This window comes from Pseudophryne corroboree, chromosome 1 (assembly GCF_028390025.1).
Source record: "Pseudophryne corroboree isolate aPseCor3 chromosome 1, aPseCor3.hap2, whole genome shotgun sequence".
In the NCBI taxonomy this organism is placed as follows: Eukaryota; Metazoa; Chordata; class Amphibia; order Anura; family Myobatrachidae; genus Pseudophryne; species Pseudophryne corroboree.
In genome coordinates this window covers 408,804,259-408,876,347 of record NC_086444.1, presented here as the reverse complement: position 1 = coordinate 408,876,347, position 72,089 = coordinate 408,804,259, and the positions used below count along the sequence as shown (strand labels likewise).

At 46.0% G+C, this 72,089-nt stretch overlaps 1 protein-coding gene across 1 annotated transcript; it reads left to right on the top strand.

Moving 5' to 3' along the window:
- The first annotated feature begins 19,915 nt into the window (after positions 1 to 19,915).
- Positions 19,916 to 46,686, top strand: ISCU (iron-sulfur cluster assembly enzyme). Its single transcript, XM_063913276.1, has 5 exons — positions 19,916 to 20,056; positions 28,488 to 28,601; positions 28,842 to 28,952; positions 29,350 to 29,428; positions 45,791 to 46,686. Exons 1-5 carry the CDS (start codon positions 19,961 to 19,963, stop codon positions 45,871 to 45,873), a joined length of 483 nt encoding a protein of 160 aa, XP_063769346.1. The 5' UTR covers positions 19,916 to 19,960; the 3' UTR covers positions 45,874 to 46,686.
- Positions 46,687 to 72,089: the final 25,403 nt, after the last annotated feature.

Here is a 72,089-nt window from a genome sequence, read left to right as displayed (position 1 = left end):
ATCTTGCCCTGGATTACCAAAATCCTTTCCTTGTACTGTCAGCTCTTCCGGGCACAGTTTCTCTAACTGAGGTCTGGAGGAGGGACATAGAGGGAGGAGCCAGAGCACACCAGAATCTAAATTCTTTCTTAAAGTGCCCATGTCTCCTGCGGAGCCCGTCTATTCCCCATGGTCCTTACGGAGTCCCCAGCATCCACTACGGACTACGAGAAATAGATTTACCGGTAAGTAAAATCTTATTTTTGTTGTCAGCACATTCAACTATGTAAAGAACAAAGTATTTAATAAGAATATTTCATTCATTCAGATCTAGGATGTGTTATTTTAGTGTTTATTTTTTTTTAGCAGTGTATATTTATAAAGATGAGAGAAGCTTTGCATAATACTATGTATGCTGGCACTGGAGAAAAACTGGTAAGAGACAGTTCTCTTTCTCTTTTTCTCCCAGAGTGCAGCACTATTGCGGATCCCTCAGACATGTTTTACTCATGCGCAATGACTGATGGAAGATGCCTATTGCATTTGCAAAAGATGCTACTGAAGGGCGTTATCGCCTTGCTGAGACAGTCCAGTAAGGCATGGATTGTTGTGGCTTGCTTATTGATATAAAGAGAAAAGGGGAGCGGATATATGCTTTGGTGTCCACTGGAGTACCTTTGCATGCGCCTGAAAAAATTAAGGGTGTGTGGTCTCTTGGGAAAAGCCCAGTTGTAGTGCCCCTTAGACATTATGTCCTCAGTAGTAGTGCCCCTTACACATTATGCCCACTGTTGTAGTGCTCCTTACACTATGTCCACAGTTGTACTGGCCCTTACACTATGCCCACAGTTGTAGTACCCCTTACACATTATGCCCATGTTAGTACTACCTGACATGACCCACAGGGCAGTGCCTGCCTGGAGACTTGCACAGTAGGCATTGTTACTGGCGTCAGTGTCCTGCACCGCACTACAGTACAGTGAAGAAACTCTAAATAAACAGCAGCTTCCAGCAACGCTGTACTGTAGTGCGGTGTAGTGCTGGACACCGGCACAGCGGCGCCCATAACACTGCCTGCTTTGCAAGTCTCTGGGTAGACACTTCCCAGGGGGGCATACCAGGTAGCGTGGCTGAGCCAAAGCACCCTCCTCTATGTGGCGCCCTACTCAGCTGCGTAACCGCCGTATGGGTAAAACTGGCCCTGGGGAATGCAAATAACTGCCAATATGTTTGTATGCTTTAAATGCATTTTTATTAACTAGAACCCATAGTGAGCTATAGAATAAAAATTCCAGATCTCTTGTGGGTAGCAAATGCAGAAAGATACCAGCACACTGATAAAGAGTGCCAGTCCCAAACTTTATTGAATCACAGCACCCTAGTGAATCAGAATTTTTTTCACAGCACCCCTAGGCCAAAAGTTTCTAATTGAGAAATTCTAATTTTTTTATTTCGTTTTTAAATTATCCTTAGCTTCAAATATGTGGCGTAACTCGCTTCGCTTCTGTTTGTCCACATATTTTATGACAAGTGCTGGTTTTGCCTATCACATTGACCATAAATAATTTGAATTGGTCTTTGGACCACCATCCCAGGGCATACCTGCAAGTACCCCGAGGTAGCCAGTTTGGGACCCACTGATCTATTTGTTAAATCAGCTTCTACTATGGCACAAAGCAGCCTCTGATGTGCCACTTTGTACTTCCACTGTGCATCGTAACTCAGCAGCTGTGAGTGGGAAGAACATGGGCCCTCATTCCGAGTTGTTCGCTCGCTAGCTGCTTTTAGCAGCATTGCACATGCTAAGCCGCCGCCCTCTGGGAGTGTATCTTAGCTTAGCAGAATTGTGAACGAAAGATTAGCAGAATTGCGAATAGAAAATTCTTAGCAGTTTCTGAGTAGCTCGAGACTTACTCCTACATTGCGATCAGTTCAGTCAGTTTCGTTCCTGGTTTGACGTCACAAACACACCCAGCGTTCGCCCAGACACTCCCCCGTTTCTTCAGACACTCCCGCGTTTTTCCCAGAAACGCCAGCGTTTTTTCGCTCACTCCCAGAAAACGTCCAGTTTCCGCCCAGAAACACCCACTTCCTGTCAATCACAGTACGATCACCAGAACGATGAAAAATCCTCGTTATGCCGTGAGTAAAATACCTAACTTTTGTGTAAAATAACTAAGCGCATGCGCTCTGCGGACCTTGCGCATGCGCAGTAAGCGACTAATCGCAGTATAGCGAAAATTGGCAACGAGCAAACAACTCGGAATGACCCCGCATGATACCTTTGTTAGAAATCCTAGAGCTAGGGGGGAGAAAATCTGCAGATCTAGGTCAAATGAGGGAAATTCCAGTACTTGCCAGGTCTGATAACGAGCATCTCAGACCCAACTTCAAACTTATGCAGCCCAATATATAGCTAATACAGTGCCAATGTAAATCATATAAATGGCCAGCAGAACACCATGTATCATACCACAATATATTAACCACTTGTCTGGCATGGTCACATCAGATGCGACCATACCAGCAAGTGTCTTATCTCACGTGGATGCACTGGATGCAACCAGTAAGATAAACAGTGTTAGCAGCGGCAGGGAAGAGAAACTTCCCTCCGCTGCTGCTATTAGAGGGACCGGAAGGTCCCTCTGCCTCCCTGCACTCTCCCCTCAGTGTTGCAGTGCTGCCGATCATTGCTGATTGGTCAGCATTAGAGATGAGCGGGTTCGGTTTCTCTGAATCCGAACCCGCCAGAACTTCATGTTTTTTTTCACGAGTCCGAGCGACTCGGATCTTCCCGCCTTGCTCGGTTAACCCGAGCGCGCCCGAACGTCATCATGACGCTGTCGGATTCTCGCGAGGCTCGGATTCTATCGCGAGACTCGGATTCTATATAAGGAGCCGCGCGTCGCCGCCATTTTCACACGTGCATTGAGATTGATAGGGAGAGGACGTGGCTGGCGTCCTCTCCGTTTAGACACTTGATTTACTAATTTTGGGGAGCATTAGGAGTACTCAGTAGTGTACAGTGCAGAGTTTTGCTGATAGTGACCAGTGACCACCACTTTTATTTATAATCCGTTCTCTGCCTGAAAAAAGCGATACACAGCACACAGTGACTCAGTCACATACATACCATATCTGTGTGCACTGCTCAGGCTCAGGCCAGTGTGCTGCATCATCTATATATATTATATATCTGTCTGACTGCTCAGCTCACACAGCTTATAATTGTGGGGGAGACTGGGGAGCACTACTGCAGTGCCAGTTATAGGTTATAGCAGGAGCCAGGAGTACATAATATTATATTAAAATTAAACAGTGCACACTTTTGCTGCAGGAGTGCCACTGCCAGTGTGACTAGTGACCAGTGACCTGACCACCAGTATATAATATTAGTAGTATACTATCTCTTTATCAACCAGTCTATATTAGCAGCAGACACAGTACAGTGCGGTAGTTCACGGCTGTGGCTACCTCTGTGTCGGCACTCGGCAGCCCGTCCATAATTGTATATACCAGTGACCTAACCGTGGTTTTTTTTTCTTTCTTTATACATACATACTAGTTACGAGTATACTATCTCTTTATCAACCAGTCTATATATTAGCAGCAGACACAGTACAGTGCGGTAGTTCACGGCTGTGGCTACCTCTGTGTCGGCACTCGGCAGCCCGTCCATAATTGTATATACCAGTGACCTAACCGTGGTTTTTTTTTCTTTCTTTATACATACATACTAGTTACGAGTATACTATCTCTTTATCAACCAGTCTATATATTAGCAGCAGACACAGTACAGTGCGGTAGTTCACGGCTGTGGCTACCTCTGTGTCGGCACTCGGCAGCCCGTCCATAATTGTATATACCAGTGACCTAACCGTGGTTTTTTTTTCTTTCTTTATACATACATACTAGTTACGAGTATACTATCTCTTTATCAACCAGTCTATATATTAGCAGCAGACACAGTACAGTGCGGTAGTTCACGGCTGTGGCTACCTCTGTGTCGGCACTCGGCAGCCCGTCCATAATTGTATATACCACCTAACCGTGGTTTTTTTTTCTTTCTTTATACATACATACTAGTTACGAGTATACTATCTCTTTATCAACCAGTCTATATATTAGCAGCAGACACAGTACAGTGCGGTAGTTCACGGCTGTGGCTACCTCTGTGTCGGCACTCCGCAGCCCGTCCATAATTGTATATACCAGTGACCTAACCGTGTTTTTTTTTTCTTTCTTTATACATACATACTAGTTACGAGTATACTATCTCTTTATCAACCAGTCTATATATTAGCAGCAGACACAGTACAGTGCGGTAGTTCACGGCTGTGGCTACCTCTGTGTCGGCACTCGGCAGCCCGTCCATAATTGTATATACCAGTGACCTAACCGTGGTTTTTTTTTCTTTCTTTATACATACATACTAGTTACGAGTATACTATCTCTTTATCAACCAGTCTATATATTAGCAGCAGACACAGTACAGTGCGGTAGTTCACGGCTGTGGCTACCTCTGTGTCGGCACTCGGCAGCCCGTCCATAATTGTATATACCAGTGACCTAACCGTGGTTTTTTTTTCTTTCTTTATACATACATACTAGTTACGAGTATACTATCTCTTTATCAACCAGTCTATATATTAGCAGCAGACACAGTACAGTGCGGTAGTTCACGGCTGTGGCTACCTCTGTGTCGGCACTCGGCAGCCCGTCCATAATTGTATATACCAGTGACCTAACCGTGGTTTTTTTTTCTTTCTTTATACATACATACTAGTTACGAGTATACTATCTCTTTATCAACCAGTCTATATATTAGCAGCAGACACAGTACAGTGCGGTAGTTCACGGCTGTGGCTACCTCTGTGTCGGCACTCGGCAGCCCGTCCATAATTGTATATACCAGTGACCTAACCGTGGTTTTTTTTTCTTTCTTTATACATACATACTAGTTACGAGTATACTATCTCTTTATCAACCAGTCTATATATTAGCAGCAGACACAGTACAGTGCGGTAGTTCACGGCTGTGGCTACCTCTGTGTCGGCACTCGGCAGCCCGTCCATAATTGTATATACCACCTAACCGTGGTTTTTTTTTCTTTCTTTATACATACATACTAGTTACGAGTATACTATCTCTTTATCAACCAGTCTATATATTAGCAGCAGACACAGTACAGTGCGGTAGTTCACGGCTGTGGCTACCTCTGTGTCGGCACTCGGCAGCCCGTCCATAATTGTATACTAGTATCCAATCCATCCATCTCCATTGTTTACCTGAGGTGCCTTTTAGTTGTGCCTATTAAAATATGGAGAACAAAAATGTTGAGGTTCCAAAATTAGGGAAAGATCAAGATCCACTTCCACCTCGTGCTGAAGCTGCTGCCACTAGTCATGGCCGAGACGATGAAATGCCAGCAACGTCGTCTGCCAAGGCCGATGCCCAATGGCATAGTACAGAGCATGTCAAAACCAAAACACCAAATATCAGTAAAAAAAGGACTCCAAAACCTAAAATAAAATTGTCGGAGGAGAAGCGTAAACTTGCCAATATGCCATTTACCACACGGAGTGGCAAGGAACGGCTGAGGCCCTGGCCTATGTTCATGGCTAGTGGTTCAGCTTCACATGAGGATGGAAGCACTCAGCCTCTCGCTAGAAAACTGAAAAGACTCAAGCTGGCAAAAGCACCGCAAAGAACTGTGCGTTCTTTGAAATCCCAAATCCACAAGGAGAGTCCAATTGTGTCGGTTGCGATGCCTGACCTTCCCAACACTGGACGTGAAGAGCATGCGCCTTCCACCATTTGCACGCCCCCTGCAAGTGCTGGAAGGAGCACCCGCAGTCCAGTTCCTGATAGTCAGATTGAAGATGTCAGTGTTGAAGTACACCAGGATGAGGAGGATATGGGTGTTGCTGGCGCTGGGGAGGAAATTGACCAGGAGGATTCTGATGGTGAGGTGGTTTGTTTAAGTCAGGCACCCGGGGAGACACCTGTTGTCCGTGGGAGGAATATGGCCGTTGACATGCCAGGTGAAAATACCAAAAAAATCAGCTCTTCGGTGTGGAGGTATTTCACCAGAAATGCGGACAACAGGTGTCAAGCCGTGTGTTCCCTTTGTCAAGCTGTAATAAGTAGGGGTAAGGACGTTAACCACCTCGGAACATCCTCCCTTATACGTCACCTGCAGCGCATTCATAATAAGTCAGTGACAAGTTCAAAAACTTTGGGTGACAGCGGAAGCAGTCCACTGACCAGTAAATCCCTTCCTCTTGTAACCAAGCTCACGCAAACCACCCCACCAACTCCCTCAGTGTCAATTTCCTCCTTCCCCAGGAATGCCAATAGTCCTGCAGGCCATGTCACTGGCAAGTCTGACGAGTCCTCTCCTGCCTGGGATTCCTCCGATGCATCCTTGCGTGTAACGCCTACTGCTGCTGGCGCTGCTGTTGTTGCCGCTGGGAGTCGATGGTCATCCCAGAGGGGAAGTCGTAAGCCCACTTGTACTACTTCCAGTAAGCAATTGACTGTTCAACAGTCCTTTGCGAGGAAGATGAAATATCACAGCAGTCATCCTACTGCAAAGCGGATAACTGAGTCCTTGACAACTATGTTGGTGTTAGACGTGCGTCCGGTATCCGCCGTTAGTTCACAGGGAACTAGACAATTTATTGAGGCAGTGTGCCCCCGTTACCAAATACCATCTAGGTTCCACTTCTCTAGGCAGGCGATACCGAGAATGTACACGGACGTCAGAAAAAGACTCACCAGTCTCCTAAAAAATGCAGTTGTACCCAATGTCCACTTAACCACGGACATGTGGACAAGTGGAGCAGGGCAGGGTCAGGACTATATGACTGTGACAGCCCACTGGGTAGATGTATGGACTCCCGCCGCAAGAACAGCAGCGGCGGCACCAGTAGCAGCATCTCGCAAACGCCAACTCTTTCCTAGGCAGGCTACGCTTTGTATCACCGCTTTCCAGAATACGCACACAGCTGAAAACCTCTTACGGCAACTGAGGAAGATCATCGCGGAATGGCTTACCCCAATTGGACTCTCCTGTGGATTTGTGGCATCGGACAACGCCAGCAATATTGTGTGTGCATTAAATATGGGCAAATTCCAGCACGTCCCATGTTTTGCACATACCTTGAATTTGGTGGTGCAGAATTTTTTAAAAAACGACAGGGGCGTGCAAGAGATGCTGTCGGTGGCCAGAAAAATTGCGGGACACTTTCGGCGTACAGGCACCACGTACAGAAGACTGGAGCACCACCAAAAACTACTGAACCTGCCCTGCCATCATCTGAAGTAAGAAGTGGTAACGAGGTGGAATTCAACCCTCTATATGCTTCAGAGGTTGGAGGAGCAGCAAAAGGCCATTCAAGCCTATACAATTGAGCACGATATAGGAGATGGAATGCACCTGTCTCAAGTGCAGTGGAGAATGATTTCAACGTTGTGCAAGGTTCTGATGCCCTTTGAACTTGCCACACGTGAAGTCAGTTCAGACACTGCCAGCCTGAGTCAGGTCATTCCCCTCATCAGGCTTTTGCAGAAGAAGCTGGAGGCATTGAAGAAGGAGCTAAAAGGGAGCGATTCCGCTAGGCATGTGGGACTTGTGGATGCAGCCCTTAATTCGCTTAACAAGGGTTCACGGGTGGTCAATCTGTTGAAATCAGAGCACTACATTTTGGCCACCGTGCTCGATCCTAGATTTAAAGCCTACCTTGGATCTCTCTTTCCGGCAGACACAGGACTGCTGGGGTTGAAAGACCTGCTGGTGACAAAATTGTCAAGTCAAGCGGAACGCGACCTGTCAACATCTCCTCCTTCACATTCTCCCGCAACTGGGGGTGCGAGGAAAAGGCTCAGAATTCCGAGCCCACCCGCTGGCGGTGATGCAGGGCAGTCTGGAGCGACTGCTGATGCTGACATCTGGTCCGGACTGAAGGACCTGACAACGATTACGGACATGTCGTCTACTGTCACTGCATATGATTCTCTCAACATTGATAGAATGGTGGAGGATTATATGAGTGACCGCATCCAAGTAGGCACGTCACACAGTCCGTACTTATACTGGCAGGAAAAAGAGGCAATTTGGAGGCCCTTGCACAAACTGGCTTTATTCTACCTAAGTTGCCCTCCCACAAGTGTGTACTCCGAAAGAGTGTTTAGTGCCGCCGCTCACCTTGTCAGCAATCGGCGTACGAGGTTACATCCAGAAAATGTGGAGAAGATGATGTTCATTAAAATGAATTATAATCAATTCCTCCGCGGAGACATTGACCAGCAGCAATTGCCTCCACAAAGTACACAGGGAGCTGAGATGGTGGATTCCAGTGGGGACGAATTGATAATCTGTGAGGAGGGGGATGTACACGGTGATATATCGGAGGGTGAAGATGAGGTGGACATCTTGCCTCTGTAGAGCCAGTTTGTGCAAGGAGAGATTAATTGCTTCTTTTTTGGGGGGGGTCCAAACCAACCCGTCATATCAGTCACAGTCGTGTGGCAGACCCTGTCACTGAAATGATGGGTTGGTTAAAGTGTGCATGTCCTGTTTTGTTTATACAACATAAGGGTGGGTGGGAGGGCCCAAGGATAATTCCATCTTGCACCTCTTTTTTCTTTTCTTTTTCTTTGCATCATGTGCTGATTGGGGAGGGTTTTTTGGAAGGGACATCCTGCGTGACACTGCAGTGCCACTCCTAGATGGGCCCGGTGTTTGTGTCGGCCACTAGGGTCGCTAATCTTACTCACACAGTCAGCTACCTCATTGCGCCTCTTTTTTTCTTTGCGTCATGTGCTGTTTGGGGAGGGTTTTTTGGAAGGGACATCCTGCGTGACACTGCAGTGCCACTCCTAGATGTGCCCGGTGTTTGTGTCGGCCACTAGGGTCGCTAATCTTACTCACACAGCTACCTCATTGCGCCTCTTTTTTTCTTTGCGTCATGTGCTGTTTGGGGAGGGTTTTTTGGGACATCCTGCGTGACACTGCAGTGCCACTCCTAGATGGGCCCGGTGTTTGTGTCGGCCACTAGGGTCGCTAATCTTACTCACACAGTCAGCTACCTCATTGCGCCTCTTTTTTTCTTTGCGTCATGTGCTGTTTGGGGAGGGTTTTTTGGAAGGGCCATCCTGCGTGACACTGCAGTGCCACTCCTAGATGGGCCCGGTGTTTGTGTCGGCCACTAGGGTCGCTAATCTTACTCACACAGCTACCTCATTGCGCCTCTTTTTTTCTTTGCGTCATGTGCTGTTTGGGGAGGGTTTTTTGGAAGGGCCATCCTGCGTGACACTGCAGTGCCACTCCTAGATGGGCCCGGTGTTTGTGTCGGCCACTAGGGTCGCTAATCTTACTCACACAGCTACCTCATTGCGCCTCTTTTTTTCTTTGCGTCATGTGCTGTTTGGGGAGGGTTTTTTGGAAGGGACATCCTGCGTGACACTGCAGTGCCACTCCTAGATGGGCCCGGTGTTTGTGTCGGCCACTAGGGTCGCTTATCTTACTCACACAGCGACCTCGGTGCAAATTTTAGGACTAAAAATAATATTGTGAGGTGTGAGGTATTCAGAATAGACTGAAAATGAGTGTAAATTATGGTTTTTGAGGTTAATAATACTTTGGGATCAAAATGACCCCCAAATTCTATGATTTAAGCTGTTTTTTAGTGTTTTTGGAAAAAAACACCCGAATCCAAAACACACCCGAATCCGACAAAAATAATTCGGTGAGGTTTTGCCAAAACGCGTTCGAACCCAAAACACGGCCGCGGAACCGAACCCAAAACCAAAACACAAAACCCGAAAAATTTCAGGCGCTCATCTCTAGTCAGCATGGCAGGACCCCACACCCAGCGGCTGCTAACAATGGCAGCCGCTGGGAAAGTGTAAACCAAGCCCCCCCTCTCCTCCCTGCGTACCAGGCAGCTGTCTTGGGTGTGAAAATTAACATTGCGATGTTACCGATCTTCCAATCCCGATGTTTGAGGAGGGGGGGGGGGGGGGGATAAATAAAAAAGTTCCTTTATTTTTTCTAACTAAAATCATTTTGGATAGGTTTAAATTCATGTTCTTCACCTAATTCACTCATTAAAAGAAAAAAAATTCTGAGCGGTTTTTGGGGGGAAAAATTGTCAGTTAAGCGGTTAATCTCAAGAGCACCTAAGCAGATCAGAAACAATTTTTTTCAAATAATTATAAACCTATTTATTAACTCAATTCATTATCATTATACAATCACTAATTCATAAATATATCATTAAACACTGCTCATGAGATGATAAAATATGTATTTCTTTCTCAGATTACACTGGTGGCATTGATTGCCTCTGTTGCTGAGTATACTGTTTATTTATTATTATTTATTTGTTACCAGTTATTTATATAACATATTCCGCAGCACTTTAATGCGTTTGTGTTTTTCTAGGCACTACTTTTGCTGAGAATATAATTGGGCATGTAACTTGGATGCTAGTCTTATTGAAGGGAACTACGGTTACTAATGGTAATATCATTGAGGACATTATTGGATATTACTGATGTGATGCAGTTCACTGGGAATTACTACACTCATACTGTATTTATGTCATGATAATTGATGTGAGTATAGCAGGTGATATTATTTTATTAATGTTGGGATATATTGTGTAAGGGTCATCATAATGATCTATGGGGGTGATTCAGACCTGTCGCTGCTGTGCTCTTTCGCACAGTGGGTGATCAGGTACTAACTGCGCATGCACCGCAATGCACACTTGCGTCGGACAGCAACAAAGGGCATCGCTGGTCAGCAACGGGATGGTGCAAGGAATCCAATAGCACGGGCGTTCCCAAGGTGATTGACGGAGGAAGCCGTTTGTGGGTGGTAACTGACCGTTTACTTGGGAGTGTTCAGAAAAACGCAGGCGTGCCCAAGAGTTTTCCGGGAGAGTGTCTGACGTCAGCTACGGCCCGATCAGCCTGTTCTCATCGCACTTAAGGAGTAGGTGCACAGCGACTGCACAAAGTGGATTTTTGCAGCTCAGCGTACACATGGGATCGCACACTTGCTCGGCGAATTTACACTCTCCCTAGAGGCGGCGACTATCTAATTGCAGGACAGCAAAGTGAGTAGCCCAGCGATCAGGTCTGAATCACCCCCTATGTTCCGTATACTTGCCACCAGAGAGAACTATGGCCCCTATGTACTAAGGGCCTAATTCAGATCTGATCGCTGCTGTGCGTTTTCACACAGCGGCCGTTCAGATCCGAACTGCGTATGCTCCGCAATGCGCTGGCGCATCGGACGGCTACAATGGGATTCACCAGTGGCAACTGACTGTTTTCAGGTAGTGTCCGGAAAAACGCAGGCGGGCTCAAGCGTTTTCAGGGAGGGTGTCTAACATCAGCTCTGGCCCTGATCAGCAGGATTCAATTGCACTGGAAAAGTCCTGGGCTGCGCAGAGATTGCACAAACTGATTTTTGTTTAGCTCTGCAACACATGCGATCGCACACTTGCACAGCTATTTAACCCTCCCCCCCCCCTGTAGGCGGTGACTGTCTGATCACAGGGCAGCAAAAAACGCAGCCCAGTGATCAGATCTGAATTAGGCCCTAAGATAAAGTGGACGGAGATCAGTTACCAACCAACCAGCTCCTGTCATTTTTTAAAACACAGTCTGTCACATGGCATTTAGGAACTGATTGCATACCCTCCTACATCGTTCCAAATTAGGAAAGGGGGCATGGCCAAGGGTAAAGGGGCATGTCCCCGTGGTGCAGCCATAGGAGTCTTGATAATGTCAATTATTATCTTTAAACATAAAGCTATACACTATTACCGTGGAGCCGCTATGGCCGCTAGACCACGTGCACGTGCTACGCACTTTGTACGCTATTTGCGTACAGAGTCCCGCATGTGGTACGCACTTGGCATACACACGCTGCGCTGAGTGTACGGATTACACACAGCGGGCGCACACACAGTTGATAACCTTTACCTTGCTAATAAAACACAGTGAGAATATGCTTATACTCTAAACCTTAATAACCAATTACTGTAATGATGTGACGTTTAAAAACCTTAACAATGTGTATGCTGTTTGAGCGATTGAGACGCTAAGAAAAGCCCTTTGCAGTAAACAGTGAAAACACAAGACCTGGTTTGGATTTAAAAACCACAGCAGCTCTAACACCGCCGTGGATGGTTTAGAGAAAAAGGGAAACACAATACAAGTTATACACTACAAACTAACATAGAAATCTAAACAGAATAACAGAAAATAATGTGAACAATAGCGAACAATTGCAAACAAGAGCGAACAAATTGAGAACATAAATGGCGAACAAAATGGCTACAGAGAATAATACATACGTGTGGATGATTCGCATGCTCGACCTGGATCCAGTCCTCAGCATTCAGGGAGAAAGCCTTCAGAGAAAGTGAGGCTGGCCAGGCAATGGTGGTCTTTATATAGCACAACATACATTCACAATACAATGGTACCTGTATCTCATTGTTCATTGGACACAGGGATGTGTCTCTACATTATAGCAAAGGTCATAGGTGGATTTGAACAGGTGGGCTGTGTCTTTCCCCAACTGCTCTGGTGGGAGGTATCCTCAGGATTCCCGCCGCATGTGTAATTTACAGCAAATACAGTTAATGTTCATAAACTACATTTGTACATAACTATACGCAGGAGCGAGCGATCCTTTCCTAACTAGCATCGGAATGTTACCCTTAAAATACCCTACAGCTGGATACTAGACACCACCTTTCAACCTTTGTCTGACCCTTCCTATCATGTAAAGAGGAATCTCTCTGTCCAGGAACAGTTTAAACTAAACATACTCGCTGACATTAAAAAAGAAAGGAGAATGCAGAAGAAGATGGCGCTACTGTGTCTAAGGGAAGAGTAGGTGGAAGGACCAAAGCAGATACTTATCCTGGGAAAATAGTTCTTTCTTCCCAAGCGTGGATCTTCTTTTAACAGATGTTCTCAAGTTCATATATGAAAAATATAATGGGAGAGGAATGATGTGTAGAAACTCTGTGACTGATGGTTCTACAAATAATGTTTATGGAATCTCCACAGTATTAGTGGAAACAGAGTTTCATTCCTCTCCCATTATATTTTTCATATATGAACTTGAGAACATCTGTTAAAAGAAGATCCACGCTTGGGAAGAAAGAACTATTTTCACAGGATAAGTATCTGCTTTGGCCCTTCCACCTACTCTTCCCTTAGACACAGTAGCGCCATCTTTTTCTGCATTCTCCTTTCTTTTTTTTAATGTATTTGGACTGTCTGGGATTAGTCCTATAGAAGTTACGAGGCTGCCACATAGTCTATTTTGAAGCGCCAAGTAAACTCCAACAAAAAACCTTTTTCTAGATACTCGCTGACATTGTCTAGGGGAATATTAAATACAAAACACACTATGTGGGTTAAATATGCTACGATCGAGTCGCACGCTAGACGCTTACAAACTCTACCGTAAATGCGCATACCAAGCGCGTGATCGCCGGAGCAATCTTTACGCAAATTGCGGATATGTGCACGCACGGCAGAGCGTGTGCACGCGCAGCGGGCATGTGCATGAGGGGTTAGTACAAGGCATATGCATCATGATATTTTTCGACTTTGACAGTCCACCCTTTGGCAGTCAACAATAACTGCCACTATCTAATTTAAGCAGAAAAATATATAATACCGTGAAATACCTATATATGATTGGGTGTAGGGAGGAGAGGGGAAGGTGGGAAATGTATGACCTAGTGGGATAGTAAAAGCATGTATGTATGAAATTTATGTCTGAGGGGTCATGTATCATCGTGCCGTACAAGCTTCGAGGTATTGCGAAGTATACATTGAATCCTTCTTATCCCGTATTAAGGGTCTGTAAGTGGGCTAACAAACTCTACCGAGCTCTTTTCGGCTTTTAGTTCCAACAAATGGGGTGCACATTAGTTGATGATACATGAAGGGGGAAAATATGTGAGTGCTAAAATATGTACCTATATTACCTGTCGACTATGTGTGTCACTACCTGAAGATCGTAGAGATGAAGATAAGAAACATGCGTTATAAATGCATTCATATGGTAATGTGTGTAATTGTCCATGGATGTCTTGTTGATGTCTTGTCCGGGTTGCTGTATCTTTGCTGTAAGTGGCAAGCAAAGTTTTTCAAGTGTCCATAGAAAGTTAAAGTCTCTAAAAGTTCATCAAATGGTCTGTAAAAAAGTTCATCAATGGTCTGTAGGAATGTGCATCAAAATCTTCTTCCGAGTGGATGTCTTTTTACCTTGGAGAAAAACAAAGGAGAAACGGGTGAAAGAAACGGACCGTGGAATCACATTTTATCACAGCATTGTCTCTATTGATGGGTCATAAATTAAACCAGTTGTTGTAACAATGCCCTCGCTCCTTAAACTCATCAATTTGGTACTGCGCTTGCAATGCATTAAAATCCGAACACATCTGAATATCAATCCAATCATTATGACAACTCCTAGGATACATAAGAGAAATTTCCCTACATTAACGATAACATTTTGAGCCCATTCTCCTAAACCTGAGAACCAATTGCGTGGGTTCAACCATGATACCCAGCCGGTCAGTTCATTACTCACAGCAGTAAGGGTAAGGTTGTGTCTCCTTCGGAACTCCCACTTAAATTGCAAGATATCGTCCATCTTTTGATCTATGACCTCGGTTGGGTCATCGGTGCTGTTTGTGATATATGTACAGCACTTCACACCATACTGAGTTGCTAGGGTGACACAATACCCGCCTGTCACCGCTGTTATGTAATTGAGAACCATCCTGTGCTGCGAAACTCCCTTAAAATAAAAAAAACTACACAAATCACGTTTACCTGTACAATTAGCCTCTATGATCCTGCAGCAAATTTAGTGGGTATCAAGGTGAACTAACTAATGTACACAATAGCGTGCGGTCCAGTCGCACTGCGTATAAGTAACTATTACTTATCCGCCGAATGACCAGCGGAATCGATTGTTTAGGCTGCGAAACCTCAGCCGGAGCGTATTCTCAGAACGGGCCTATATGGGTACTACGCAAACCCCCGGGGCTGCGCTCACTACCTCTGACCTTTCTCAAGTTAGGGTTTTCAGAACTTCGCTAGTTACCTTAAACGGATTTCTGACTTCGCCGACCTTTTGGGTCTGCTGATTGCTATCTTGCTCCTTTATAACTTATACAATGTTAACGTGAGAAAGCCACTCCCACGCCACCAAGTGTCCACTCACCTGATGTGGTCTCCGACGGGATCCCGAATTATGGGTTCACAAAAACCTTTATTTTCACACTCACTCCTGCTCACTCATATACACTTTGATTTTTCTGTACAGAAAATTACTTTCATTCAGGTAAAACAGGCTAATCCCAGAGGTGATGCAATAAGAGAAGGATCTTTTAAACTAAAATTTTGGAAACTGAACAAATTTGTGCTATTATCGCGTGGCTTCCGTATCTACTAGACTAAAACAATGCTATTGTGTGATTTGTATTTAGTGGGCGTATCCGTACGCATGTTGCGTAATATACGCCACGTGTGTAGGCCTTTGCGTTGCGTAAGCAGTCTCGCACGCGGTCAGAGACACGTGTACACAGGCCGGATACGTCCGCAGTAACACAAATAACACGCTTCTTTAAAATGTAAACGATATTTAACTATAATCGCTTACCAAGCACCGCACAGTATCTCCTGTATAAACCTTTATAACTGGGTCAGGCTGCATGTGTGCTTTACAATTACTCCCTTAAGTATTACCCTTTACTTTTAACTAAATAGCAACAAATTTCTCAGCACGTGATCAATGCTAATGGCAAACAAGAGGGTAGATATGCAAAAATACACAAATGAAAATACAGGTGTGTGCGTGTGTTACGTGTGCAGTTTGCACCAAACAGAAATTTAACAGATTTAAAAGACAATAGCTTAACGTTCTTACCTTTCGGATCCGGATCCCACCAGCATCCCTACAAACCAAGCGGAGCAGACGCTTATCTAATCAGTACTACTGTATCCCCGACCACCAAACGGCTTACAGGGGATACTACCTTCCCGCCCTTTGCTGATAGATAAAAGTCTGCCTTGTCCTGCTAGGCTGCGGATATGAGGAGGACCGGACGAGCACTCAATTGATAATGTCAATTATTATCTTTAAACATAAAGCTATACACTATTACCGTGGAGCCGCTATGGCCACTAGACCACGTGCACGTGCTACGCACTTTGTACGCTATTTGCGTACAGAGTCCCGCATGTGGTACGCACTTGGCGTACACACGCTGCGCTGAGTGTACGGATTACACACAGCGGGCGCACACACACTTGATAACCTTTACCTTGCTAATAAAACACAGTGAGAATATACTTATACTCTAAACCTTAATAACCAAGTACTGTAATGATGTGACGTTTAAAAACCTTAACAATGTGTATGCTGTTTGAGCGATTGAGACGCTAAGAAAAGCCCTTTGCAGTAAACAGTGAAAACACAAGACCTGGTTTGGATTTAAAAACCACAGCAGCTCTAACACCGCCGTGGATGGTTTAGAGAAAAAGGGAAACACAATACAAGTTATACACTACAAACTAACATAGAAATCTAAACAGAATAACAGAAAATAATGTGAACAATAGCGAACAATTGCAAACAAGAGCGAACAAATTGAGAACATAAATGGCGAACAAAATGGCTACAGAGAATAATACATACATGGCGATGATTCGCATGCGCGACCTGGATCCAGTCAGCATTCAGGGAGAAAGCCTTCAGAGAAAGTGAGGCTGGCCAGGCAATGGTGGTCTTTATATAGCACAACATACATTCACAATACAATGGTACCTGTATCTCATTGTTCATTGGACACAGGGATGTGTCTCTACATTATAGCAAAGGTCATAGGTGGATTTGAACAGGTGAGCTGTGTCTTTCCCCAACTGCTCTGGTGGGAGGTATCCTCAGGATTCCCGCCGCATGTGTAATTTACAGCAAATACAGTTAATGTTCATAAACTACATTTGTACATAACTATACGCAGGAGCGAGCGATCCTTTCCTAACTAGCATCGGAATGTTACCCTTAAAATACCCTACAGCTGGATACTAGACACCACCTTTCAACCTTTGTCTGACCCTTCCTATCATGTAAAGAGGAATCTCTTTGTCCAGGAACAGTTTAAACTAAACATACTCGCTGACATTGTCTAGGGGAATATTAAATACAAAACACACTATTTGGGTTAAATATGCTACGATCGAGTCGCACGCTAGACGCTTACAAACTCTACCGTAAATGCGCATACCAGGCGCGTGATCGCCGGGGCGATCTTTACGCAAATTGCGGATATGTGCACGCACGGCAGAGCGTGTGCACACGCAGCGGGCATGTGCATGAGGGGTTAGTACAAGGCATATGCATCATGATATTTTTCGACTTTGACAGTCTATAGGAATAGGGAGATGCGGAATCTGGTACAAAGCCACTTTTGGCAGGTACAGTCCATAAAAAAATGGTCTGTAGCGGCCAAAAAGGTACAGTTGGAGGGTATGTAATTATCTGGTACTTTATCTCTCTCCACTTTATCACTTTTCAAATCTAAGTACTTAGGGGGGACTCTGTATTGTGTGCTGGGCAGCAGATGGATCTCTGAATGGGTCTTCAAGTTACAGTATATTCATTCTGGTCATCAACTAAAGTGATGTGGCCTAAACATGTATTCAGGCCCGGCGCTACCCTCTCAGCGAAGATATGCAATGCAGGTAGGTGCCGGGCATGAGAGGCGCTCTCACCCCTATACCACTAGTCTGCTGCTATCAATCTTACTGCAGGCCGCTGCTGCACGTGTCCAACTATATGACAAGCAGCGGCGCCGGCAACAGTCTTCCTGAGCAGCGAGCTGCTGGGTTCGCTCATCCCTGTTCACCCTGCCAATGGCTCCCGATCCGCTCAGAGAATGGAGGGAAATGCCGGGGACTGCGCTCCATCACACCACATGACTGGGAGGAGGCGAAGACTGTACTACTGTGGAGGGGTAACAGGAGAACTCAGAGAGGTGCAGAGAAGCTGTTGAACGGTGGCAGAAGCAGTGTGGGGGGGTATCATGTAAGTGCAGTGCTGTGCCTATGTGACAAAATGTTCAAGTGGCACTACTACTATGGGCATAATGTATAAGCGGCACTACTACTATGGGCATAATGTACAAGCGGCACTACTACTATGGGCATAATGTACAAGCGGCACTACTACTATGGGCATAATGTATAAGCGGCACTACTGCTATGGGCATAATGTACAAGCGACAATACTACTATGGGCATAATGTATATATGTGGCACTATTACTATGGGCATAATGTATAAGCGGCACTACTACTAAGGGCATAATGTACAAGTGGCACTACTACTATGGGCATAATGTACAAGGAGCACTACTACTATGGTCATAATATACAAGGGGCACTACTACTATGGGCATAATGTACAAACGACACTACTACTATAGGCATACTGTACAAGGGGCACTACTACTATGGGTATAATGTACAAGCGGCACTACTACTATGGGCATACTGTACAAGGGGCACTACTACTATGGGTATAATGTACAAGCGGCACTACTTCTATGGGCATAATGTATAAGCGGCACTACTACTACTATGGTCAAAATGTATATAAGTGGCACTATTACTATGGGCATTACATATATAAGTGGCACTATTACTATGGGCATAATGTATATAAGCTGCACTACTATTATGGGCATAATGTATATAAGTGGCACTATTACTATGGGCATAATGTATAATCGGCACTTCTACTATGGGCATAATGTATAAGCGGCACTGCTATAATGGGCATTATGTATGGCACTACTACTCAGGATATTAGGATATATAAGCAGCACTACTGTGAGCTAGAGATGAGCGGGTTCAGATTTACTCTGTTCTTTACGCCAGAATTATTGCCATTTCTTATTTTCTGGATTTTTCTTATTGGCTAACCAAAACATGTGATGTCCGATAGCCAATAAGGAGATTCGAGTAAATCCGAGTAAAACCGAACCTGCTCATCTCTACTGTGGGCATTAGGTATATAAGCGGCACTACTACTGTGGGTATTAGGTATATAAGTGCCACTACTACTGTGGGTTTTATGTATATGAGCGGCACTTCTACTGTGCGCATTATGTATATAAGCGCTGCTACTACTCTAAGCATTATGTGTAAGGGGCACTACTACTGTGGGCATTATAAGTATAAGGGACACTACTACTGTGGGCATTGTGTAAGGGGCACTACTACTGTGGGCATTATGTGTAAGGGACACTACAATGTAGTATAATGTGAATAAAATTGCACTACTGTATGGCGTACTCTGAATTGGGGGTTCTATTGTGTGGCCAATGGCCATGCCCCTTTCTTATGAAAAAACACCTCTTTTTTGCAGTATTGGAGGGTGCAAATTTATAGTTTGCAGGGGGGGAAACCGAATACCCTGCATGTAGTAAATATGAAATACAAAAATATTTAGAGTTTCACAACACAAACATGACTTGTTTACCTAGTAAAATCTAAAGACATACAGTTACCTAATTATAGCTCAATAAATATTTCCATATGAAAAAGTCTGTTACTATTAGTGTAACATAATACACCAGTGTGAATTGGAATCTAGGTGAGACAGGCAGCAGTAATGGTTATGTGTGCGTAGAACCTTCTAATGAATATTTGTCCACAAACAAAATACTATACAATGATAGGCCAGCCGTGCAGTCGCGCAGTGTGCAGATGCATATGTAACATTACGCTGTTAACACGAAAACGTGGGCCTTCCTCACGTGACCAAACACTGGAGGTCCAACAGATTTCCATGAGTGATCAGGTGACTCCTGCTGACGTAATTACGCAGCGTCTCCTTTTATCGTAGTACGACAGACGCAATGGCTGGAGTAGGTCGTGTGTTGTGCTCGGTGTGGAGCCGGTGCCCGGTCTCGGTACCGGAGCTTCGGGTTCCCTGTGCCGCTTATCACAAAAAGGTGCGTGGTAGGGCGGGCTGCGGTGCTCGTGTGCCGGGAGCGGATGTGTCAGTGACAGCTGTGCGGGTGGCAATGCTGTAATGGTTGATTCTATTTCGGATATAATAATAATGTAATAGGAGCAAGGGTCTGTCTGCTGTACATACAGCTTCCCCCGCTGCGGAGGCGGCCACCGGGCTGTGTCCGCCCTAACTGCATCTTGTTTATACAGAACTTATTATTACACTAATGTTTTTTTGTATAAACCAGAATTGGGAGGCAGTAGAACAATCATGTATTCCCTCTGTACACAGTGTGGGAATTACTTGCATAACATGGATTGCCATAGGTCTCTGATAAGTTACTTTACTGAAAATACTGTTCTCCCGGGGCTGTGTATTGTCTGCAGTCTACACTTAATTTCTACTAAAAGGACACTAATGTTTGAAAGTGGACACTCTATTTACAACGACGAAACAAAGATACCCAATACGCAGCCATGATGGAGGCTGCCCTTGCTGTAGTACAGTAATGTTATTGTTGGTTGTGATCGGGAGATGGGAAGATTTATGAAACCTCAGAGAGAGAAAATGGAGTAGTCTGTTGCAATGGACAATCTGCTTAACTATCATCTTGCTAGATAAATGATGAGTCTGACTAGAAGCTGTTTCGCGTTATCTCTGTCAGAGGTTGGATACATCCCCCCCCCCCCCCCCCCCCCCCTTATTTGGTTTGGGAGTACCTTTGTTTTGAGAGAGGAGTTCTTCAGTAAGCCAATTTGGTGGAGATTGAGCTTCCTCTAAAGCTTTGGCCAACATTTTGGCACATGAATTAGCATTGTTGCTTCACATACTGATTGACAGTATCTGTGTGGGGTCCGTTTTCACCCACATTTCAATAACACTGGCAATGTATTTGTCTTTTGACAAAATGAACCTGTGTTTCTGTGGTACAGAGTTATGACCTTACGTTTTGTTGGGGCAGGGACTGAAGTGAACAGTTAATTTTTCTCTGTATAATTCTTTGTAGTATTTATGCGCTATAAAAATAAAGCTTAACTAGCTGATGTGCACGGTTTCAACCTAGCAAAAGTTTGCTGGGCAGAACATTTTACCCCTTTTAACCCCCTTAGAGTGGAATTTTGAAAAATCTCTGCTTAGTGGGTGGCTGCAAATAACTCCGTTTTCAGACCACCCAGCAGGCCACGTGTTCCAGGTCACCCAGCAGTTGCACAGGAAGAATTCTCCAACTCTCTCACATTTTCCAGAGTACAATGGTGATGCATTGTGAATGGCAGGTGGCTATTTTACCACATAACTCCAAAATGAAGCAACCAATTACAACGCCAATATTTTTCTGCAGAGCTACAGACCAAGGTCTTTAATTTGGTATATGATCTGCCCTGCACAGACAACAGCATTATAAAAGTCGTTTTTATGCTATTAATTTCTAGATAATAAATCCTAATGGGTATATCGCCACAGGGAGTCCCACTCTAAGCAGTGAAATGATTAACTATAATGCTAACACTCATGGATTGTCTGTTTTGGCTTTAAATATGGTCTGTCTCAAGTACACTTTGTAGCTCTAACAAAGAGTGGCAGCCAGCAGTTGCATCTCATTTTAAATCTCAATTTTCATAATGCATCCAGCAGCAACACTGAATAATTCAGTGTCATTATCACCAAGGTGTCTAATTCTTGACAATGCATCAGGTTAAGTAATATTTTTTTAACCTGGGTTTCCTAATATGTTATCATTTTACTATAGAAATAATATGGATTACACTAAGGTGTATTTGGTGCTTTTATTGATGTCAATTACTAAAGTAGTAATATATATTTCTCTATCGTCCTAAGTGGATGCTGGGGTTCCTGAAAGGACCATGGGGAATAGCGGCTCCGCAGGAGACAGGGCACAAAAGTAAAGCTTTTACAGGTCAGGTGGTGTGTACTGGCTCCTCCCCCTATGACCCTCCTCCAGACTCCAGTTAGATTTTTGTGCCCGGCCGAGAAGGGTGCAATTCTAGGTGGCTCTCATAAAGAGCTGCTTAGAGAGTTTAGCTTAGGTTTTTTATTTTACAGTGATTCCTGCTGGCAACAGGATCACTGCAACGAGGGACAGAGGGGAGAAGAAGTGAACTCACCTGCGTGCAGGATGGATTGGCTTCTTGGCTACTGGACATGAAGCTCCAGAGGGACGATCACAGGTACAGCCTGGATGGTCACCGGAGCCACGCCGCCGGCCCCCTCACAGATGCTGAAGCAAGAAGAGGTCCAGAATCGGCGGCTGAAGACTCCTGCAGTCTTCTTAAGGTAGCGCACAGCACTGCAGCTGTGCGCCATTTTCCTCTCAGCACACTTCACACGGCAGTCACTGAGGGTGCAGGGCGCTGGGGGGGGGGCGCCCTGGGAGGCAAATGAAAACCTTTAAAAAGGCTAAAAATACCTCACATATAGCCCAGAGGCTATATGGAGATATTTACCCCTGCCTAAATGTACTAAATAGCGAGAGACGAGCCCGCCGGAAAAGGGGCGGGGCCTATCTCCTCAGCACACGGCGCCATTTTCTGTCACAGCTCCGCTGGTCAGGAAGGCTCCCAGGTCTCTCCCCTGCACTGCACTACAGAAACAGGGTATAACAGAGAGGGGGGGCAAAATAAATGGCAATATATTAATATAAAAGCAGCTATAAGGGAGCACTTAATCATAAGGCTATCCCTGTCATATATAGCGCTTTTTGGTGTGTGCTGGCAGACTCTCCCTCTGTCTCCCCAAAGGGCTAGTGGGTCCTGTCTTCGTATAGAGCATTCCCTGTGTGTCTGCTGTGTGTCGGTACGTGTGTGTCGACATGTATGAGGACGTTATTGGTGTGGAGGCGGAGCAATTGCCAAATATGAGGATGTCACCTTCTAGGGGGTCGACACCAGAATGGATGCCTTTATTTGTGGAATTACGGGATAGCGTCAACTCGCTTAAGCAGTCGTTTGCCGACATGAGGCGGCCGGACACTCACTTAGTGCCTGTCCAGGCGCCTCAAACACCGTCAGGGGCTGTAAAACGCCCCTTGCCTCAGTCGGTCGACACAGACCCAGACACAGGCACTGATTCCGGTAGTGAAGGTGACGAATCAACCGTATTTTCCAGTAGGGCCACACGTTATATGATTTTGGCAATAAAGGAGATGTTACATTTAGCTGATACTACAGGTACCACTAAACAGGGTATTATGTGGGGTGTGAAAAAACTACCAGTAGTTTTTACCGAATCAGAAGAATTAAATGACGTGTGTGATGAAGCGTGGGGTGCCCCGATAAAAAACTGCTAATTTCAAAGAAGTTATTGGCTTTATACCCTTTCCCGCCAGAGGTTAGGGAGCGCTGGGAAACACCTCCTAGGGTGGACAAAGCGCTAACACGCTTATCAAAACAAGTGGCGTTACCCTCTCCTGAGACGGCCGCACTTAAAGATCCATCAGATAGGAGGATGGAAAATATCCAAAAAGGTATATACACACATGCAGGTGTTATACTACGACCAGCTATTGCGACTGCCTGGATGTGCAGTGCTGGGGTAGTTTGGTCAGAGTCCCTGATCGAAAATATTGATACCCTGGACAGGGACAATATTTTACTGTCGTTAGAACAAATAAAGGATGTATTTCTTTATATGCGTGATGCACAGAGAGATATCTGCACACTGGCATCACGGGTAAGTGCTATGTCCATTTCGGCCAGAAGAGCTTTATGGACACGACAGTGGACAGGCGATGCGTAGAGGAGTTATTTGGGGTCGGTCTATCGGATTTGGTGGCCACGGCTACGGCCGGGAAATCCACCTTTCTACCTCAAGTCACTCCCCAACAGAAAAAGGCACCGACTTTTCAACCGCAGCCTTTTCGTTCCTTTAAAAATAAGAGAGCAAAGGGCTATTCATATCTGCCACGAGGCAGAGGACGAGGGAAGAGACGGCAACAGGCAGCTCCTTCCCAGGAACAGAAGCCCTCCCCGGCTTCTACAAAAGCCTCAGCATGACGCTGGGGCTTCGCAAGCGGACTCGGGGGCGGTAGGCGGTCGTCTCAAGAATTACAGCGCGCAGTGGGCTCACTCGCAGGTAAATCCCTGGATCCTGCAGATAATATCTCAGGGGTACAGGTTGAAATTAGAGACAGAGCCACCTCGCCGTTTCCTGAAGTCTGCTTTACCAACGTCCCCCTCAGAAAGGGAGATGGTTTTGGAAGCCATTCACAAGCTGTATTCTCAGCAGGTGATAGTCAAGGTACCTCTTCTACAACAAGGGAAGGGGTATTATTCCACTCTTTTTGTGGTACCGAAGCCGGATGGCTCGGTAAGGCCTATTCTAAATCTGAAGTCCTTGAACCTGTACATAAAGAAGTTCAAGTTCAAGATGGAGTCACTCAGAGCAGTGATAGCGAACCTGGAAGAAGGGGACTTTATGGTATCCTTGGACATCAAGGATGCGTATCTCCACGTTCCAATTACCCCTCACACCAGGGGTACCTCAGGTTCGTTGTACAAAACTGTCACTATCAGTTTCAGACGCTGCCGTTTGGTTTGTCCACGGCACCTCGGGTCTTTACAAAGGTAATGGCCGAGATAATATTTCTTCTTCGAAGAAAAGGCGTATTAATTATCCCATACTTGGACGATCTCCTAATAAGGGCAAGGTCCAGAGAACAGCTAGAGATGGGTTTAGCACTATCTCAAGAGGTGCTAAAGCAGCACGGATGGATTCTGAATATTCCAAAATCCCAATTAATGCCGACAACTCGTCTGCTGTTCCTGGGGATGATTCTGGACACAGTTCAGAAAAGGTTTTTCTTCCCGAAGAAAAAGCCAAGGAGTTATCTGACCTGGTCAGGAACCTCCTAAAACCAGGAAAGGTGTCTGTACATCAATGCACAAGAGTCCTGGGAAAAAATGGTAGCTTCTTACGAAGCAATCCCTTTCGGCAGATTCCATGCAAAGGGATCTGTTGGACAAATGGTCAGGGTCGCATCTTCAGATGCACCTGCGGATAACCCTGTCGCCGAGGACAAGGGTATCCCTTCTGTGGTGGTTGCAGGAGGCTCATCTATTGGAGGGCCGCAGATTCGGCATGCAGGATTGGATCCTGGTGACCACGGATGCCAGCCTGAGAGGCTGGGGAGCAGTCACACAGGGAAGAAACTTCCAGGGAGTGTGGTCGAGCCTGAAAAAGTCTCTTCACATAAGCATTCTGGAACTAAGAGCAATCTACAATGCTCTAAGCCAGGCGGAACCTCTGCTTCAAGGAAGACCGGTGTTGATCCAGTCGGACAACATCACGGCAGTCGCCCATGTAAACAGACAGGGCGGCACAAGAAGCAGGAGGGCAATGGCAGAAGCTGCCAGGATCCTTCGCTGGGCGGAGAATCACGTGATAGCACTGTCAGCAGTATTCATCCCGGGCGTGGACAACTGGGAAGCAGACTTCCTCAGCAGACACGACCTTCACCCGGGAGAGTGGAGACTTCATCCAGAAGTTTTCCACATGCTATTAAACCGTTGGGTAAAACCAATGGTGGACATGATGGCGTCTCGCCTCAACAAAACACTGGACAGGTATTGCGCCAGGTCAAGAGATCCGCAGGCAATAGCTGTGGACGCGCTGGTAACACCTTGGGTGTACCAGTCGGTATATGTGTTTCCTCCTCTGCCTCTCATACCAAAGGTATTGAGGATTATACGGCAAAGTGGAGTAAGACTAGTGGCTCCGGATTGGCCAAGAAGGACTTGGTACCCGGAACTTCAAGAGATGGTCACGGACGATCCGTGGCCTCTACTTCTGAGAAGGGACCTGCTTCAGCAGGGTACTTGTCTTTTTCAAGACTTACCGCGGCTGCGTTTGACGGCATGGCGTTTGAATGCCAGATCCTAAAAGGAAAAGGCATTCCAGAAGAAGTCATTCCTACCTTGATAAAGGCAAGGAAGGAAGTCACCGCGAAGCATTATCGCCGTATTTGGCGAAAATATGTTGCGTGGTGCGAGCAGCGGAGTGCTCCGATGGAGGAATTTCAACTGGGTCGTTTTCCTACATTTCCTGCAATCAGGATTGTCTATGGGTCTCAAATTGGGATCTATTAAGGTTCAAATTTCGGCCCTATCAATATTCTTCCAAAAAGAATTGGCCTCAGTCCCTGAGGTCCAGATTTTTATCAAAGGAGTACTGCATATACAGCCTCCTGTGGTGCCTAAGGTGGCACCGTGGGATCTAAATGTAGTTTTAGATTTCCTCAAATCCAATTGGTTTGAACCACTAAAGAAGGTGGATTTGAAATATCTCACATGGAAAGTGACTATGTTACTGGCCCTGGCTTCGGCCGGGAGAGTATCTGAACTGGCGGCTTTGTTTTATAAAAGCCCTTATTTAATTTTCCATTCGACATAGGGCAGAGCTGCGGACGCGTCCGCATTTTCTCCCTAAGGTGGTATCAGCGTTTCACCTGAACCAGCCTATTGTAGTGCCTGCGGCTACAGACGACTTGAAGGACTCCAAGTTGTTGGACGTTGTCAGAGCCTTAAAAATATACATTTAAAGGACGGCTGGAGTCAGAAAATCTGACTCGCTGTTTATACTGTATGCACCCAACAAGTTGGGTGCACCTGCTTCTAAGCAGTCGATTGCTCGTTGGATTTGTAACAAAATTCAACTTGTACATTCTGTGGCAGGCCTGCCACAGCCTAAATCTGTTAAGGCCCATTCCGCAAGGAAGGTGGGCTCATCTTGGGCGGCTGCCCGAGGGGTCTCGGCATTACAACTCTGCCGAGCAGCTACGTGGTCAGGGGAGAACACGTTTGTAAATTTTTACAAATTTGATACCCTGGCAAAGGAGGACCTGGAGTTCTCTCATTCGGTGCTGCAGAGTCATCCGCACTCTCCCGCCCGTTTGGGAGCTTTGGTATAATCCCCATGGTCCTTTCAGGAACCCCAGCATCCACTTAGGACGATAGAGAAAATAAGAATTTACTTACCGATAATTCTATTTCTCGGAGTCCGTAGTGGATGCTGGGCGCCCATCCCAAGTGCGGATTATCTGCAATACTTGTACATAGTTATTGTTAACTAATTCGGGTTATTGTTTAGGAAGCCATCTTTCAGAGGCTCCTCTGTTATCATACTGTTAACTGGGTTTAGATCACAAGTTGTACGGTGTGATTGGTGTGGCTGGTATGAGTCTTACCCGGGATTCAAAATCCTCCCTTATTGTGTACGCTCGTCCGGGCACAGTACCTAACTGGAGTCTGGAGGAGGGTCATAGGGGGAGGAGCCAGTACACACCACCTGACCTGTAAAAGCTTTACTTTTGTGCCCTGTCTCCTGCGGAGCCGCTATTCCCCATGGTCCTTTCAGGAACCCCAGCATCCACTACGGACTCCGAGAAATAGAATTATCGGTAAGTAAATTCTTATATATATATATATATATATATATATATATATATATATATATATATATATATAGCTATAGCATTTGGTAGCCTCATATATGGTGGTTACGTACTGTTGCTGGCAAGAAGGTAGCTTCATTTACTTCGATATCAGACTGACAGGCATTTTATCTGGTAGCCTCAGACACTGCAGATATTGTGGCCATACATTTTGAGATCTCTCACATTGTATTGGCCAGGATATCAGCGCTCCTTACCCGGGGAGGAAACATTTCCCCATTCCTTACCATGTGAAGATAAAGGGGAAATATCCGTTGGTCAGCCACGGTAGGGCATATACTGGCCGATGTAGCCAACTTTCAGCGCATAAAATATTGCGATGGATATGCTGGACAATGTGGGATGTCGGATCGATCGATATGTTCAGATTGCTCTCCCGCATACACGCTACAATCAGCTGGGCGATCGGCCAGATAATCATAGCTTGTATGCCTAGCATTATGTACTTTTTATTTTTTATTTTATTTTTTTATTATTAATATGCAAATTGGTGATATGCAGTAAGTCTACGAATGTGTGAACAAATAAACAGGTAAATGCATCCACTTGCACATACAAAAATATAATAGATGGCTATGCACTTGTCCATTTGGTGAATGGTCACTATTGTGGCACCAGTAGTATACTACAAATAACAAAACATGTTTGGAGCGATCAGTGTGCTAGGAACTGAATGTGTGGCATGTCAATGAAACCTAATGTCTCATGAAACTGCAACTGATAGCTTGTGCTATTTTGGTTTCTATCAGATAAATTCACAATGCTGTATTTGAGTGAAAAATTGGGCCAAGAAAAATGTGACTGTTCTTCAGTTAAAGTAAAGGGATTACAGCAATTTTTTGCGTGCGCGCTTTAATAAATGTATTGCATAAGAGTTGGCATAGTTGTTGAACTGCTAGTAAAGGGCACTGTAGAGTGATTTGACCTTCATTCATTAACACTATGTCCATTTCTCAACTTACAGGTTGTTGACCATTATGAGAATCCAAGGAATGTTGGATCCCTTGACAAGAACTCAAAAAATGTTGGAACTGGTTTGGTGGGTGCCCCAGCATGTGGGGATGTTATGAAACTGCAGGTATATGTTGCATGTTACTTGTTACATAAGTTGCAAAAAAACATTATTACTATAGGATTACATATGTTCTCTTGTGGTTGTACATTATTAACTCACAGCAAAATTAAGTAAATAAGGTTCCATGTGTTAGTTACGTTTTGCATAGACTTGGAATTTTTTGTTTTAGACTTATCATGTTTGCAAGGTTTTTTTGTTTTGACCAGCTACTATGCATATTACACAGTCTTTCATATTTTGCAGATTGAAGTCAATGAAAATGGGAAAATTGTTGATGCCAGGTTTAAAACATTTGGCTGTGGATCTGCAATTGCCTCCAGCTCTCTAGCTACCGAGTGGGTGAAAGGAAAAACGGTAACTTGTGCTTTCATTTATATACAGGGCTCATTCTTTGTACTATGCCATTTCTTAGTCTAAGTAGGGTTGGAACTTCTATATAATTGTCTCTTAGGATATATGAATTGTAATAGCCTTTCCCATTATTTCAACATTGAGCAAGTTTGTTCCTAATAGATATCAGGAGTCCTAGATATTAATTTGTGCTCAATCATTCCATATGATTTGAAATAGACACAGGTGTTGTGGATACACGTGTAAAAAACTTGTTTCCCACATTTGAGACTCTTCTTGGTTTACGGACTTAACAATAAATCATAATCACAACTCTATTTGAAAAAACATACAATGTTATATTAAAAACAGCTGCATAATTTAACTGTTAATATTGTTGTTTTTTTTTGTTTTTTTTTAGGTTGATGAAGCAATGACTATCAAGAACACAGACATTGCTAAAGAGCTGTGCCTTCCTCCAGTGAAGTTGCACTGTTCCAGTAAGTATTCTTACACTTAAGTTTAGAGATTTTAGATCTTATTTATCATTATTTAGAATGCGCACACATTCCTCCACTTTTACAGAGAATATATCAGTCGCTTATATTGGTCCCTGCCCCACTGACATTCTCCACTACAATTACATACATACAGATCAGGATTCATTTTTGTCAGAATCCAAGTAACCTACTAGTATAATTTTGGATTGTGGTATGAAAGCAGAGTAAGCGGAGGGGGGGTTCCACTCAATGTCAACAAATAACCGGTCGACTTTGACATAATGTTGACATCGTGAATGTTGACACTGTTAGGGTTAGGCTGCAACTATCAATGTTGACTTTTCTTTTTCTTTTCTTTTCTTTTTTTTTTTTTCTTTCTTTTTTTTTTTTTGTTCCGATAACCCACTATTTTAATCTTGGCACCTTCAGTCCTGACAGCTGTTGACACAGACTGCTCATTTTCTGCTATAGAAAATAAACATTGGTTTGCAATCTCATTCTTCATTATTCAGTATCTGTGTTTTACCTATAACATGCAGTGTTGCAAGCCAGTGTCTTCTGGTTACACACTAGTTTTCCGAATACATCTCCCCTTTGTTGGATCTCTGTGGCATTGTGGACACACGGTCACCATGTCCAAAATTGGCCTCCCTATGGAAGAAGGTACATTTCTTAACTCCGGATATCTACCCTAGTCTATTCCCTCGCCACATTGTGGACGCCCCCAAACACAAGCTGATTCATATCTTAAGTACGGAAAAATTATCAGATTGCTGCCCACTGACAAGTCTTCTTTGCAATCCATTATACACACATTTGGCAGACATACTACATTGAATTCATATCTCACGTTCTTCATAGCTCCGCCAACATTTCCTTTATAAGGCTGTTCCCTTGCTCAAAGTCTACACCCCCCCTGCAAAAAATTATCAGGGTGTAGAGTGGATTTTGATCCAGAGGCACCAACAGGCTAAAACTTTAGGCTGTCCCAGAATGCATTAGGGCCTCCCCTATAAACCCCGCCTCCAGGCACAGAGCTCAGTTTTGAGTTGGTGTCTGCAGCAGCAGGTCACCTAACAGGAGGACTGCACTGAGCAGCCCTAAAAAGCTTCTAAGAAGATTTTTTCTCTGGGCTGTCAGCGCTGTATGTCAAGGTGACACTTCTACGCTGCAGCTCCATCACCTCCCAAGTGGCGTCGCATACTCCCGCTGCTCAGTTCCCGGGTACTTGCTGCAGAGACGCTCCGGCTTTAGGCACACGGTCGCAGACGCTCTCAATGTTAGCGTGGCTGCTACGGAGAGGAGGTAAGAGGGTTCCTCAGGCAGGACCCGCCATTAAATCGCATTCTGTCCGCGACCTACGGAGACGGGTGGCGGCGCTGGCGTGGACACTATCTCCGAGCAGGGATCGCTGGACCACCCACGGTCCCACTAGACCACCGGGGCATCTGAGTACAGGTCGGTGTACTAACACCCCATTTAATAAGACTCACAGTACCTGGGATGAAAGTCCAGCACAGGGGAGGTGGCGCTTGACCTGTAGCCCCTCCCCTGGCCCAGGGTGCCATCTCTGAGTAGATTTTTACGCTGCCTCACATTGTCCCTCACTTCCTGACTGAGCATAGCTGCGGCTGGTCTCTGCGACTGCAGGCACGGCCTGCCTTGTAAAGCCGCCTGTATACAGCGCTGTGACTTTATAAACACTTAAGTATTCTACATGTCTTTATACAGACGGCATTAGTTAAGAAAGAGTGTACCTGTTACAGAATATATTGTACGAGCATTCTAATATATACCTCCGGTCTTCTGGACACACACAGTCAATGGCTGTTTCTGTCTCCAGGACAGGATAAGATGCTTCCTTTGTCGCCCCCGAGTGTCGATACACTTGGTGATGCAAGTACTTGGCCTGATGGTGTCTGCATTCGACATGGTAGAGTACGCTCCATTTCATTCCCGCCCACTACAGAGGTTAATCCTTCCAAATGGGATGGCCTACCTCATCGGATCAGATTTCAGATGATCATTTTGAATCCGGAGGTTTGTCTGTCACTGACCTGGTTACAGGACCAGCGATTAAGCAGGGGCCATCACTTCTGGTTCCCCGACCGGGTTGTGCTGACAATGGACGCCAGTCTGGGGGGATGGGGTGTGGTGTTGGAGCAAAACTCATTTCAGGGTCGCTGTACCAAGGAGGAATCTCTCCTCCCAATAAACCACCTGGAGTTGAGGGCGGTGTTCAAGGCATTATCTCTCGCCCTGCCTCTGGTACAGAACAGGCCTGTTCAAGTACGATCAGACAACGCCACCACGGTGGCATACGTAAACCATCAAGGTGGCACTCGAAGCCGCATGGCAATGATGTAAGTGTCAAAAATCCTTTGATGGGCGTAACACCATCTACCAGCCATATCAGTAGTATTCATTCCGGGCATCCTAAACTGGGAAGCGGACTTCCTCAGTCGCCAGGACGTGCACGCCGGAGAGTGGAGTCTTCATCCGGAAGTCTTTTAACTCCTAGTGGACAGATGGGGCCTACCGGATGTAGACCTAATGGCATCTCGACACAATCACAAGGTTCCGCTCTTTGGATCAAGGACCAGGGATTCTCAAGCAGTGTTCGTGGATGCACTGGCGGTTCCATGGAACTTTCAGCTGCCCTACGTGTTCCCTCCAGTGTCACTCCTGCCCAAGGTACTACGGAAGTTTAAACAAGGAGGAACACTACTTCTAGTCGCTCCATTGCGGCCTCGAAGGCATTTGCTTTCAGACCTGAAAGTCTGTTGACAGAGACCCCCCCCCCCCCCCTTCTACTTCGTCAGCGCCCGGACCTCCTCGTGCAGGGCCCTTGTCTCTACCCAGACCTGGCCAGACTGGCTTTGACGGTACGGCTCTTGAAGCATCACTCCTGAGGGCCAAAGGTTTCTCTGAGGCGGTTATCCAGACTATGTTGACAGCCTGTGTAAACCGGCCTCTGCCCGGATTTATTACAAGGTTTGGAATTCTTACTTCACATGGTGTACTGATGAAAATTATGTTGTCTCTACGTACAGAGCTTCCAGAATCCTGGCTTTTCTGCAACGAGGCCTTGACTTGGGTCTCCCTCAGTGTTCACATATCTGCCTTGTCGGTATGGTTTCAGAGAAATTGCGTCTATACCTGTTGGTTCATACTTTCACTCAGGGCGTACTTAGGATTCAGCCTCCCTATGTCCCTCCTGTGGCTTCATGGGATTTGACTGTTGTACTGAAAGCCCTGCAAGAGTCTCCATTTGAACCTCTTGAGTCAGCGGACCTTAAATGGCTCACAGCCAAGGTCCTGTTCTTGTTGGTTATTGCCTCGGCAAGACGGGTGTCGGACTTAGGTGCCTTGTCCTGTCATCCACCCGATTTTGATTTTTCACCATGACCGGGCAGTTCTACGAACTCGACCAGGTTATTTGCCTATGGGGGGTGTCTTCTTTTCACGTTAACCAAGAAATTTTGGTTCCTGCCTTTATCTCTTCAGGCTTGTCTTCCAAAGAGCGTTCTTTGTATGTGGTAAGGGCTCTCCATATGTATGTGGAGAGGACTGCCTCTATCAGAAGGTCAGATTCCCTTTTTGTACTGTTTGGTTTCCACAAACATGGCTGGCCTGCGAATAAGCAAACCTTGGCCAGATGTATTAGAATGGTGATTGCACAAGCTTATGCGCAGGCTGGACTCCCAGCTCCTGCTGCTATTAATGCCCATTCTACTTGGTCTGTTGGACTTTCTTGGGCGGACCGCCATGGCGCACCTTGCTTCTCTGGGTTTGTATGGCATTAGCCGCTGGCACCTTCTCCTGTCGTGAGTGTGGTTCTGTGTAACTAACATCTACCTTCTCTCTTGCCTGCTCATGCATTGGACTAGTTAATGAAACTGAGCTCTCAGTGCCTGGGGGTGGGGGTTATAGAGGAGGCCCCAATGCATCCTGCGGTAGCCTAAAGCTTTAGCCTGTTGGTGCCTTTGGATCAAGATCCACTCTACACCCCGATGTTTTCCTGTGGAACCAGAAAGAGTTAACAATGATAACTCATACATAGCTACCATAACTCATACATAGATTCTATCTATAATGTATATATCTTTATCCAGTCTAACAGCTTTTGACAGGATACATATGATATCCCGGCAGACAGGATGCTGGCTGTCACTATACCGACAGTAGCATACCGTCTGCCGCAATCCCAGCAGCGAGCACCTTCACGGGCTCGCTTCACTCACCGCTGGTTCTATTTCCACTCTGTTGGTGGAGTGGACCCAGCCATCGAGTGGGAATACTGGGCGGGTGTTGGGATCCCAGCTGCTGGTAAAATGCCGGCTGTCGGGATTCCGGCGTTGGCCTCCTATACATAGGGATCCCGACAGGCGGAATATTGACTGCATCCTGCTTCTGACATTCCACTTTTTTTTTTTTTTTTTTTAATGTGCTCTGGATAATTTTTGCACTTTGACCTTCAAATGTTGGAACTTCAGGATCGTTTACTCTTAGATTGACCTTGGGTTGCTCAACGTCCGGTCATTAAACTGTTCACTTATTATCCCTGCTAAGATTTTTTTCTACTTCTTCCGTATTTGTAACCATTTTCTCATTATGTAGATCCTTAAAAGGCCTTTTGATTAAAAAGATTTTTCTCAAAGAAAAAAAAATACATTTTAGTGGATATTTTAGTGGATATCACACAATCAGATTTGGTTTGCTTAGCAGATGCAATTCTGAACTAACTTAGGACCCTATTCAGCACAGATCACAAAACATGCTAAAAAGCAGTTGCTGCAAGTGCAAAAATAATCAAATCGCAGGTGCGCACTCGCAATGCAAACTCTGCGCATAAACAGTCGTTTGATAATTGGCTGAATTGCTTTTTCTCTATTTTGCGATCTGTGCTGAATAGGGTCCTTAGGCTGCAGAGACTCGCTGTGCAAGCTTAGCCTGTCCTGTCAGTGTGCTAGAATCAGTGACGACTGAGGTACTGCCTAATACTCACAAAGTACTGGCTCTTAGTAATATATAGGCTACATGCATGTCTCCGCTGTACGTAGGTGACCAGACCACTTTAAGGTAGTGAGGTATATTTGTGTTGTATGTTTAAAGACTAAATGGGAGCGATTCTGTTGTTCTACCCAGTAGTTGCCAGTACATGGTGCTGAATGGAGCAATTCAGTTGTTGCTCTGTTCAGGTGCAATTATCCATATTGGGGGGGTATTAGGTTTGTGTGACCACCATACTAACGCCAGGATCCTGGCCTTTAGATGCTCGGTAGGGGAGGGGGGGGGGGGGGGGGGTGTGTGTGAGTGAGCGCAACAAAGCCTCAGGTGCTACGCCCGCTCTATAGGTGTGATGGATACCCACAAATAGTCATTCTAGCATTCTGACTGTCGGAATTGTGAGGGGGCGGGATCTTGGCGTCGGTATTGTGACTGGTCACATAACTACATCCCGTATTGGGTGGGGGCACATTTCAGCTTGAAGCCTCCTGATTTGTAAGCTGAAATGTGCGGTAAGGCTGCACTTTGGGTGGCCATAGCAATACTTTAGATGGGTTTAGCTGCTTTGTGCTGCTAAACCCACCACTTTATTGGTGCGCACACTGGACTCGTGCCCAAGGGCAGGGAACAATTGAATTCCTCCAGTAGGCACTCACAGAACAATTGATTAAGGGGTCTATTTACTAAGCCTTGGATGGAGATAAAGTCGCTGGAGATAAAGTACCAGCCAATCAGCTCCTAACTGTCATTTCTCTGACGTCCTAGTGGATGCTGGGAACTCCGTAAGGACCATGGGGAATAGCGGCTCCGCAGGAGACAGGGCACATCTAAAGAAAGCTTTAGGATCACCTGGTGTGCACTGGCTCCTCCCCCTATGACCCTCCTCCAAGCCTCAGTTAGATTTTCTGTGCCCGACGAGAAGGGTGCACACTAGGGGCTCTCCTGAGCTCTTTGTGAAAGTTTTAGTTTAGGTTTATTATTTTCAGTGAGACCTGCTGGCAACAGGCTCACTGCATCGAGGGACTAAGGGGAGAAGAAGCGAACTCACCTGCGTGCAGAGTGGATTGGGCTTCTTAGGCTACTGGACATTAGCTCCAGAGGGACGATCACGGGTTCAGCCTGGATGGGTCACCGGAGCCGCGCCGCCGGCCCCCTTACAGAGCCAGAAGAGCGAAGAGGTCCGGAAAAATCGGCGGCAGAAGACTTTCCTGTCTTCAGATAAAGGTAGGCGCACAGCACCGCAGCTGTGCGCCATTGCTCTCAGCACACTTCACACTCCGGTCACTGAGGGTGCAGGGCGCTGGGGGGGCAGCGCCCTGAGACGCAATAAATCGATAGAAAACCTTTTATGGCTAAAATAAATGCATCACATATAACTCCTGGGCTATATGGATGCATTTAACCCCTGCCAAAACATACAAGAAAACGGATGATAGGCTCCGCCCCTTTCTCGGCGTCCTTATCTCCTCAGCACACTGGCGCCATTTTCCCTCACAGCTCAGTTGGAGGGAAGCTCCCTGGCTCTCCCCTGCAGTCACTACACTACAGAAAGGGGTTAAAAAAGAGAGGGGGGCACAAATTAGGCGCAGTATAAACAATACAGCAGCTATAAAGGGAAAAACACTTATATAAGGTTATCCCTGTATATATATAGCGCTCTGGTGTGTGCTGGCAAACTCTCCCTCTGTCTCCCCAAAGGGCTAGTGGGGTCCTGTCCTCTATCAGAGCATTCCCTGTGTGTGTGCTGTGTGTCGGTACGTTTGTGTCGACATGTATGAGGAGAAAAATGATGAGGAGACGGAGTAGAGTGTCTGTAATAGTGTTGTCACCCCCTAGGGGGTCGACACCTGAGTGGATGTACTGTTGAAATTGCGTGACAGTGTCAGCTTTGTATAAAAGACAGTGGTTGACATGAGACAGCCGGCTACTCAGCTTGTGCATGTCCAGACGTCTCATACAGGGGCTCTAAAGCGCCCGTTACCTCAGATACAGACGCCGACACGGATACCGACTCCTGTGTCGACGGTGAAGAGACAACCGTGATTTCCAATAGGGCCACACATTGCATGATTGAGGCAATGGAAAAAGTTTACACTCTTCTGATAATCTAAATACCACCAAAAAAAGGGGTATTATGTTTGGTGAGGAAAAACTTCCTGTAGTTTTTCCTGAATCTGAGAAATAAAATGAGGTGTGTGATGATGCGTGGGTTTCCCCCCGATAACAATTGATAATTTCTAAAAAGTTATTGGCAGTATACCTTTTCCCGCCAGAGGTTAGGGTGCGTTGGGAAACACCCCCTAGGGGGGATAAGGCGCTCACACGCTTGTAAGAACAAGGGCTCTACCCTCTCTGGAGATGGCCGCCCTTAGGGATCCTGCTGATAGAAAGCAGGAGGGTATCCTAAAATGTATTTACACACATACTGGTGTTATACTGCGACCAGCAATCGCCTCAGCCTGGATGTGCAGTGCTGGGTTGGCGTGGTCGGATTCCCTGACTGAACCTAGATAAGGACAGTATATTATTGCCTATAGAGCAATTAAAAGATGCATTTCTATATATGCATGATGCACAGCGGAATATTTGCCGACTGGCATCAAGTATAAGTGCGTTGTCCAATTATACCAGTAAAGTGGTCAGGTGATGCGGATTCCAAACGGCATTTGGAAGTATTGCCTTAAAAAAAAAAAAAAAAAAAAAGGGGATGTACCCCAGGTCGCCTCTCAAAATAAGACGCCGTATTATCAGGCGCAGTCCTAGTTGGCAAGCGGACAAAAGGGTTCCTCTTTTCTGCTCGTGACAGAGGGAGAGGAAAATGGCTGCAGAGATCAGCCAGTTCCCAGGAACAGAAACCCTTTTCCGCCTCTGCCAAGCTCTCAGTATGACGCTAGGGCTTTACAAGTTCAGGCACGGTGGGGGCCCGTTCTCAATGAATTTCAGTGCGCAGTGGGCTCACTCGCAAGTAGACCCCTGGATCCTTCAGGTAATATTTCAGGGGTACAAATTGGAATTCGAGACGTATTCCCCTCGCCGTTTCCAAAAGTCTGTTTTACCGACGTCTCCCGCTGACAGGGAGACAGTTTTGGAAGCCATTCACAAGCTGTATTCCCAGCAGGTGATAATTAAGGTACCCCTCCTGCAACAGGGAACGGGGTATTATTCCACACTATTGTGGTACCGAAGCCAGTCGGCTCGGTGAGACCGATTTTAAAATCTAAAATCTTTGAACACTTACATACAGAGGTTCAAATTCAAAATTGAGTCACTCAGAGCAGTGATTGCAAACCTGGAAGAAGGGGACTACATGATGTCTCGGGACATCAAGGATGCTTACCTTCATGTCAAAATTTACCCTTCTCACCAAGGGTATCTCAGGTTATGGTACAGAACTGTCACTATCAGTTCAGACGCTGCCGTAGGGATGGTCCACGGCACCCCGGGTCTTTACTGAAGTAATGACCGTAATGATGATATTCCTTCGAAGGAAGGGAATTTTAGTTATCCTTTACTTGGACGATTCCCTGATAAGGGTGAGATCCAGGGAACAGTTGGAGATCGGTGTAGCACTACCTCAGGTAGTGTTGCGGCAGCACGATTGGATTCTCAATATTCCAAAATCGCAGCTGGTTCCGACGACTTGTCTTCTGTTCCTAGGGATGATCCTGGACACAGTCCAGAAAGAAGGTGTTTCTCCCGGAGGAGAAAGCCAGGGAGTTATCCGAGCTAGTCAGGAACCTCCTAAAACCGAACCAAGTCTCAGTGCATCAATGCACAAGGGTTCTGGGTAAAAATGGTGGCTGCCTACGAAGCAATCCCATTCGGCAGATTCCACGCACAGTGGAACCTACTGGACAAATGGTCCGGGTCGCATCTTCAGATGCTTCAGCGGATAACCCTGTCACCAGGGACAAGGGTATCCCTCCTGTGGTGGTTGCAGAGTGCTCATCTTCTAGAGGGCCGCAGATTCGGCATGCGGGACTGGGTCCTGGTGGCCACGGATGCCAGCCTGCGAGGCTGGGGAGCAGTCACACAGGGAAGGAATATCCAGGGCTTATGGTCAAGCCTGGAGACATCACTTCACATAAATGTCCTGAAGCTAAGGGCCATTTTCAATGCTCTAAGCTTAGCAAGACCTCTGCTTCAAGGTCAGCCGGTGTTGATCCAGTCGGACAACATTACGGCAGTCACCCACGTAAACAGACAGGGTGCCACAAGAAGCAGGAGGGCAATGGCAGAAGCTGCAGGGATTCTTCGCGGGGCGAAAAACCATGTGATAGCACTGTCAGCAGTTTTCATTCCGGGAGTGGACAACTGGGAAGCAGTTTTCCTCAGCACGACCTCCACCCGGGAGAGTAAGGACTTCACCCAGAAGTCTTCCACATGATTATAAACCGTTGGGAAAAACTCGACAGGTATTGCGCCACGTCAAGGGACCCTCAGGCAATAGCTGTAGATGCTCTGGTAACACCGTGGGTGTACCAATCAGTGTATGGGTTCCCTCCTCTGCCTCTCATACCCAAGGTACTGAGATTGATAAGATGGAGAGGAGTAAGCACTATATTAGTGGCTCCGGATTGGCCAAGAAGGAATTGGTAACCGGAACTTCAAGAGATGCTCACGGAGGATCCGTAGCCTCTACCTCTAAGAAGGGACCTGCTCCAGCAAGGACCTTGTCTGTTCCAAGACTTACCGCGGCTGCGTTGACGGCATGGCGGTTGAACGCCGGATCCTGAAGGAAAAAGGCATTCCGGATGAAGTCATCCCTATCCTGATCAAAGCCAGGAAGGATGTAACCGCAAAACATTATCACCACATTTGGCGAAAATATGTTGCGTGGTGCGAGGCCAGTAAGGCTCGACGGAGGAAATTCAACTGGGTCGATTCCTACATTTCCTGCAAACAGGAGTATCTATGGGCCTGAAATTGGGGTCCATTAAGGTTCAAATTTCGGCTCTGTCAATTTTCTTCCAAAAAAGAACTAGCTTCAGTCCCTGAAGTTCAGACATTTGTTAAAGGGGTACTGCATATACAGCCTCCTTTTGTGCCTTTAGTGGCACTTTTGGGATCTCCAGGTGGTTTTTGGGTTCCAAAAGTCACATTGGTTTGACACACTTAAATCTGTGGAATTAAAATATCTCACAGAAAAAGTGGTCATGCTGTTGGCTCTGGCCTGGGCCAGGCGCGTGTCAGAATTGGTGGCTTTATCCTGTAAAAGCCCTTATCTGATTTTCCATTCGGACAGGGCGGAATTGAGGACTCGTCCTCAGTTTCTCCCTAAGGTGGTTTCAGCGTTCACCTGAACCAAACCTATTGTGGTGCCTGCGGCTACTAGGGACTTGGAGGACTCCAAGTTGCTAGACGTTGTCAGGACCCGGAAAATATGTTTCCAGGACGGCTGGAGTCAGGAAATCTGACTCGCTGTTTATCCTCTATGCACCCAACTAGCTGGGTGCTCCTGCTTCTAAGCAGACTATTGCTCGTTGGATTTGTAGTACAATTCAACTTGCACATTCTGTGGCAAGCCTGTCACAGCCAAAAATCTGTAAATGCCCACTCCACAAGGAAGGTGGGCTCATCTTGGGCAGCTGCCCGAGGGGTCTCGGCTTTACAACTTTGCCGAGCAGTTACTTGGTCAGGAGCAAATACGTTTGTAAAATTCTACAAATTTGATACCCTGGCTGAGGAGGACCGGGAGTTCTCTCATTGGGGGCTGCAGAGTCATCCGCAATCTCCCGCCCGTTTGGGAGCTTTGGTATAATCCCCATGGTCCTTACGGAGTTCCCAGCATCCACTAGGACGTCAGAGAAAATAAGAATTTACTTACCGATAATTCTATTTCTCATAGTCCGTAGTGGATGCTGGGCGCCCATCCCAAGTGCGGATTGTCTGCAATACTGGTACATAATTATTGTTACCAAAAAATTCGGGTTATTGTTGTAGTGAGCCATCTTTTCGAGAGGCTTCTCTATTATCATGCTGTTAACTGGGTTCAGATCACAAGTTGTACAGTGTGATTGGTGTGGCTGGTATGAGTCTTACCCGGGATTCAAAATCCTTCCTTATTGTGTACGCTCGTCCGGGCACAGTATCCTAACTGAGGCTTGGAGGAGGGTCATAGGGGGAGGAGCCAGTGCACACCAGGTGATCCTAAAGCTTTCTTTAGATGTGCCCTGTCTCCTGCGGAGCCGCTATTCCCCATGGTCCTTACGGAGTTCCCAGCATCCACTACGGACTACGAGAAATAGAATTATCGGTAAGTAAATTCTTATTTTCTTTTTCATCCACTAGGGGTCACTGGAGTACTCTTGTGATATGGACGGCTTCCGTAGGAAACAGGGCACTGAATATTTAAATTTAGAACACTCCACCCCTCCATATCCCCGAGTACCCCAGTGTTTTTTCTGTGCTTGAAGTAGCAACAGGTCAATGTGGCTGGGTCCACGATTTTTTTGAATATTTTTTTGTTTTAAGTGACTTTTCTTTTTTCATACACATCCCTTTCCCCCTTCCAAAAGGCAGGGTCAGGGATAGTGCAAGCTGCTAATAGCAGCTGTGGCATGTCGGTCCTCACTGAATGAGCTCCCTCACAGCCACACAGATCCTCCTGCACAGGCTGGCCGGCGCTTGTAGAGAAGCCCTGTCGGAGCCTCACCACAAGCAGCAGGAGTCGAGGTATGTTGAACGGGGCGGTCAGCTCCCGCTGCCGCCCCGCTGTGTGGGGACATTGTTTACATGATGCCGGGATCCCTCTGCAGACGTCCGCCACCGCTGCTCCGGCCCTCACCGCTGCACGGCCGCTGCTCACAGCGATTCAAGACGCGCTCCCCGCTCTCAGTCACTGCGCGTCCCGCTACCCGGCTCCCGCTGGCGGCCCCACATGCTGCGCTGCCCGCCCGCACTGCATCCGCAACAGAGCATGCAGGGGGGAGGGGGGGCATTATACTGTGATTATATAACAGAGGGGGCAATCAGCGGCATGAGGGAAAACCTGCAGCAACAGCTGTATGCTAGGCTGCAGGGTTAATTACAGGATTTCATATAAATATCACTTTAACCTGCACTGTGATTATATGGGTAAGCATGGCAGCCATTTCTAACCATGCTTCCTGTGTCTTCCTGCTGTGATTCCAGAACGTTCCAGTACTACATCTCTACTCCACCGGAGGCGCAGGGGTGTCAGTGGGATTTTGGGATCACATTTCATAGTACTGGCCACGTGTACTGCACTTGTCCAGATATATATATGTACAGACACCTTCGTACTATTTTACTGAGTCGTGCAAGTGTCTGTTTTTTTGTGTATTGTATTGTCTGTCGCCATAATGAGTAAGGCACCAGCAAAAACTAAAAAGCATAATTGCAAAGTCTGTAGCAGTGTGTTACCGGATGGATCTACCACATGTACAGTATGTTTTGTGGATTCGGTTCCGAATAAAAATTCTGCTCCGGTTTTAAAGCAAATTTCCTCCCCGGACCCTCCATGGGGAATGCTAGCCAATGTACTGGCTGGGTTGCAATCAGAATTGACCGCCGCTCGACAGGAGCGGGAAACGGCAAGATCTGAGTCTAGGGTGAGACCGCCAGAACTACCAGAGGGGTCTCAGCCTTGCGAAAGGTCCAAATCCATTTTGGGTAGACGGGATAAATTTCATATGTCTTATGATTTACCTGTTTCGGCTATCTTGCATTCTGACGATTCCATGCCAGACCTCACGGCACAAGATGAGGGTGAGGAGGGCGAAGTGGAGTCAGATAGTGAGGATTTTAACAGCTCAGGAATTGATAATCTCATCAGAGCGGTGCATCAGTCTCTGAAGTTTACAGAAACTGAGGAGCCTCTCACAAATGATCAGGTCGTATTTACTAAACGACAGAGAACTCCAATAAGTTTTCCTGTGTCGGAGTCTCTTAATAAGATGTTAGTAGAAACTCGACAGGCTCCAGATAAACGGTTTTCTATACCTCGCAGATTTAAGTCTAGTTACCAGTTTCCAGACTCTGTGACATGTACATGGGAGAATCCACCAATAGTTGATTCGTCAGTGTCGAAGCTTACGAAGAAATTAACCATACCAGTGCCAGCGGCGTCTACGCTTAAAGACCCTTCAGATCGCAAAATAGAAACTATGCTAAAGTCCATGTATGTAGCAGCAGGAGTGCTGCGAAGACCTGGCTTGGTTGGTATCTGGGTCACTAAGGCGCTCATAGTATGGATAACAGAACTCAAGTCTGCCCTCCATGACGAACACCTTATACTTCTTGCTGATCAAATGTGTGAGGCTGCGGAGTATCTCTGTACAGCTTCTACTGACGTCTGTCAGCTCACTTCTCGTATTTAATCGTCGCTAGTTACGGCACGACGAGCACTCTGGCTGCGTTCTTGGCAAGCGGAGGCAGAGGTCAAACGAGGTATAGAGGCGTTACTTTACGATGGCAAGAAGTTGTTTGGTCCTGAATTGGACACATGGATTTCTGAGACTACGGGTGGAAAGTCTGTTTTCTTACCATTGCCTCCACCGGTACCAAGAAGGAGGTACTCTGGACCTTCGTTCAAATCCTTTAGACCGCAGTCCTTTCGCGGACGTGGCAGAGGAACAGCCACGCCTGGTAGACGTGGACGTGGTTTCCAACAAACCAACACAAGTCGTCAGGACGCTAAGGTCACCGACAAGCCAGTGGCATGACTGGCTACCAGCCCATCTCTGTTCTCCGATTGTGGGAGCACGCCGTCAGACGTTCCATTTGGCGTGGTTCCAGACATCCGCGGATGGGTGGATCCGCAATTTAGTGTTAAGAGGTTACAAAATAGAGTTCGACTGTCTTCCGCCACTGCGGTTTTTCAAGACGGGACTGCCTGTGTCGGACGACAAGAGGGCGGTTCTGCAAATTGCCATTCAGTCCCTACTGGATTCAGCAGTTTTGATTCCGGTCCCTGTACACCAACAGGGTCAGGGTTATTATTCCAGTCTGTTTGTGGTACCAAAGCCGGATGGCTCAGTCAGGCCGATATTGAACTTAAAGGGTCTCAATCGGTACGTAACTTACTACAGATTCAAGATGGAATCTCTGCGCTCAGTGATTGCAAGTTTAGAGCCAGGGGAGTTCATGATTGCGCTAGATCTCAAGGATGCGTACTTACACATTCCGATTTGGCAGCCTCATCAGAGGTTCTTGCGGTTTGCAATACGCCACAACCATTACCAGTTTCAGGCTCTACCGTTTGACCTATCGTCAGCGCCTCGGGTATTCACAAAGGTGATGTCTGTGATGATAGCTCATCTCAGATCCCTGGGAGTGACAATAGTTCCGTATTTGGACGATCTGCTCATCAAAGCCCCGTCTCAACAGATACTTCTCCAACATGCGCTGCTAATGTACAATGTACTGGTTTACCACGGTTGGATTGTCAACTTCAAGAAATCACATCTAATTCCGTCTTAACGCCTTCAATTCCTAGGTATGATTTTCGATACGGTCAATCAAAGAATTTACCTACCACAACAAAGTACAGATTATTCGCCATCTGGTACAATTTGTGCTCAAGCCACGCACAGTCTCTGTACATTTGTGCATTCGCCTCTTAGGCACAATGGTGGCGGCTTTCGAAGCGCTTCAGTTCGGAAGATTTCACTCGCGTCCATTTCAACTGGATGTGCTTGCACAGTGGTCGGGCTCGCATCTGCAGATTCACCACAGGGTGAGGTTGTTGCCAAGGGCAAGGGTGTCTCTGCTCTGGTGGCTCAAGGAACACAATTTAACCGCAGGGAAACTGTTCGGCGGCTGGAATTGGATAATTCTAACGACGGACGCCAGTCTCAGAGGTTGGGGAGCTGTAGTTCAAAATTGTCAGCTCCAGGGTCTCTGGGCGGATCACGAAAGATTACTGTCTATAAATGTCCTGGAACTCCGCGCAATTTACAATGCGCTACGACAAGCAGTGCACATGCTTCGGTCTCACACTGTCCAGGTGCAGTCAGACAATGCGACGGCAGTCGCATACATCAACAAACAAGGAGGAACGAGAAGCCACATGGCAATGCGGGAAGAAGCTCGAATCCTAAATTGGGCGGAATACCACCAGGTGATATTGTCAGCAGTGTTCATTCCGGGAGTGGACAACGGGTAGGCGGATTATCTCAGCCGTCGGGATTTTCATCTAGGAGAATGGGCATTAAATCCAGAAGTGTTTCACATGTTGGTTCAGCGGTGGGGTTATCCTCGGGTGGACCTGATGGCGTCTCGACACAATCACCAAACGCTCCAGTATGTGTCCAGAACGAGAGATCCAAAGGCAGTGGCGGTGGATGCTCTCACCGTCGCGTGGCCGTACAGCCTCTGTGGGAACTTCATGGGCAGCTGGTCGTGGAGCTTCTACGACGCAGCTTTGCCGTGCGGCTACATGGTCTTCAATGCACACGTTTGTGCGCTTTTACAAGTTTGATACGTTTGCGGCGTCAGCATCTAGCTTTGGCCGCCTAGTGTTACAGGTGCCAAACAGCTCTCCCGCCCACGAGGGAAGCTTTGGTACGTCCCAAGAGTACTCCAGTGACCCCTAGTGGATGAAAAAGAAAATAGGATTTTGGTACTTACCAGGTAAATCCTTTTATTTGAATCCATAGGGGGCACTGGACGCCCACCCAGAGCAGTTTTACCTGGTTTGTGGTAAGTTCAGAGGATCTTATGGTAACACACTCTCACCGACTGGTTCAAATTATCAAGTGCTGGTTATGGTGTCAACTGTTTAGTTGTCAGTAACGTTATGTGTCAACTTCGTTGTTGTTCGTTATGTTATATGTAATACTCCATTGTCAACCTCTCTATAGTTCCCGTTCCGCTCAGTAAAAAACACTGAGGTACTCTGGGATATGGAGGGGTGGAGTGTTCTAAATTTAAATATTCAGTGCCCTGTTTCCTACGGAAGCCGTCCATATCCCAAGAGTACTCCAGTGCCCCCTATGGATTCAAAGAAAAGGATTTACCTGGTAAGTACCAAAATCCTATTTTTTTTTCAACCACAGCCTGTGACATGGCAGTTAGGAGCCGATTGGCTGGTACTTTATCTCCAGCGACTTTATCTCCATCCAAGGCTTAGTATATGGACCCCTAAGTGTTTATTTCAGAGAGCAATAGACAATTTATGCATTTACTATGGTAACAGTCCTGGCTCCTACACTTTCATCATGGCTCCTAGATTTTAGAGAAATTTGTCAAGTCCTGTATAAGTTGTGATACAATTAAATTGGTAAGTAGAGTTCAGGAAACATAAAATAGCATTAGTGACATTTACAATATTTAACACTTCAGTTATATTAATATATGTAATGTCTTATATCTATTTTTCCTTTACAGTGCTTGCAGAAGACGCTATCAGGGCTGCTTTAGCAGATTACAGACTGAAGCAGGACAAGGAGGAGTCTGCAGTCAGCGTCTAGTGTCTCTCTCCTTTGATCAAGACATCTTGACACTTTAATGCCATTCTCTTAGGAAGTAGGGCATGCCTTTACCATTATACGCACAATAATATAGCAGCTTGTCCTACTGTGTGCATGTCTATTTTGTGAATTTCTTTTTATTTTTTTATTTTTTCCAGTTTGTAAAGTGTGCCTTAGAACAAGGGAGAGAAGCAATGGTCTTGAATCTGTCCTGATGCTCTTGTTAGAAAATGCTATAAGCATATTGTGTACAGAAACATTACTACAGCTACTTGCATATAGTCACAGCTCGGACTGGGTTTTTCTGTTCAGCTTTTACTTCATCACATAATCCTGTGTTCTAATCACATTTCTCACACTCTTAAAGGGTGTGTGGTTTGTAAGGCAACGTGTGAGTGTTGTGTTTTTTTTTATTTTTTTTATTATTATTCTCTGTACTCGGAAATAAATCGCTTTACCATTCGTATACATCTGAAGCAGAGATGGATAACTACTAGCAAATTGTCCCTTAGCGATAACTGCCTTAAGGGCTCCATGCTAAATTGAATAAAAGTGAATTCACATGCTTCACTTTGTGCTCATCAAATGTGTGTATAAGTGTTGTGGAAGACAGATGTTGGTGAGTTGTATTTTTTTTTCTAGATGGTTTCCAGAGAGCCAGGAAGACTGCTATGAGAGCTGTTGTTTCAAAATGAAAACTGATATATTTTGCAGTGGATAAGGGGGCTTATTTTGAGCTTCTTAGTTTGTTGTGTATAGTTTTAGCATGGAAACTTTATCATAAATAAAATGAAAAAAATAAAATAAACCACATTTCTGTCTTGCGTGTTTAATGTGCTATGTTTTGTGACTTGTCAGATTGTGCAGGAAGAATAGAAATTGCTATGGTTTTATTATAATGCATGTCCAGGACCAGTTCTACCACTAGGCACTTGCCTAGGATGGCAGGGTGTATGGGGTGCCTGATGCATTATTAATAATGTCTGTTATTCAGTGTATTTATCACTGAAACCACGGGCACTGACAGAAGTGGTAGCTCTTTGATTGAAGGTGCTGCTGTTGGTAATGGTCTCTTGAGGAGAGGTTGCTGCCCCACACAAGGTAAAATGTGGAAGTAGTACAGGATTGTAGCATGTCCGCTTTAACTACATTTATTGAGTAGCTGTTACTGCAACTAATCACATTGCTAGCCGTAATAATATAGCTTTAAATATACGGAAAGGAAAATAAAGCTGAATGACCAGCAAAGGAAATGGGCGAAAGTCCTGTTGAAGGCAATAGCACTGTGAAAACTCTGTTGCATAGGTCAGTGGCGATTTTGTGATGCAATTCTATACTGCCTTCACATTTTACCTTGTGTGGGGCGGCAGTAAAGGGGTTAAGCGCTCGGGATAAATTGATCAGGCTCACCACAAAGCTAAACTGTTTCTCAGAGTTCTGCAGTCCTTAGAAACTGTCGGCACCGATTAAGCCAGCGTACTGAATAAACCCTGAACCTGATCCCCATGGACTGATTACATCTTATTCTTTTTTTCTGTGTGGTTTTAAACCTATTTGTAAAGAAGATTACTATGCTCTAGGTGTGGCATTTTTTGCCTAAAAAGAGAGACACTGTATTCAATGATGGGCCCTCAATTAGCTGCTGACTTACCTCAGTATTTTAGCTCCCAGTTTAAGAGCCTGGAGCTATTTAAATTGCTGTCCACACTTATTCAAAAAGCAAAATGGCAAAACCATGTTGCACTGCAAGTGGGGCAGATGTAAAATTTGCAGAGATTTAGATTTGGGTGGGTTATATGGTTTCCGTACATGGTAGATACCGGCTGCTTTTATTTTTACACTGCAGTTTGGATTTCAATTTGAACACACACCACCCAAATCTAAATATCTGCACATGTTACATCTGCTACCCCCTTCCCACAGTGCAACATGATTTTTTCCATTAGTGGGCACTTAACACAGATTATTTTTTTATTTTTATTTCACACCTCTGGAGGGGACCAGTATGAGATCCTGGTGGTTGGGTTGCCGGCTGTCAGGAGAGGCGAGCGCAGCGTGTCCCCTCACGGCTCGCTGGGTTCGCCATGCTTCGGGCCCGGTTCTATTCCTCCTCAGGTGGTGGCGTGGACCAGCACCCAAGTGGGGGAATCAGCCAGCAGGCGGGACTCCAACCGCCGCCATTTCAGCTGGTGTCGGGATTCCGGTGTCTGTGTATTGACTGCCAGGATCCCGTCCAGCGGTCAATTGACTGCCTCCCCTCTGGAGGATGCAAAGAAATCCGCATTAAGGGGGTCATTTAGATCTGATTGCTAGGCTGCTAGAATTTTAGCCCTGCGATCACATAGTCGCCGCCCAAGGGGAGTGTATATTCGCTGTGTAAGTGCGATTTGCATGTGTACGCTGAGCTGCTAAAAACCCCCTCAGTCAGCGGGGAGCTGCAAATCCGTTTGCACCTCACTCACCAGTGGCTGGTTTTAACGTGTGTGCAGCCCAGGTCTTACTCGTCCAGTGCGCTCAGAACGGGCTGTTTGGGGTCGGAGCGGACGTCACACACCCTCCCTAAAAACGCTTGGGCACGATAACTGCTACTATCCCTCCATTCTCGCTGGCAGCTGCATCACCTATGTTTCTATGGGGGATGTGATACTGCTATAGATTTATCAATATCCGTAATGCAAAGTATTCCCATTATTGGCCCCCGCAGTTACTGCCATCTGAAGATGGCGGTAGCCCATTGTAACCTATGGGCTACATTTCGCATTTGTAGCCGGCAGAGGGTTTCCCCAGAAGTGGCCGCTGTGCATGTGCGGTAAGCGTGAACCACGCATGCACAGCAGCCCCGGCACTACACTCGGCACATTGCAAGGACGGGCTTCTTTCGAAACCGCCCCTGTCCCTGCTAGTGCCCAATGATATATCTGTCCGATGTATTCTGCAACGCACTCATGGGTGCTAACATCGCGCCCAGATCGCATTGCAAATGCGATCAATGATAAATGGGTACCTTTAGCCACAGTGTTTAATTGAATAGCTCCGGGCACTTAACCCATTAGCAAAAGAGCACTGTAAGTCCCATGGCTAATTTAATTCTCCCCTATATGTAATGCCCAGCAGAATAAAATCGGCTGCCTCGACAGTTGGAAGATATTATTGCACAGATGACGCAAACAGTTTAACAACTGAGAGAATAATGAGGAGGTGTTACAACACCAAGGGGTACATTTACTAAGCGTCTGGTTTGTGTGTTTGGTGGATTTCCGGTTTGCAATACTTTGATTTTACAAAAGCCAAATCTGATGGCAAACTGCTGAAAATACAGAGTTTAGAGTGTCAGCTCAGTATTTTTTTTTATTTTTTAGTCTGGGTACACACTGTGCGTTGTAGTCCGATATTGCAGATAGGACAAATCTATCACTCACAGCGGCGCATATCAGGCAGTGTGTATGCCCGATATGCGGGTGCCTGGTTGCTAGCGACATTGTTGGGTTTTGATGTGCTGCACATCAAACCTGACAATATTACTAGTGTCCTGTAGTATGCTAATGAAGGATGGAACATAATTGTTACAGCTTCATTAACATTGTTCCAGTGTGTATGGACAGTCTGGGCTGACAGGCATTCTATGTCTGAACGAATGGCCATCGCTCAAGTATGTACCCAGCTTCAGACTAGAAACCCTGCATTTGCTATGCAGCAGATACAAAAAGAGGGAGGGAGATCGCAATGATCACTCTCTCTGTTCTCAGCCCTACCTATATGAATATCAATATGCAAGAAACAAATCACCAGCTGCAAGTGATAAAGAAGCTTGCTAGACTTCAAAACCAAAGTATAAAAAACAGCACCATTTTCACTGTGCTTGGGATTGTTATATATTTGGACAACGTTATAAAAAAAAAGTAAGTTGGTCTGCTATCCATTAGATGGAAAAATGTACACACAGGCTCAAACTATGTTACCACATCAAATAGATATAAACAATAATCCTTTAATATTAGCTTGTGTATTTAAAACAATTTTCTATGCTGTGTTTCTTTAGTAAAATAAGCAAGCATATAATAAAACAGTAAATCAGTGGTTAATAAAAAGCTCATGCAAGCAGGTCTGTTACTAAGACAATACAGTATCAGAATGTGCAAATAAAAACCAATGCACAGTTCATGCTGGGGTTTTTTTTACACTGCAATCCATCGTTGGTGCTGGTATAATTCTAGTTGTCAGCATATCCAACACTTAGCAAACTTGCCTCCAAAGGAGAAATGTATCAAACTTTCTAAAGAGTGGAAAAGTTGCCCATAGCTATTAGGCTGGCCGATATTCCTCAAATATATGAACGATCTCGCTCATTATTGAACGAGATAACGTTCATATCTTTGAGTGTGGAGTCACCAGCGATGAACGATGCATGGCCCCGCTCTCGTTCATCGCTGGAGCCCCGTCGCCTCTGCATGCAGGCCAATATGGACGATCTCGTCCATATTTGCCTGCACTTCAATGGAGCCGGGTGACAGGGGGAGTGAAGAAACTTCACTCCCCCCGCCAGGCAGCTCGGCGGCGGATCGGTCAATGTGTAGGGCCCTTAACAATCCGCTTCTGCTGATCATTTTAGAGAATGTAGTTAATAATGCTAGGTGGAAGTTGATTGGTTACTATGGGTAATGGCTTCACTTGTCCACTCTTTAGAAGATTTAATATATTTTCTCTAATGTCCTAGTGGATGCTGGGGACTCCGTAAGGACCATGGGGAATAGATGGGCTCTGCAGGAGACAGGGCACTTTAAGAAAGAATTAGGATACTGGTGTGCACTGGCTCCTCCCTCTACGTCCCTCCTCCAGACCTCAGTTTGAATCTGTGCCCGGACGAGCTGGGTGCACCTTAGTGAGCTCTCCTGAGCTTGCTAAAAAAGAAAGTATTTTGTTAGGATTTTTTATTTTCAGAGAGATCTGCTGGCAACAGACTCTCTGCTACGTGGGACTGAGGGGAGAGAAGCAGCCCTACTCACTAGAAGATAGGTCCTGCTTCTTAGGCTACTGGACACCATTAGCTCCAGAGGGATCGTACACAGGAACGCACCCTTGGTCGTCCGATCCCGGAGCCGCGCCGCCGTCCCTCTCGCAGAGCCAGAAGACAGAAGCCGGCGTGAGAAGCAAGAAGACTTCGAAATCGGCGGCAGAAGACTCCAGTCTTCATATGAGGTAGCGCACACACTAAACCCACACACTCCGGTCACTGTAGGGTGCAGGGCGCAGGGGGGGGGCGCCCTGGGCAGCAATTAGGTACCTCTTGGCAAGAGCAGCATATATACAGTTGGGCACTGTATATATGCATGAGCCTCCGCCATTATTTTTACACAAAACGCGGGACAGAAGCCTGCCGCTGAGGGGGTGGGGCTTCTTTCTCAGCACTCACCAGCGCCATTTTCTCTCCACAGCTCCGCTGAGAGGAAGCTCCCCAGGCTCTCCCCTGCAGAATCACGGTAGAAAGAGGGTAAAAAGAGAGGGGGGGCACACAAATTTGGCGCAAAAACAGTATATACAGCAGCTACTGGGTTAACACTAAGTTACTGTGTGACTCCTGGGTAATATAGCGCTGGGGTGTGTGCTGGCATACTCTCTCTCTGTCTCTCCAAAAGGCCTTGTGGGGGAACTGTCTTCAAATAGAGCATCCCCTGTGTGTGTGGTGTGTCGGTACGCTTGTGTCGGCATGTTTGACGAGGAAGGCTATGTTGAAACAGAGCGGGTACAAATGAATGTGGGGTCGCCGCCGACGGCGCCGACACCTGATTGGATGGATATGTGGAAGGTTTTAAATGATAATGTTAATTCCTTGCATAAAAGGTTGGATAAAGCTGAAGCCTTGGGACAGTCAGGGTCTCAACCCATGCCTGATCCTACAGCGCAGAGGCCGTCAGGGTCTCAGAAGCGCCCACTATCCCAAATTGTTGACACAGATATCGACACGGATTCTGACTCCAGTGTCGATGGCGATGATGCAAAGTTACAGCCTAAAATGGCTAAAGCCATCCGCTACATGATTATAGCAATGAAAGATGTGTTACACATCACAGAGGAAACCCCAGTCCCTGACAAGAGGGTTTATATGTATGGGGAAAAAAGGCAAGAGGTGACCTTTCCCCCTTCACATGAGTTAAATGAGTTATGTGAAAAGGCTTGGGAATCTCCAGATAGGAAACTGCAGATTTCCAAACGGATGCTTATGGCGTATCCTTTCCCACCAACGGACAGGTTACGCTGGGAATCCTCCCCTAGGGTGGATAAAGCTTTAACACGCTTATCCAAGAGGGTAGCCCTGCCGTCACAGGATACGGCCACCCTAAAAGATGCTGCGGATAGAGAGCAGGAGGGTATCCTGAAGTCCATTTATGCACATTCAGGTACCCTACTAAGGCCGGCAATTGCGTCGGCCTGGATGTGTAGTGCTGTAGCAGCATGGACAGATACCTTATCTGAGGAACTTGATACCTTGGACAAGGATACTATAATACTGACCCTGGGGCATATAAAAGACGCTGTCCTATATATGAGAGATGCCCAAAGAGACATTGGCCTACTGGGCTCTAGAATAAATGCAATGTCGATTTCTGCCAGAAGGGTCCTGTGGACTCGGCAATGGACAGGTGATGCCGACTCAAAAAGGCACATGGAGGTTTTACCTTACAAGGGTGAGGAATTGTTTGGGGACGGTCTCTTGGACCTGGTCTCCACAGCTACGGCTGGAAAGTCACATTTTTTGCCATATATTCCATCACAACCTAAGAAAGCACCGTATTACCAAATGCAGTCCTTTCGATCACAAAAAGGCAAGAAAGTCCGAGGTGCGTCCTTTCTTGCCAGAGGCAGGGGTAGAGGAAAGAAGCTGCACAATACAGCTAGTTCCCAGGAACAGAAGTCCTCCCCGGCTTCCACAAAATCCACCGCATCACGTTGGGACTCCACAGGCGGAGCCAGGCCCGGTGGGGGCGCGTCTCCGAAATTTCAGCCACAAGTGGGTTCACTCACAGGTGGATCCCTGGGCTATAGAGATTGTGTCTCAGGGATACAAGCTGGAATTCGAAGTGATGCCCCCTCACCGTTACCTCAAATCGGCCCTGCCAGCTTCCCCCATAGAGAGGGAAATAGTGTTAGCTGCAATTCACAAATTGTATCTCCAGCAGGTGGTAGTAAATGTTCCCCTCCTTCAACAGGGAAGGGGTTACTATTCGACAATGTTTGTGGTACCGAAACCGGACGGTTCGGTCAGACCCATATTGAATTTAAAATCCCTGAACATATACCTGAAAAGGTTCAAGTTCAAGATGGAATCGCTCAGAGCGGTCGTCGCAAGCCTGGAGGAGGGGGATTTTATGGTGTCTCTGGACATAAAGGATGCTTACCTTCATGTCCCCATTTATCCACCTCATCAGGAGTACCTCAGATTTGTGGTACAGGATTGTCATTACCAATTCCAGACGTTGCCGTTTGGTCTCTTCGCGGCACCGAGAATATTTACCAAGGTAATGGCAGAAATGATGGTGCTCCTGCGAAAGCAAGGAGTCACAATTATCCCATACTTGGACGATCTCCTCATAAAGGCGAGGTCCAGAGAGCAGTTGCTGATCAGTGTAGCACGCTCTCGGGAAGTGTTACAACAGCACGGCTGGATTCTGAATATTCCAAAGTCGCAGCTGATTCCTACGACGCGTCTGCCCTTCCTGGGCATGATTCTGGACACAGACCAGAAGAAGGTTTTTCTCCCAACAGAGAAGGCGCAGGAACTCATGACACTGGTCAGAGACCTCTTAAAACCAAAACAGGTGTCGGTGCCTCACTGCACGAGAGTCCTGGGAAAGATGGTGGCGTCATACGAGGCCATTCCCTTCGGCAGGTTCCATGCGAGGACCTTTCAATGAGATCTGTTGGACAAGTGGTCCGGATCGCATCTACAGATGCATCGGCTGATCACCCTATCCCCCAGGGCCAGGGTGTCTCTTCTGTGGTAGCTGCAGAGTGCTCACCTTCTCGAGGGCCGCAGATTCGGCATTCAGGACTGGGGCCTAGTGACCACGGATGCAAGCCTCCGAGGGTAGGGGGCAGTCACACAGGGAAGAAATTTCCAGGGTCTGTGGTCAAGTCAGGAGACTTGCCTTCACATCAATATCCTGGAACTAAAGGCCATATACAACGCCCTAAGTCAAGCGGAGACCCTGCTTCGCAACCAATCGGTGCTGATTCAATCAGACAACATCACCGCAGTGGCTCATGTAAACCGCCAAGGCGGCACAAGGAGCAGGGTGGCGATGGCGATGGCGGAAGCCACCAGAATTCTTCGATGGGCGGAGAATCACGTACGAGCACTGTCAGCAGTGTTCATTCCGGGAGTGGACAACTGGGAAGCAGACTTCCTCAGCAGGCACGACCTCCACCCGGGAGAGTGGGGACTTCATCAAGAAGTCTTCACGCAGATTGCAAGGCGATGGGAACTGCCACAGGTGGACATGATGGCATCCCGCCTCAACAAAAAGCTACAGAGGTATTGCGCCAGGTCAAGAGACCCTCAGGCGATAGCTGTAGACGCACTAGTGACACCGTGGGTGTTCCAGTCGGTTTATGTGTTTCCTCCTCTTCCTCTCATACCCAAGGTACCCAATCATAAGAAAAAGAGGAGTGAGAACAATACTCATTGTTCCGGATTGGCCAAGAAGGACTTGGTATCCAGAGCTACAAGAAATGCTCACAGAGGACCCATGGCCTCTACCTCTAAGACAGGATCTGTTACAGCAGGGGCCCTGTCTGTTCCAAGACTTACTACGGCTGCGTTTGACGGCATGGCGGTTGAACGCCGGATCCTAGCAGAAAAAGGCATTCCGGATGAGGTTATTCCCACGCTGATAAAGGCTAGGAAGGACGTGACGACTAAATATTATCACCGTATATGGCGAAAATATGTTGCTTGGTGTGAGGCCAGGAATGCCCCTACAGAGGAATTCCAGCTGGGCTGTTTCCTTCACTTCCTATAGTCGGGAGTGACTTTGGGCCTAAAATTGGGGTCCATTAAGGTCCAGATTTCGGCCCTATCCATTTTCTTTCAAAAAGAGCTGGCTTCTCTTCCTGAAGTTCAGACGTTTGTAAAGGGAGTGCTGCATATTCAGCCCCCGTTTGTGCCTCCAGTGGCACCTTGGGATCTTAACGTGGTGTTGAGTTTCCTGAAATCACACTGGTTTGAGCCACTTAAAACCGTGGAGTTAAAATATCTCACGTGGAAGGTGGTCATGCTATTAGCCTTGGCTTCGGCTAGGCGTGTGTCAGAATTGGCGGCTTTGTCACATAAAAGCCCCTATCTGGTTTTCCATATGGACAGGGCAGAATTGCGGACTCGTCCGCAATTTCTGCCAAAAGTGGTGTCATCTTTTCATATGAACCAACCTATTGTGGTGCCTGTGGCTACTCGTGACTTGGAGGATTCCGAGTTACTGGGTGTAGTCAGGGCTTTGAAGATTTATGTAGCCAGAACGGCTAGAGTCAGGAAAACTGAGTCGCTGTTTATCCTGTATGCATCCAACAAGCTGGGTGCTCCTGCTTCAAAGCAAACTATTGCTCGCTGGATCTGTAACACGATTCAGCAGGCTCATTCTGCGGCTGGATTGCCGCTTCCAAAATCAGTAAAAGCCCACTCCACAAGGAAGGTGGGTTCTTCTTGGGCGGCTGCCCGAGGGGTCTCGGCATTACAGCTTGGCCGAGCGGCTACTTGGTCAGGTTCAAACACTTTTGCACAGTTCTACAAGTTTGATACCCTGGCTGAGGAGGACCTTGTGTTTGTTCATTCGGTGCTGCAGAGTCATCCGCACTCTCCCGCCCGTTTGGGAGCTTTGGTATAATCCCCATGGTCCTTATGGAGTCCCCAGCATCCACTAGGACGTTTAAGAAAATAAGATTTTACTTACCGGTAAATCTATTTCTCGTAGTCCGTAGTGGATGCTGGGCGCCCGTCCCCAGTGCGGACTTCTTCTGCAATACTTGTACATAGTTATTGCTTAAATAAGGGTTATGTTATGGTTGCATCAGGGTTATCTGATGCTCTGTTGTTGTTCATACTGTTAACTGGGTAAGTTTATCACGAGTTATACGGTGTGATTGGTGTGGCTGGTATGAGTCTTACCCTGGATTCCAAAATCCTTTCCTTGTACTGTCAGCTCTTCCGGGCACAGTTTCCTTAAATGAGGTCTGGAGGAGGGACATAGAGGGAGGAGCCAGTGCACACCAGTATCCTAATTCTTTCTTAAAGTGCCCTGTCTCCTGCGGAGCCCGTCTATTCACCATGGTCCTTACGGAGTCCCCAGCATCCACTACGGACTACGAGAAATAGATTTACTGGTAAGTAAAATCTTATTTTCTCTCTAAAGTCTTTAACAACTGCAGAATTGGAAGCTAGTTGTTTCCTCTGTATGTCCGTGTTTCCCAAACACAGTCCTCTGGGACCCCTAACAGTGCATGTCTATAATGCACAGGTGTATTCAATTCTGGCTGACAAAATGTAAAAGATCCACAGATGCAGCTAATTATTTGAATTGTGTTCCTGAGGAGACCTGTAACGCATGTATTGTTTTACTTGTCCCTGAGGACTGGAGCTGAGAAACGCTACAGTATGGGATTCTTCAGGTGTTGCTGAATCTGGGGAAATTGAAGAAGCAACCAGGAGGATATTTTGGGCATGGATAATTGTTGACATTCTAGTATAAAAATAATTTATAAATGGCAACAGCCATATCTGGACAAAAATCCCTGATTTGAAGAACCTAGTTGAAAATAAATAAGGTATTCCCTGCATATTTTCTGACCTAGGATTTGTGGTTACAGATGGGAAAAATCAATCTAGTACTTATAGACTGGAACGAATGTATCCATTAAATAATACTGACATATTGAGTATGGTATGTAAATTAGATGCTACTATAGCTAGTATGTCAACTGTACGTCCACTGGCAGATGGGGGTAACTATTAGAGCCTAAATGAATGTACAAATGTAGAGTTCTTTTAAAACACTTTATATATTCTCCAAGGACTGCTTTGAAGTCTAGAATTGGCCTCCATTCACAGAAAGACCATGGATTATGGGGAGTAACTATTCCGACAGATGTTCAGGATAAGGTAAATAGGACAACACTAACTAAGAAGGATAGGCATTATGCAAAGGGAAATTATGTTTCTGCTGTGGGGTACACTGGGCTCCACAAGGAATAGACATAGGGGTGTAGAGTAGGATCTTGATCCGAGTCACCAACAGGCTGAAAAGCTTTGACTTTTCCCAGAATGCATAGCGCCGCCTCCTCTATAACCCCACCTCCCTGCACAGGAGCTCAGTTTTGTAGTTGGTGCCGCAGATAGCAGGCACATAACAGAGGGGCTGCTCCAGGCAGCCCTAAGAAGAGCATTTTTGAAGAAAAAGTGAAGACTACAAGGGCAGCAGCGGTGTGTAAATGTCAGAGACATTCACTGCTGCAGCTCCAGCTGTCCCCAGCGGCGCTGTTCACTCCCGAGCCCTGGTTGCCGGGTAACTACAGCAGGAGGCTCCGGTTTTCTTCATGGTCAGGCACACTCGACGGGGGCTCTCCGGGATCGCGTGGCCGCACTACGGGAGGTGGTGAGTGGGTCCCGCTTGCGGGACCCGTACTTTATCGCGATCCGGCGCAGCCTGTAGGAGGCAGCCGCGCGTGCTGGCGGTGGACACTGTGGCAGTACAGGCGATCCCACTAGATCACCAGGGCATGGGCGCAGGTCAGGTTTTCTCTCTAAACCATTTTAATTGTAGCCCACAGTACCCGGTGGTTTTGCCAGCAGGGGGATAAGGCTTAGACCTGAAGCCCCTCCCCCAGCCCCAGAGCGCCATTTCACACAAATATTCCCGCCCTGGAGCTGCATATCTGTCTCTCCCTCACTCCCTGTCAGTGTCTGGGCGCCATTTCTCTCAGCTTCACTGTTCCTGGGAGTGCTTGGGCAAATCCTCCTGTGTAAAGCCGCCTGGTTGTCAGTGCTGTGACTTTACATGACACTTAAGTATTCTACCTGCCTTTTAGACAGTGTTAGTTAAGAAAGAATGCATTTAGTCAGGGTTTTCTTGTACAATTACCCTGTGATATACATCCAGTTCTTACTGTGCAGTGTTATATCTATTGACTACATAGCTATATATATATATATAAGCTAGTCCAGTGCAGTATTATTGTTAGTAATAACCTCTGCATGGTACAAACTGTGACTATCTGTGTGTGCATAAGCTAGCTGAGTGGTGTCCATTTCGTGTCTCTCACTCAACTTGCTATCCCTATATTCTTTAACCTGAGGGGGCTTGGTGCGTCAGGTTTTATATTTATATAGGATTTTCACAAAGATATACTTTAATACGTATTTTTCTCTGTGATTTTAGTCACCATATCTCTCCTTTATCTCTGCTAGTGCTGACTACACTGCGCAGGGGTTTGGGTAAGAGGTATTGTGCTGCTGCCAATTGTACTGTGTTACCTGATACTGCAAGTTACATCATGTCTGCCTCTGAGGGTAACGGTTCTGGGGCTGAACACACTGCCGGTGTTGCTGAAGCCACAGATCCCTATGAGGAGAATATAGCAGCTGTGGGCTCTGGTTCTGGAGGCTCCTTGCCCCCCAGTGGGACTGTGGCAACGGAGGTCCTTAATGACCCACCGTGGGCCGCTTTTTCCACGCTTCTACATACGCTAGTTAATAAACTAACACCCCCTATGGGACCACCTATGCCGGTACAACCGTATGTGGTCCCTGCAGCTAACCCGCTGTGGGCGGACGACTTATCTGCTCAATTGAAGAAGTTGAACCTGTCCCTGACTACTAAAAAGTCTGACCCTCGCTCGCCTAAGACCAAGGGGTCCTCTAAGCGAGCTCTTATCTCCTCGCAATCCACTGCTGTCACTGACACCTCGTCTGATGAAGACGGCACTTACACTGACCCCACAGATTCTGACACAGATACTGCTGATGGGGAGGGTAGTTCACATGTGGATGTTCCTGATCTTTTGGAGGCTATTAAGTTGATTTTACAGATTACGGATGATCCCGAGCCATCCGTCCCTCCTAAGAAACCAGATAGGTTCAAGCGTCAGAAGGTGGTTAAACAAGTTTTACCTCACTCTGACCACCTAGTGGATATACGTCAGGAGCCCTGGGAAAACCCGGGTAAGAAGTTTGTGCCTTAAAAGAAGATGCTGGCTCGCTATCCCCTCGCGCCAGAGCTGTCTAAAAATTGGGAAACGCCTCCTCCAGTAGACTCACATGTGGCTAGGATGGTGGTTTCCTCAGCTCTACCTGCCACTACCGTCACGTCTCTAAAAGAGCCTACGGATAAACGTGTGGAGGATTGTCTGAAAGCGATTTACACCCTCACGGGTGCTGCACAAAGGCCCACTATTGCAGCAACATGGGCTGCAGAGGCTATTGAAGCATGGGCCTTGGAGTTAGAAGCTGAAATCTCTTCTGACCATGCTAGACAATGCTTGTCATATATTGTCACAGCTTCTCGCTATATTAAAGAGGCGGCTTCTGATGCCGGTATCCTAGCAGCCAAGGCCTCTATTACGTCAGTCCTGGCTCGCCGGATATTGTGGCTGAGATCCTGGTCTGTGGATCTGGACTCTAGAAAAACCCTGGAGGTACTCCCTTTCAAGGGAGATATTCTGTTTGGGGAGGACTTAAATAAGATAGTGGCTGACTTGGCTACTGCAAAAAAAACTGCCTGTCTGCCAAGTACCACTCCTTCTGTGTCAAAGGCTAAAGGTACTTCCTTTCGCCCCTTTCGTCCTTCAGGTAAAGCAAAAGGTCAGGCGTACAACAAGCAGACCCGCACTTCCAAACCTGGTAAGCCAAAGCCCAAAAGAGCCTGGGCGGCCCGTCAGCCAGCTTCCAAAACCGATAAGCCTGCCGCATTACGGGGCGGGCCTCCCCCTGGGGGATCCTAGGGTGGGGGGCCAGCTTCTAGGGTATACCCAGGAATGGATGAAGACCACTTCAGATGCCTGGGTACGGGAAGTCGTCACTCGAGGTTACGCCATAGCCTTCAAAAACCGACCCCCTCATCGATTTTGCCAGTTGGACCAGACAAAGGCAAACACTCTACATTCGGTGGAACAGACCCTCCTGGATACAGGAGTCGTAGTACAGGTGCCTCTTGCTCAGAGGGGCCGGGGGTACTATTCTCAGCTGTTTCTAGTCCCGAAACTGAATGGGTCCCCCCAGCCCATTCTCAACCTCAAGGCATTGAACAGGTTTGTGAAGGTTTCCAAGTTCCGTATGGAAACCCTTCGCTCTATAGTTCTGGCCTTGGAACCTGGGGACTACATGGTCTTCCTGGATATACAGGATGCTTACCTGCATATTCCTATAGCAGCGTCACATCAGCAATACCTGAGGTTTGCGATTGGCAACCTCCATTACCAGTTTCGGGCGTTACCTTTTGGTTTAACTACGGCTCCACGAGTCTTCACCAAGGTCATAGCGGTGATGACGGTGGTACTCCGCCGTCAAGGGGTCAGGATACTGCCGTATCTGGACGACTTGTTAATCCTGGCAAATTCCCCAGAACTTCTCCTACGTCATCTGGATATGACGGTCCGGTTTCTACAAGCCCACGGGTGGCTCATCAACTGGAAGAAATCCTCCCTGGTCCCTGCTCAGAGCATGGTGCACCTGGGAGCGCTATTGGACACTCACAACCAGAGGTTGTTCTTGTCTCAGGAGAAAGTCCTGAAGCTTCAGGACAGGATTCGATGCTTCCTTTCTCGTCCGCAAGTGTCAATACATTCGGCAATGCAGGTGCTGGGCCTCATGGTCTCAGCATTCGACATGGTGGAGTATATTCAATTCCCTTCTCGCCCCCTCCAGAGGCTAATTCTAGCCAAGTGGGACGGCCTGCCTCACCGGATAAGGTCTCACATGAACTCATTGACTCCGGAGGTCCGTCTGTCGCTGCACTGGTGGCTCCAGGACCAACGATTGTGCAGGGGCCGTCCCTTCTGGATATCTGACTGGGTCCTGTTGACGACAGATGCCAGTCTCAGAGGTTGGGGAGCGGTGCTGGAGCAACACTCCCTTCAGGGTCGGTGGACCAAGGAGGAGTCCCTCCTCTCAATCAACATTCTGGAGTTGCGGGCGGTCTTCAATGCATTGAACCTGGCCCTGCATTTAATTCAGAACTGTCCTGTTCAAGTACAGTCGGACAACGCCACCACAGTGGCTTACATAAATCATCAAGGCGTCACTCGAAGCCGCTTGGCAATGAAGGAAGTCTCACGGATTCTACATTGGGCAGAACGCCATCTACCGGCCATATCGGCAATATTCATTCCGGGAATCCTGAATTGGGAAGCGGACTTTCTCAGTCATCAGGACGTACATGCCAGCGAGTGGGGCCTCCATCCAGAAGTGTTTCAACTCCTAGTGGAAAAGTGGGGCCTTCCAGATGTAGATCTGATGGCGTCTCGACACAATCACAAGGTTCCGGTCTTCAGAGCAAGGACAAGGGATCTTCAAGCAGCATTCGTGGATGCGCTGGCGGTACCGTGGAGGTTTCGGCTGCCGTACGTGTTCCTACCGGTGTCACTCCTGCCCATGGTAATTCGGAAGTTCAAGCAAGAAAAAGGAATTCTGCTTCTCATAGCTCCTGTCACAACTGAGGGCCTGAGCTGACGGGAGGCAGCCTCAGTTGTAGGGGCTGAGATGTACCGGAACCTGGGAGGTTGTATCAGACCCCTGGACATGTAAGTAACATGAATAATAACTGCCCGAAGGCGTGACCACGACAACTTGGATAAAAGTCAATGATGTTTATTATGACAACTCCGCAACACAGCAGCAGTAAAAGAAAACGTAAAAGTCAGCAAAGAATAAATACAGTTCCTGGGTACTACAGGATGGCAGGAGCCACAGGGCACTGGTAGTGTGAGATAGTTCTTATGATCTTCTAGATGGAAAGTCCTTACCAGGCCCGACTGTAGCAATGGAGATAACCCAGGATTGTGCCAGCTGGTGTTCCAGGAAAAGCTGGGTTGCTGAAGATAAAACAGCTGCTGTGGATACTGGCTGGAACCAGACTGTTGTTAGCACGGAGTGGATACTGGCTGGTACCAGTTAAATAATAAATGAACTTGGGAGCGATGAAATATGAACTGAAATGTAGAACTTGAGAGCGGAGAAATAATAATACCGGTGGAGAGTGGTAAAGTGTAGAAAGGACACCGGCCCTTTAAGGGAAGCTGTACTCTGCTGGAAGCTGAGCTGGAAGCAGGTAATGTTGTAGCTGGAAACAGATGAATCCACAATGGATTGGAGAGTCAGGCTACACCGCAGGTGGAATGCTGGTGCGGGTCTCTATGGTGGAAGTCTTGAGACAGGAGCTGGAACCTGGAAGACAATCACAGGAGAGAGACAAACAGGAACTAGGTTTGACAACCAAAGCACTGACGCCTTCCTTGCTCAGGCACAGTGTATTTATACCTGCAGCAAGGAAGGGATTGGCTAGGCAATTATGCAGATTATCAATACTGAGAACAGATTGGTGGAAATGATCAGCTGACAGAATCCAAGATGGCTGCGCCCATGCAGACACTTGGAGGGAAGTTTGGTTTGTAATCCATGTGGTAATGAAAACAGTAATGGCGGCGCCGGCCACCGGAGACAGGAGGCGCCAGGCTGACAGATGCACATCCAACCACGCGGACACAGCGGAGGCCGCGGCTGACGTAATCGCCACTCAGACACTCTGCATGCAGAAGTTCAGGGACGGCGGCGGAGGCCGCGGGAGACGCCATGCCAGGTGTAATATGGCGTTTACTGTGACAGCGTCCCAGAGTGACAGGAGAGGATACAGGAATGTACACATCAGGATAACAGATGGGATCCGGTCCTGGAGCGCTGAGCCAACCTTAGGAGGCATCTGATGGGTAAGAAATGGCGTCCAGATACCCGGATCGTGACAGCTCCAGCGTGGCCCAGACGGCACTGGTTCTCAGACCTGCAAGGCGTATCGTCAGAGCGTCTAATTCTACTTCCACAACGCCCAGACCTCCTCGTTCAGGGCCCCTGTGTCTACCAGGACCTAGCCCGGCTGTCTTTGACGGCATGGCTCTTGAAGCTTCCGTCTTAAGGGCTAAAGGGTTTTCTGAGGCGGTCATTCAAACTATGTTGCGGGCCCGGAAACCGGCTTCGGCTCGATTTACTATAGGGTCTGGCATTCTTACTTTGTTTGGTGCGCATCTAACGATTATGACGCTTCCAAGTTTAGTATAGCCAAGTTGTTGGCTTTTCTTCAGCAGGGCCTGGACTTAGGCCTGCGTCTGGCCTCCCTCAAGGTTCAAATATCTGCCTTGTCGGTGTGGTTTCAGAGAAAAATTGCGACCTTACCTGATGTGCATACCTTTACTCAGGGCGTGTTGCGTATCCAACCTCCCTATGTCCCGCCTGTGGCTCCTTGGGACTTGTCGGTGGTTTTGGAGGCGTTACAAGAGTCTCCGTTTTGTACCTCTTGGTTCAGCTGACCTTAAGTGGCTTTCCCTTAAGGTGGTGTTTCTACTGGCTATTGCTTCGGCTAGAAGAGTGTCGGATCTGGGTGCCTTGTCCTGTAGTTCCCCATATCTGATATTTTACCGTGACCGGGCGATTCTTCGGTCTCGTCCCGGATATTTACCTAAGGTGGTTTCTTCGTTCCACCTTAACCAGGAGATTGTGATTGTGAATGCCAAATTGATTTCTCACAAATATTTAAAATGCCCGCTCTAATATGTATTGTAAACGCCTGCACCTCTTATTACCATATCCCATGAATGTGCGATATACATCGCAAAACACTGCATCCCATAAGAGAAAACAATACACCCACACATTATCTGAGTTCCAAAGCTCATTGATGTATATATTTGTTATTAAAAAGGATAAGGATTCAATATATATTACAAAGTACAGTATACCTATAGTTACATGGTTACACTCACACAGTAAGCAGTTAAAACATACAGTTACATACAATTACATACAGTTACAGGCCAGCGATACAATTACCATTCCCTCCAATGCATCTTATGTCTCTCTCTCTCTGTAAATAAATACAGGAACTGAACTGGCAGCAAGTCCATCATCCTCTAGACCAAAAAGCAACTGAGCTCCTGAGTCATCAATAAGTGTTATCTAGTTTTTTGGGGAGGGATTCACGATGAGTCGCCAGTCCCTTTGTATATGCTAATCAGGTTCAGCCTTGAAGACATCCAAAGGGCTGGCCTGAGTTTCCTGTTCATTACCTGTTTGGAATATCTATTGTTCTAATAAAAGTGATTTTAGCTTTTATACATTTAATCATAATTATCCGCTGCAATGTCCCACAACTTCACAACAAGCATCAAATGAATCTACACATCAATCTGGTTGCTTCAATAGTAAACATGACCGGTCTATCTTGTTTCGTTCAAATAGTACACATACATGATATTACTTCCTTAGATATAATTTTAAATCATCATGATGTCTGGCGCTTGATATTATTATAGTTATGTACTGTATGAAATAAGTGTCGAATCCATCTCTGTGGCATGTCCGTGTAAATGCGTGTGTTACCATATATTGCTGTGCTTGCTGCGCGTATTTGCAAGTATAGCGACTTATATGTGTGTAGTTTGTATGTTCTCTTTATGTGATTTTTTTGACTTCGACAGTCCACCCTTTGGCAGCAAACAATAACTGCCATCAATTATTAACATAAGAAAAAATATTTCATACCATAATCGGTGACCTAGGCACAAGTATGTATGCATTTCGCAAATCAGACGCTTGACTATATTTGGGGAAGACAGGGAGGAGGACGAGACATCCTCTATATGCACCCGCCGGTCACGGGACCACTGGTTAGGTGTGGGACAACATTTAACCTATAGAGTATGCTGGGACAGTGCTTTGGCCTATAATGTCTGATTTGCGACGAACATTTCACACATACATGTACCTTCGTCTTTGTACACTGATGTTTGGATTCAATTGAGGTTCTGCTGGGTAGGTGAAGAAGACACAAACAAATCGTGACAGTGACATATAAAATTTTCATGATCTATATATTCCTATCATTTTCTGAACATTGTTTCCATTTCTGGAACGTATGCTAGGTCTGTTTAATCATTGAACAAGGGTTCCTAAATAACATAAACCTTCGGAGTTCGGGGAGAGCCACTCATAAACCTTTCTTCCACATATATTAATAGCTCTTTATCTGCAATGTGTGAATAGCCATTGTCTGATTGTTCCTGATTACCTCTGAACTCCATAACTACTAGAACTTTGATTTTTCTCTGACTTTAACAAACTGATCGGCTAATCCTGGGATCCTATAAGGAAATCACTCCTTCCTACAGAACCAGTTCCAGTCCCACACTCGACTCCTCATAAAAAAAAAAACCTCACAAAAATAGAATATCCTGAAAGAAAATGTTTGTCAGCGGGAAAGAGAGAAAAAAGAAATAGAACAAAACAACTCTTGTTCATAACAAATCAATTACAATGACTGGTCTTTCTGCAATCCTTTAGTACGCTCAGGTAGTGTTCAACAGTGCCGCCTCTCAGTCTTCACGGAACAGAGTCTCTAGTGATACTTTTGCGATCTCTTTGCCTTGCTCTTTGAACACACAGTTCACTTGGAACACACACTTCACTTTGCTCTCCACCTTGCTCTTTGAACACACAGTTCACTTCGAACACACAGTTCACAAACTCGATGAATGTGAGCAATAAACTACTTTGTCAGGAGTTCTCTCCGGGTCAGCGACCTTCTTGCAGTGGGACGAGTGGACCCAAATCTCTCTTTCGGCGACCTTTAGTGCTGTCAACAAAACTTGGTATGGTCCTTCCCACCTGTCTGTTAGGCAACCTGTGCGTAAGAACAATCACACAGTCTCTTGGTTCACAATCAAGACAGTTAGTATTTGGCATACCAGCAATCAACAGTTTCAAGTTCTTTTGTCAAGTTCTCAAATGCTGGCTCATCTCAACAAGGTACTGTACTGTCACCTCATTGGTGTATTTCTGATCATTGTGCGGATCAATCATGACATAAGGTTGTCTTCCAAAAACAACCAAAAAAAACCCACAAATACCAAAACCAAATTTCGAAGAGGGTGATTCGTTAAGTGAAGATCTGGGAGTGGTTCCGAAGCTACATAATACTAGTGGCAGTATCTATGATCACAATAGTACAATTTCAAGCTTTGCTCCTACTTCTAGGGGTACCATTATCTACACACAAATTTCTGCACAATTTTTCTTTGTGGTAAACACAGCAGCATCCGTGGCGGCAGGAAATGCCTCTACCCAGTTTGAGAAAACAGTGCACACCAATACATAACAATGATTCCTAAAGTGTGTTAACTGTACGAAGTCGATTTGTATTTCCTGAAAAGATCCGTCTGCAGGAGGGATATGGGATGGCTCTGTTGGTATTACTTTACCAATATTCTTCCTCAAGCTCTCTTTACCTGCATGAGAATAGAATCCTGGCGCACACCAGTAGACTCTCATCAGCCTGCACCTACCCTCTTTGCCTAGATGAGTCAGACTGTGTGCCACCTCAGCTAGACTTGGAAGGTATGCTCTGGGGGCTACTGGCTTACCGTGTCCACCTGCCCACAGTCCTGACTGAGGACTCCTGGCCATACCCCTTTGTACTCCAGACTGCCTCTTCCTGCAGGGAACACAATTTTTTTTCATTTTAAATTTCTATCGTGTGTTTGCAATGTAGAGTACCATGAGCATAACTCAAAAAAAAAAGAAAAAAGAAACATCTCTAGAGGAGAGAAGGAAGAAGAAAATGAAAAAGAAAATGTCAAGTTTGCCATTCACCAACAGGCATATCAGTGTCTATACAAAAATTCCCTTCACCAGTATTCCCATTCTCCACCCTTTGTGCATGACAAGGCACACTGCAGTAATACTGGTGTCATCGTGCTGTTGAGGTTTGGGCAGAACTCTGAAGGACCTAGGCATGTGGAGTTTGAACTGTACTTGGGTCCATGTATTGTACCACCCAATGTGAACGCAAAAGATGAAGAGGAAAACTGTAGAGAAACAGAATAGAGGTTGGTGACAGATGAGTCTGTAGAGGTGGAGAAGATTTTATAAAAATTTGACAACTGGATTGGGCACTACGGGGAAGTGATTCTCTACTTGGTCTATACCCCTAAAAAAAAAAAAAAATTCTGTGTGTCTTATCTTTACTGGGAGTATCCCAGCCATCAATCCAGTGTCATGTCCATCCTAAGTTCATAGGGAACCCAGTATCTGTGAGATAATTTCCTCTACCTGTGATGGACATGCATCTAGAACAGTAGAATGCGACATTAGTCTTCAAGTTTTGTCAAAGGGTAATGTTGCATTTATTTTGTTCTTCCCATTAGCCGAATCTGTGTTTTCTATATGGCTTATAATTCCTTACTATATGTCCCTTGGTCCCGTCTATGTGTTTAATAATGTGGCTTGTGTTTTCTGTCTAGGGGATCTATATTGACTATGTGTCCTACTACTCCTACAATCTCTGGCAAAATGCCCTTCCTTCTTACAAGTGTAACATATTATTGACCATTAGGGATCTGGGGTTTGGACTGATGGGTCTTTCCTGTGTGTGCCAGTATACTTACCATCCCCAACTTCTCCACCTGTTGTTCTCTGCGCCTAGCACTATTCTTGTGATGTTCAATAGCACACTATCTAAGATTAGCTACTGTGACCTTTCCAATTTTGCAAAGAAGTCTGCACCCTGACACTCAATGCCTTATTGAGCCCGTCCATTTGCACAGAGACAGCCATCTCCCATTTGCCGAATTAGTGTTTACCAGTGGTCTTATCCAGATGGAGAGTTTTCTATTACTGCAAGAGACAAAAACAAAAAAAAAGTTTAACAAGCTTCTAGGTCATGCAAAGTATTTCATTCAATCCTTCTCATCCCGTATTAAGGGTCTGTACATGGTCCAACAAACATTTCTGTTATGCACACCAGTGCCTGTAGGAAAGTACTGGTGTCAGAACTGTTATGCACTCCAGTGTCTGCAGGAATGTACTGGTGTTTGAACTGTTATGCAAAACAAATGGACTCACAGACAAACTGGGGAATATGACATAACGTACACAGAAGGTGATAGGGTAACAAAATACACACAAAGTGAACAGAGAAGCCCAGAGGCTAAGGAACTGGGTATCTCCCTTGTATTAGAACTGCTAAGATGGAAAAAGCAAGATGTTGTGTTTTAATACGTAGAGAACCCGAAATGCTGTTGCTAAGGGCAACAGCAAAACCCTAAAGGGTTACCAACGGGTGTGGCAGTAAACTCCTTGGTCAGAGATGGAATGATAGACACAAGGAGAGTCCCCACAATCCTAATTCTCACTTGCAGTGCACAGGTTTTAGCTTACTGCCACTAAACTGGCCCCTGACACCTAGCACAGTGAGACAGGATTAGACAGGCAAGTCTTAGAATACAGCCGCAAACTTGCTAAGTTCACAGAGTAGTAACAGAACCCCAGCAAGCTAAACGACTGACTCCAGTCTTACTGCTAGGTCTGGATTGGCAGAGTGTAATACCAAATCCCCAGGCCTATTTGCAGTAAGCAACAAACAAATACAAAGCTACACAGTACTGGCTAACTTTCATGAACTGACTAACCAACAAAGATTCAGCAGCATCTGCTTACCCTGAAAAGAGGCCTTATAAAGCAGGTGCTGTCCACGCCCCACTCAGACCTCACAGACTGTGAGCACAAAAACCAGCACCGGATCCCCTGCCGTGCACAGAGCCTATAACCACTGCACAGCAAAAGACCCAAACCGGAGTATCAGCTGCGCTCAGGTTACTCCACTAGCACTTGTCTCTTGCATTGCTAGGTAATAGTTTGCCAAGGATATTATCCTGTCTGAGAACTTTATAATTACGAGTAATGATAGCTTTAATTTGTCCCGAGCATCTGTTAAATTTGCTAATAAAAGCGCACTGTCTATCCTCTATTTCTTTTTGTTTTTGATTTTGATTTTGGCTTTGATGATCCTGAGTGAATTTTTGGCCCTTTTGTTTAGTCAGAAGATCATTTCTGTCCATAGCAGAGACTTCTTTTAGGGCTTGTGTCAGCAAGATTTCAGGATACTCCCTCCCTCTAAATGATTCGATCATAGTGTTGGCTTGTGTATAGAAAGTATCGATTTCTGTACAGTTGCGTCTCAACCTCATTAGTTGTCCCTTTGGGATGTTACGCTTCCAGGGAGCATAATGGGCACTTTTGTAATGCAGATATGAATTGGTGTTTACTGGTTTGATATAGTTAGAAGTAATTATTCTGTCCTTTACTGCTGTAAGGGTCACATCCAGGAAGTCAACACATTCTTGACTATATGTGAAGGTGAAGAATAAATTATAATGATTAGAATTGAGGCTGGATACGAAAGAGGAAGCCGAAGAATAATCCCCATCCCAAATAATAAAAAGGTCATCTATATAACGGCCATAGAAGACCAGGCCCGCGTCCCAGTCGCCGCCCCACACATGGTGATCCTCAAAATCACCCATGTATAGGTTGGCATAGCTGGGCGCGAACCTGGTCCCCATGGCCGTTCCCATTACCTGTAAATAATAAACATCAAGAAAAAGAAAATAATTGTGATGAAGAATGAATGAGATACAGTCCAGTAGAAATTCACTGTGTTCTACACTGAGGTCACCATCCGCGGAAAGACGTTCGCGTATGGAATCAATTCCTTTGGAATGAGGAATGTGTGTATATAGAGCTCGGACATCAAGTGTCAAAAATGCATAGCTTGATTTCCAAGGAATGTTTTGAATTTTATTGAGAAAATCGGTCGTATCCCTCAGATGTGACCTCAGTGCAGAAACTCGTGATTGGAGGAAGGTGTCAATGTAATATGATAGGTTAGATGTGAGTGAATCTATGCCAGAAATTATAGGCCGCCCAGGAGGTGATGTGAGAGATTTGTGAATTTTTGGGAGAAAATAAAAGGTGGGTGTGACCGGAAACGAAGGAAGCAAGAATCTATGTTCCTCCCTGGATATGACCCCTGAATTAACAGCAGAGTCCAAGAGAACACGAAGTTCTTGTGTGAAGGACTGAGTCGGATTAGTTTTAAGTATTGAGTAAAACTGAGTGTCGTGCAGTTGTCTATGTGCCTCATTAATGTAATCATCTTGATTCATTATAACTAAACCCCCCCCCTTGTCTGCTTCTTTAATCGTAATGGTATTATCTTGAGTGAGTAGTTTGAGAGCCCTTTTCTCTTGTCGTGATAAATTGGACTGGTGATGAATAGATTTATGTTGTTTCATAACCAGTTCTTTAAAATCTTCTAAGGTCATTTTATAAAAGGACTCAATACTGCTACTTTTTGCTGAAATAGGGAAGAACTCAGATTTTAGTTTAAACGAGTGGTTAGGTTCCTGTACGTTGTAAATCTTCTTATAAGTTAAAGTTGTATTTTGTTCAACGTGATTTTGTTCCCAGAGTTCTTCGAGGGTGGAAAGCATGATATCATCATTTGAATCCAACAATATGGGTATAGACTCGTCTCTATGGCGTTCGAGATTTCTTTTAGCAAAGTATCTCTTGCGACATAGAGTGCGCACGTAACGATTCAATTCGACATAAAGATCGAAGATATTAGGTTCGTCTGTTGGCGAGAATTTTAAACCTTTCTCTAACAGAGATATTTCTGATTGACTTAAAGTTCTGTTAGATAGGTTGAAAATACTTCTTTTACATTTCTCGTCAACTTGGAAACGAACTATACTCTTCTTGGATTTTTTCTGTTCATGCTTTCCTCCTCTCTTACCTCGGGGCTTAAATCTCTGCCTCTTTTTGGAGTATCTCTCTGATGATGATAGAGATTCTGGGTCTTTGGGCGTGCCCCTAAAAAATCCCTGGTATTGGAATACTGGGTCTGAGTATCTATGGGAACCTCCTCTCTGTAATCTCCCCTTCCTTTGTGTTGTTGTGAAGAGAGGGTGTGCTCATTGACATAGTTGGAGTGATCCCTCCTGTCTCCTCTCTTTGCTCTTTGCTCCTCATTATAATGAGGAGAGTCTCTATATTTATTTCTATTATATGATCTAACTTTAGACCAATCTCTCTCTCTAGGCGGTAATGGTTGTTCCCTAGTTCTTTTTTGTTGTTTCTCTATATCTTTTTTGTAAGAACGTACCACATCATTCTCGTAGTCAGTTAAGTCACGCCTAAACTTTTTTTGTTTTTGCTCCATAATATTCCGTTCGTATCTAATGACCTTATCATTAACTATTTTGTCTCTCTCATTGAAACTTTCCTCTCTATTAAATTTTTCCATTGACTTTTTCAAAACATCAATTTCTTTTTCAATACTATGAACTTTAGCAGATCTATACCTTACAATCAATTTCATTAGTGCAAGTGAACAATCATCTAAAAGTCTATCCCATTCGGTTTGGTATTCTTTGTTATCATGAAAGATAGATGATTTAAACAAACGGAGGCCTCTCGGTACCATTTTTTTGTCAACATATTGTTGCAAATTGGCACTATCTAGCCAGTTTCTAGATTCGGCTTTCAAGAGGTCCTCTAGTTTGTGAAAATCCTGTATCATATCAGATCTGTCAGGCACAGATCCTTCAGTCCTAGGTACATCCATGTGAGACCAATATGCTTGTCTTCTATCATTACGTTCACTTATATTAGTAAAACAACTCATGACTGCAGCACTACAGGTTACCAGAAAAACAAATGCGTATAGAGAAAATAGATAGAGTGCGCTGTCAAGAAGCTGCTGGTGTAGGGGTGGTAAATCCCCAATATAATAGATATACAATACAGATAGTGGTCACCAGCGCTAGGTTGTAGGAAATAAAATTAATACTCTAATTTGTAAATAACTCAGGACGGTAGGTATGTGTGGCTCTTGGAATCACTAAAAAAGAAATAAGTTCGGAATGAAGAACTCCCACTCTCAGACGAACTGGTAGAGTCCTTAAAGAAATAACTGCATCAAAAATTTTGCTGCCATCCACGGCAGTTAAAGAAATGGACGAAGGAAGTCTCTCGGTGGGTAGGGACCACCGTTTAACATAGGCTTCGGTAATAAAGTTCCCAGCTGCTCCGGAATCAAGGAGGGCAATGACGTTCCGATAACGTTGAGCAA

What these genes read in the sequence shown, in the direction of transcription:
- ISCU (XM_063913276.1), top strand. Translation starts at nt 19,961, where the DNA reads ATGGCTGGAGTAGGTCGTGTGTTGTGCTCGGTGTGGAGCCGGTGCCCG. An exon ending in GTGCCGCTTATCACAAAAAG is followed by an intron (nt 20,057 to 28,487) that starts GTGCGTGGTAGG and finishes CTCAACTTACAG; the next exon opens with GTTGTTGACCATTATGAGAA. An exon ending in AGTGGGTGAAAGGAAAAACG is followed by an intron (nt 28,953 to 29,349) that starts GTAACTTGTGCT and finishes GTTTTTTTTTAG; the next exon opens with GTTGATGAAGCAATGACTAT.